At 51.2% G+C, this 54,002-nt stretch overlaps 4 protein-coding genes and 2 long non-coding RNA genes across 11 annotated transcripts; 4 read left to right on the top strand and 2 right to left on the bottom strand.

Moving 5' to 3' along the window:
- Positions 1-2,652: 2,652 nt before the first annotated feature.
- LOC146430590 (uncharacterized) lies at positions 2,653-3,713 on the top strand. The gene is made up of 2 exons (XR_014855230.1): positions 2,653-2,730; positions 3,105-3,713. It is a non-coding gene; the product is annotated as an uncharacterized LOC146430590 (long non-coding RNA).
- A 14,734-nt stretch (positions 3,714-18,447) lies between these two features.
- LOC146430589 (uncharacterized) lies at positions 18,448-19,749 on the bottom strand. Its single transcript, XR_014855039.1, has 2 exons — positions 19,615-19,749; positions 18,448-18,772 (listed from the first exon to the last, which is right to left on the bottom strand). It is a non-coding gene; the product is annotated as an uncharacterized LOC146430589 (long non-coding RNA).
- Positions 19,614-33,416, top strand: LOC146430588 (uncharacterized). Of its 3 annotated transcripts, XM_085074376.1 has the most exons (21): positions 19,614-19,747; positions 21,658-21,850; positions 22,234-22,298; positions 22,341-22,483; positions 22,605-22,698; positions 23,109-23,259; positions 23,813-23,975; positions 24,682-24,807; positions 25,966-26,034; positions 26,859-26,981; positions 27,265-27,420; positions 28,009-28,062; positions 28,226-28,443; positions 29,354-29,430; positions 29,563-29,673; positions 30,269-30,355; positions 31,152-31,259; positions 31,423-31,544; positions 31,716-31,838; positions 32,253-32,295; positions 32,449-33,416. In XM_085074376.1, exons 2-21 carry the CDS (start codon positions 21,679-21,681, stop codon positions 32,524-32,526), a joined length of 2,283 nt encoding a protein of 760 aa, XP_084930502.1. In that variant the 5' UTR covers positions 19,614-19,747; positions 21,658-21,678; the 3' UTR covers positions 32,527-33,416. The 3 variants fall into 3 exon arrangements, with proteins under 3 accessions (XP_084930502.1, XP_084930499.1, XP_084930500.1); XM_085074373.1 differs by having other exon boundaries at positions 22,234-22,483; XM_085074374.1 differs by lacking the exon at positions 19,614-19,747 and adding an exon at positions 20,566-20,666 and having other exon boundaries at positions 22,234-22,483.
- A 3,125-nt stretch (positions 33,417-36,541) lies between these two features.
- On the top strand, positions 36,542-38,490 carry GNG13 (G protein subunit gamma 13). Its single transcript, XM_085074372.1, has 3 exons — positions 36,542-36,816; positions 37,563-37,685; positions 38,111-38,490. Exons 2-3 carry the CDS (start codon positions 37,588-37,590, stop codon positions 38,214-38,216), a joined length of 204 nt encoding a protein of 67 aa, XP_084930498.1. The 5' UTR covers positions 36,542-36,816; positions 37,563-37,587; the 3' UTR covers positions 38,217-38,490.
- A 37-nt stretch (positions 38,491-38,527) lies between these two features.
- Positions 38,528-48,950, bottom strand: CHTF18 (chromosome transmission fidelity factor 18). 2 transcript variants are annotated; one of them, XM_085074367.1, is made up of 22 exons: positions 48,788-48,950; positions 48,494-48,646; positions 48,231-48,357; positions 47,977-48,151; positions 47,810-47,899; positions 47,620-47,672; positions 47,290-47,431; positions 46,542-46,754; positions 46,331-46,428; positions 45,930-46,053; positions 45,689-45,810; positions 44,964-45,057; positions 44,789-44,887; positions 44,063-44,193; positions 43,307-43,469; positions 43,001-43,225; positions 42,770-42,919; positions 42,144-42,274; positions 41,028-41,172; positions 40,034-40,144; positions 39,115-39,172; positions 38,528-38,862 (listed from the first exon to the last, which is right to left on the bottom strand). In XM_085074367.1, the coding sequence occupies exons 1-22, from the start codon at positions 48,867-48,869 to the stop codon at positions 38,726-38,728; spliced, it is 2,823 nt and encodes a 940-aa protein (XP_084930493.1). In that variant the 5' UTR covers positions 48,870-48,950; the 3' UTR covers positions 38,528-38,725. The 2 variants fall into 2 exon arrangements, with proteins under 2 accessions (XP_084930493.1, XP_084930494.1); XM_085074368.1 differs by lacking the exon at positions 38,528-38,862 and having other exon boundaries at positions 39,172-39,354.
- Positions 48,951-49,036: 86 nt separating this feature from the next.
- On the top strand, positions 49,037-53,251 carry RPUSD1 (RNA pseudouridine synthase domain containing 1). Of its 3 annotated transcripts, none has more exons than XM_085074370.1 (6): positions 49,037-49,090; positions 49,725-49,916; positions 50,009-50,132; positions 50,602-50,704; positions 50,787-50,888; positions 51,053-53,251. In XM_085074370.1, exons 2-6 carry the CDS (start codon positions 49,735-49,737, stop codon positions 51,457-51,459), a joined length of 918 nt encoding a protein of 305 aa, XP_084930496.1. In that variant the 5' UTR covers positions 49,037-49,090; positions 49,725-49,734; the 3' UTR covers positions 51,460-53,251. The 3 variants fall into 3 exon arrangements, with proteins under 3 accessions (XP_084930496.1, XP_084930497.1, XP_084930495.1); XM_085074371.1 differs by lacking the exon at positions 49,037-49,090 and adding an exon at positions 49,180-49,508 and having other exon boundaries at positions 49,777-49,916; XM_085074369.1 differs by lacking the exon at positions 49,037-49,090 and adding an exon at positions 49,181-49,508.
- The last annotated feature ends 751 nt before the right edge of the window (positions 53,252-54,002 follow it).

Below are 54,002 nucleotides of genomic sequence, written 5' to 3'. Positions count from 1 at the left end.
GGCCCAGGCTGACCCCAAAAAAGTTGTTTCTCCCAGTTTTCCCGGGGCTCAAACCAGCACCAGGAGCCCGTGGATTCCATGGAAACCTCACACCTTGAGCCTGTGCTGCTCCCATCCACCCCACAGCTGGGAAAAACCATCCTGGATGGGACTCCAGGTGGGGGGAATTCATTTCCTGCCGGGTGATCTCATCAGAACCAAGCCTGGGAAGTTTGGGATTAGCTCTGGGGTGTCCTGAGGAGTGCAGAGCTCTCCCGAGGGACCTGGAAATGAGCTCTTCCTGAAGGCTCTGCACTCCAGAGGCACAGCTCAGGTGGGATGGGATGTCTTGGGATCCTCAGCAGGAATTTTTCTGCCTCTTTAGCCTCCGTGGCAGGTGGGTGAGGGAGGAATGAGGCACTCAGGAATGGGAGCCCAAAATTCCTCTCCAGCCTCCCCAGCAGCACTGGGAACTTGGGAATTTTGCCTTTTAATAATTTAATAATTTGCCTTTTAGGGAGGCAAATTAAATATTCTCCCCTTTTTTTCCCCCCCTGAATGTCTCCACTCATGGTTGGTTTGAGGCTGGAATTAACTCAAGGAGTTATTAACTCAGGGAGTCCTCCAGTTAATTTAACCCTTCCCTCGCCAAACAGGGGTGATGGATCCCCAATCCCTGCCCAGCCCTGGGCTCCTGGCTGAACTCCAGGGGAGGAATTTCTGTTTTGTCTCCACATCCCCACAGCTTCACCCCTGTAAACTGGAGCTGCTCCCACCCCAGCCCAGCTCCCTGCCCTGGAAATGAGGAAAAAAATTCCCTTTTTTCCTCATTTATTCCAATGCAAAATCCCAAAGAAAATCCCTTCTGGAAGGAGGAATCCAGAGGCAGACACACTGCCAAAGGTCTGACCCTCTCCAGCCCAGGAAATTCCTTGGCTACTTCTGGAGCTGGCACAGGGCTGAGTGGGCTGGAAGATCTTAAAAATCCCGATTATTGCAATATTTGGGGAGCACAGGTTTGGATGTTGCACCCACAGATCTCCCACAGCCTGAGCAGGTTTTATTATTAAATATGTGACACTATGATATTAAACATGCTATATTAGGAGATATAATAATAATAATAGAATATATTGAATATACATATATTTTTAAGATATATATTTATAATATATTGAATATATATATATATAAAAATACATATATTTATAATATATTGAATATATTTTTTTTTCGGGTCAGTCTCTCACTCCAAAGGTCGGGATGCAGAGCTGGGGTATCAGGATATCTTCCCAAGTCCTCTCTGTCGCGATTTGCAGGCGACAGTGCCCTCTAGTGCCCCCCGCCCCCTCCTCAGCCCCTACATAAGAAATACTTGTATTATTTACAAATAATTCGCTAAATATCAGCAAAATAGCCAAATATTAACATCCTGATATTTTTTAGGTTTATGGCTGGCCTCGGTGAACTTTTCCCACCTCCCTGCTGCTGTGATTCCATCCTAATCCATCAAGTTGGGATGTTGGGACAGTCAGGGTTATCCCTGCAGGATTTTTCCTTTTCCCTTTTTTTCCCCTTTTTTCCCCTTTTTTTCCCTTTTTTTCCCTTTTTTTCCCTTTTTTTCCCTTTTTTTCCCTTTTTTTCCCTTTTTTTTTCCCTTTTTTTTCCCTTTTTTTTTCCTTTTTTTTCCCTTTTTTTTTCCCCTTTTTTTTCCCTTTTTTTTTCCCTTTTTTTCCCCTTTTTTTTCCCCTTTTTTTTTCCCTTTTTTTTTTCCCTTTTTTTTTCCCTTTTCCCTTTTCCCTTTTTTTCCCTTTTTTTTTCCTTTTTTTTCCCTTTTCCCGGTGCTGATGGGGATTTTTCCCACTTTTATTCTGGCATGGAGTAAATCCCGAGTTCCTTCTCCAGATGCTCCTCAGCCTCTCCGAGCTCACAATACCTTGGATGAGTTGGGAGCATCCCTGGATGATTCTCCACATTTTTTAGCACTTCATTAATTTCACTTCCCACCAGCAACTGCACTTTCTCCATGGGAATGGTGCTCAGGCTTTGGAAATTCGAAAATTGACTTTTCCAGTCATTCAGCTGGGAAGGATGAGGGAAATTTCTCCAGCGAAACGCAAAATTCCTCCAAAAAAATGGTGAGATCCATCCCGTTCCCAGCACGGAGTAACGCCTGGAGTAACAACCTGATCCTCGGGGATGCCAAAAAAAAAAAGGGAAACACCTCCCAATTTGTGTCCAGTGAAAAACAAGGTGTCTGTGATGGGAAAACCTCGTGGGATTCGCTGCTAATTTTCGTGGTCACCTTGGCTGAGCTTGAGGAAGTCTCCTGAGCTGCCAAGAGTGAATTTCCCTGATGATGGATGAGGAATCGGAGCAGGAAATAAATAAATATCGGCAACACCTTTTTTTTTATTATTAGTATTTCCCCTGCTTTTCTGGCAGATTGGTGTCATCCAAGGTCACCCATTTGGGCAGCCAGGGCTTGGTGCTTTCCAATCATGTGCAAGTCAGAGCAGCTTCCTTAAGGGCTGTGCTTAAAATGGGAAATTGGAGTGGAGTCTCCCAAAAATTCCTGGCCGTTAATTACATTAATTTTTTATAATTTTTTTTTTTTAGCATTTTTTTTTAGCTTTTTTTTTTAGCATTTTTTTTTTATTTTTATCTCCCTCTCCAGGAAGGAGGGAAGGAGGTGTGTGAGGTGACAGCAGTGACACAACCACAGAGGAAGGAGGACAGAGCTGGCTCCAGGTGAAGGAGGCTTGGAAGAAGTGGAATTTATAGCAACTCTTGGAAAAATGATCAATGGACGCTGTAAATTTTATTGAGAAAGCAAGCAGATAATGGGTGAGGGAAGAGAATAATCAAAATAGCATAAATTAGAAATTGGAGAGCAGCACAAAGTGTTTGGCTTGTGGATAATGTGATATTCTCCTGGAATATTCCAGGGAGTGCAGGAAGATTTTCTAGGAAGAAATTGGGGTGAAACTCTCTGTTGAGGCTCTGTGGTGCTTCAGTGCTCCCAAACCCAAGCTGGACAGAGCTTGGAGCAGCCTGGGATAGTGGATGTTGCAGGAGCTGGAAGGAGATGATCTTTAATGTCCTTCCGACCCAAACCATTCCAGGATTCCCTGAATCCAAAGGGTGAGCATTCCCAGAGGATTTCACGGCTTGCTGTCGGGAGGGAATGACTGCAGATCTGCAGGAGCACATGGGAATGGGAATGGAATGGGAATGGAATGGGAATGGACTGAGCACCTCTCCAGGACATTTTCCACCCCATTTCTCGGGGATCAGCAACCCCACAACCCCCAGCCTGAGCAAGGCTTGCCGTGAGTCCTCAAACCTGCTGTGCTCCTTAACATTTGAATCCACCCATCCCTCCTGATGCCAGAAATTTCCCTGAGAATCATCCTTTGGATTCATTCAGAAGATTGCCTGAGCCTGGCTTGGAGCTGAGTGGGAACCTTGGTGGGGCAAAGGCTGAGGAGCTGAGGTGGAGCAGATGTTGACATGCAGGGCAAGCGCGAGACGCGGCAGCCTGGGAGAATAAATCTGAAAAAATTAACACGTAGGAGGCTGCAAAAAGGAGCAATGTGGTTTGGTAATCATTCTGAACTGCTGACCCCCTCCTCCTGCAGCTCCCCGAACCTCTGGCACGGAGCAGATGTCACTCAGCCCCTGATTAACACATTACCGAATTTCTGCCGGCGTTTAATAAAAGTTTTACGTAACATGCAGGTAATTGCTTCCAAATGGCAAGGGGACAATGTGGGTTCTGTGCGTGGCATTGTTTCCAGCGTCAGGTGAAAACTCCTCCTGCTGCCTCCATAGCAGGGAAAATCCCACAGCCAAGACCCTGAGCCCGGCAGCTGCTTTTGCAGTCACTCCAGAGACAAAGGAACGCCCTGGGAAGAGCAAAGCCTTCAAGCCGGGAATATTTTTTCCCTTCAAATGTCTGCATGAAGGGAGCCTGCAAGAAAAATGGAGAGAGGCTGTGCACAAGGGCATGGAGTGGCAGGATGAGGGGGAACGGATTTAAACTGCCAGAGGGAAGGGATGCATGGGATATTGGGAAGGAATTGTTCCCCGGGAGGGTGGTGAGGGGTTGGGATGGAATTCCTGAGAAGCTGTGGTGCTCCTGCATCCCTGGGAGTGCCCAAGGCCAAGCTGGATGGGGTTTGGAGCAGCCTGGGATGGTGGAAGGTGTTGGGGTTGGAACTGGATGTGTTTTAAGGTCTGCTCCATTATGGGACTCCTGGAGATATCAGGATGCTCCAGTGGCTCTTTCCAGCTCTTTCCATCCCACCAGAACAAATCCCCAAATCCAAAACCCCCCAGCCCAGAGAAGCAAGGATACACAGGAAGGTCTGGCACAGCCCAGGGATGAATCCTGGAGAAAGCTCATGGAATGCTGATTTGCTGCCTTGACTTTGTTAGCCTTTTCTCCCTGCGGACATCTGTGGGAGGGCAGGAGGTGTGTGAGCATCACCTGTCCATGGAGAGGATTGGGATGGGAGGAGCTGAGAGAGAGGAAGAACCTGGCAGGAGGTGTGTGAGCATCACCTGTCCGTGGAGAGAGGATTGGGATGTGAGGAGCTGAGAAAGGAAGAGCCTGGCAGGAGGCCTTTGACTCTCTCCACATCTCCGTGCTGAAAAGCAACACCTGCTGAGATGAAACCCTTTGGCCTCCCTGCCCCTTCTCCAAGGCAAACACAGCTCTCTCCCCTCTCCCAAGAAATGCAGCTTTCAGCATTTCCCTGGCTTTGTGTGTGCTTTGTTTCATCCAGTGCCACGGAGCCTGGATGCCTTTGCCATCTCACATGGAGCTCTGGATGTATCCTTTTTTCCTCTTGCTGCCTCCACAAAGAAACACAGCAGCCCTTGTTGTTTTTTCCCTCAACTGTGGGCTGCTGGAAACCAAAGGGAAGCTTGGGTCTGGAAGAGGGAGAGGGCAGGAGGATCTTTTTCCCCAGCAGAGCTGCAGGCTGGGCTCTTTGGCTTCCTCAAGCCTTCAAGGTGAGCACCAAGTTGTCCTATAAAAATTCTCGTCTTGAGTTTTAATTTTTCTAAAGAGCCAGCTTGGAAACTTGGGATTTAGATTTCCTGCTTTTTAAATGGGCAGCAAATCCAAGTGCAAAGGGCTGAAATCCAATGGGTTCTTTGCATTCTGCCTCTCTCCCTCCCCTAAATCTGCATCTCAAGCATCTGTGGAGATGTGATCACATTTTGTGGGATCAGCTAAGGAGGGAACCTTGCAAGGACATTCCTGCTTCTCTCCCAGCTGAGGAGAGTCAGGAGTATTTGAAGGGTGTGGATGCTGGATTTGAAGGGTGTGGATGCTGGATTTGAAGGATGTGGATTTGAAGGGTGTGGATCATGGATATGAAGGATGTAGATCCCAGATTTGAAGGATGGGGATCCTGGATTTGAAGGCTGTGCCCAACCTCACCACCATGGAGGTAATTTGGGGTGAGGATGGGACCTGCTGCCCTCAGCCCTTCTCCTGCACATCCCAGTGGCAAAGGCATGGCCAGAACCATCCCTGCTGGTGGAGCTGCAAATCCAGGGCCAAGGAGGTGGGATGGGCAGGGCTGGGAACTTTTTTGGGAACTTTTTGGCCACCTGAGTGTGTTCAGCTGCACAGAGACAAATGGGCTGGGGGAAGGATTTCCTCTGCTGAGGATTCTCAGCCGGGAGCTCCCTGCTCCCAGCAGAGGTCAAGAGTTGAAAAATGAGGAAGAAAGGAAAAGGGATAGAAAGATCCATCTTGCCTTATGAAATCCCCGGGGCAGGGGGCATTTGGAAGTCATTTTTCACCGGGCTGAGAGCTGTTTCTGGCCCTTTAGCTGACATTATTCTCCTCTCCAACCCTCATAGATTTGGAATTTAGGAAGTGTTTTCCCTCCATCCTCGTGGGTGTTGGAAGAGGAGAGTTATCCTGGGTGCAAGACTGCAACTTCCACACAGCAGTTTGTGTTTTGGGCTAAACTTGAGCCAAATTCCCACTGCAAAGCTCTCTGTTCCTCGAAATTCAAAGATTTTCAGTGCACTGGGGCTCAGATGCAAAGAGAAAGGAGAGGTTTGGGTTCGCTGGGATTCACACACAGGGATGGCTCTGAAGAGGAAAAACCCATGCTAGGAGAGGAAGGAGAGTTTCAGCCTGGCTGAAGGAAATCTAAATAAAATTCCTTTCTGGAAGGAAGTCAAGCAAATTATTTTCCTTCTGTGTTTCTGTCTCTCTTCCTCTGGCTTATAAAAACACCTTGGCTGGGATATTCCATCAACTCTGCCTTTTATTAAAACCCCCTGCTCGGGCTGGGCAGATCTCACGCTGTTACATGAAAGTAAAATTTTATGACCAGAAGCTGAAATTAGGAAGGAATTTTTTTTTATTGTTGTTGTTGTTGAGGTGGCTCAGATTTTGTTGGTAGGCAGGAGGGTTTGTTTATTTTCCCTTTTCCTACAGCACAGGCAGGTCTGAGCCCTGCAGGGTTTTTGAGGGATGCTGCTGGTGTTGGGAAGGTGAGCCCTGGATGGAGCAGGGATGGGTGATGCCTTCCCTCTGCTGCTCCCCTTGGAGCAAGGGGACTTTCACACGGGATAAAGGTCCTGGGTGACCAAAGGAACAGCCTCAGGGGTGAGCAAATTGACTGGGAAAAACTGGGAGTGATTTCCTCCTCTCTGTAAATCCAGAGCCTATGGGTCACAGCTTGCTTGGAGCCCACATCCAACACCAGCTGTGCAGTGCCAGCAGACTTTTTTTTACATTTTTCACTTTAAATGGAGCACTTCTGTTTCTCCATTAATTCTTCCACCTGTGGTAAAAAAATCCTGTGGAAGGGAGGGAAAAAAAAACCATTCTGAGAGGACATTTGGTCCTTCCTGGTTGGGTGAGTTGCAGTGACCCCGAGGGGCTGTGACATCTGACAGTGCTAAAGGAGAGCTGCACAGGGTCAGATGGAAGCCAGAGCCATGAATTCCGTGGCTGTTAGATGGTTGATTCCTCAGCAGGGTGATTTTCCATCCCCAGAATCCAGCCCTGCATCCCCCAGGACAGATTCCAACCCCCCTGGGCTGGTGGGAACCATGACCTGGGAGCATCCCACCCACCCCAGCTGTGGATCCTCGGATTGGGGCAGCCAGAGGACATCCTGAGGGATTCCAGGGGCATGGATCTCTGTAGGATTTCATTCTGTGGGATTTGGTGATGAGGATGGAATAGAAACAAGAGATCTCTGAGGTTGGGTTTTAGAGCATGGGGTTTATTGTGAAAGAGCATGGGTGTGAGAAACCTGCTAGGGCCACAAGATGCAGCTCAAAGCAGGTCAGAGAAGCAAGAGAGAGAGAGAGAGAGGCAAAAAGAGAGCAATTTGCCCTTTACAATACAATAAATCATCTTCTGTGTTGAATATTCTAATTCTCCTTAACCAATCTAGAACAAGCTGCAAACCCTACAACATTTACATTCAACCTATAAGAATCATCCCATTACCATACAGGGTTATATTTTATATATTCTAATTCTCATTAACCAATCTAGAACAAGCTACAAACCCTACAGCATTTACACACAACCTGTAAGAATCATCCCATTACCATACAGGGTTATATTTTAAACCCTAAAAACTGCTTTTTGGACCCTCTGCCGAGCAGGCAGGGTCTGCTCTGACCCTTGGAGCTGCCTGCAGGCAGAGGGGATTGTTTCATCAAGAGAGGGATTACCTTCAGTGGCCATACCATTGTTTTCTAGTTATTCTTCAACTCAAAGCTTGTCTTCATCTCAATCTCGCCTATACTTTACATATTCTCAGCATCTTTTGCCAGGTAATCATATCTATCAGGCTTTCCTATTTCATCTTCCCCAACAGATCTCCTCTCCCTGCTCCAGAGACACCCTGCCTGGGATGGGGGAAGCAAGTCAAACCTGCGTTTCCTCCCAGCCCAAACGCCTGGGCGAGCTCGGCAGATTTACGGGGCAGCCCTAAGTATTTCACCAGCTCTTTATTCATAATGCAGCCAGGAAAGAGGGGCAGCCTTTCTTCCCAAGGCCTCTCCGAGGCTGGAATAATCCAAGGAGGGATTTGGCTGCCCCCAACAGAGGGTTTAGTGGTGGGCAGTGCTTTGCAGCCCCTTTGTTGGAGCAGAGCTCTTCCCCCAGCATCAAAGTGTGAACTGAGGCTCCGGGATGGGCTCTCCATAAATCTCTCCCCCTCTAATCCTTCCCTTTGCACTGTTTGGGAACTGGGGGATGCTGGAAGGGCAGACTGGACCGGGCAGGGCAAAGATTTAACCCTTGGGGCTTTGGGGATCTTCCGTGGGTGAGAGGAGAAGCAAATTCAGCTTGTGCTCAGCAGTTAAACCCCAGGGGCAGATTAAGGAGGTTTTTGGAAGTTGGATAAATCCAGCACTGGATATGAGGAATAAATCTGCAATCACTTCAAGCCACTTAAATGCAGAATTCTGAGGGTGATTTGGGTCTTCAAGGGTTTTGTTAGCCTGCACTGACACTGCCATGTTGTGCCACCAGTTTGCTGGTCACAAAGGGATTTTCATCCTCCCAGTGCCACTGGAGGTCAGGAACAGCTAGCAGCTCCATCCATGGTCACCTGAAGGTCCCAGCTGGGAGCAAACCTCGTATGTCAGGGGGATTCCAACCCTCCTGGCCCTGGTGCCATAAACATTCCCAATATGGGATATATCCCCACCAAAGAGAGGGACAGGAGCAACCCCAGGGCAGGATTTGGGCAATGAATTCATCTCTTCCTTCACCTTTTCAGCCCTGGAAGCTGAACTTTGTGTCCATGCTGCCATAAAAGACCAGAGGTTTGCTCAAGGCAGCTTTCCAGCAGCGATGAAAGGTCCTGCAGCGGGCAGAGAGCTGCTCTGGGAATGGAACAAATTGTGGCTTTATGGCTCCCGTGGGTGGGGGGGGCTGTAAATCTCCCAACTTTTAACGCATCTGTTCTTTTCCAAGCGGGCTACCAACGGCTCGAGGAGGAGAGGGAGAAATATCCGACATTTCCTGCCACGGGCTGCCCTCGGGAGCTCCTCAGGAAGGTTTTTAAAAGGAATATTTATGGATGATCCTGGTGAATCAGGCCCTAAAAGGTACCGAGAAAGGGCTGGTGTTCATTAGCATTTGGGAGCTGTGCATTGAGGATTTCCCTGTGGAGGGGCAAAAGGAATGGAGTGAAAGTGAAGGAGCTTTCGAGTTAATCCCGTTCTTTTTTCTGGGTTATCGTTGTCGGTAAAAATCAGAACCTTATTTCTGAAAAACAAATACTGAAAGTCCATTTTTGATAGGATTTTCCACAGAAGTTTCTTCCCAAAAAATCCATACTGAGACAAATAACAGATCTTTCACTGAGACTCGTGAAATCCTTCAGAGGTTACTCAGTGTTAATTACTCTGGATTTATGAATAGGAAAATTAGCACCTGGGTTGGTGGGAAAGCATCCTGGGGTTCTGACTTCCAGAGTGGCCAAAAACCTCTGTAAATTGAGTGATGAGAGAGAACCCCCTGGGTTCTCCTTTCTCTAAAGTCCCTTTTCAGAGGTGATGTGCAAAATTCCAGGAAAACCCAGGAAGTAAGAAGTTCTTCCTTCTTCTCCCAAGCTCGGTGGTACCTCAGGTGTTCCTCCATGGTGGTGACAGCCAGAAGGACTTTGCTGAACATTTTCATCCAGGAAAAGCCACTCTGACTCGGCTCTGCTCAGCTCTGGGTGCTCTTGGCACAAGGCAGGAGGTGAAGAGCTCAGCCCAGGCACAGCCAACCTGTCCTCCAAGGCCTGGGAGATCAGCATTTCTGCCAGGAGGATTTTCCACCCGAGGAGCTGAGCTGCAGCTGCTCTGCTCCCTCCTCAGGGGAGAGGGACAGGGAGGAGGTGCCAAGACTTCAGAGCAGGACAGGGACAGGCTGGTGTCCAGCTGAGCCTTGCAAAACACCCTCTGGAGTGTGCTGGGAACTGTTCCCAGCTCCGAGCCATGGTAGTGTCCTCGCTCAAGTCACTTCTCACCCAATACTTGCTCCTTACCACAGCCATCATAAAAGGGCTTTTTCTGCTCCTCAGTGACCTCATGAATGCAAGATGCTGCCAGTGATCCATCACTGCTGGCATATAAAACATCAACACCTCCCTCCCAGCTGGAAAGGGAGTTAAAGGTCCTGTGCTGCCCTGTGCCCTTTGCTCTGCCTCTGTCCTGCGCTGGGGATTGGCTTTTTGGGAACCTCCTCTGCTCTGCTAGACTGGCTGGGCATCTGTGGGTTTGGGATCCTGAGAGGGCAGTGGGGTGGGGAGCAGGTCTGAGGGAGGCCCTGGGGACATCCTTGGATTTGTCACTGCAGCTCAGGAGCTCCTGGGGACAGCTGAGCTCACTCCGTGGCTGTGCATTCCCAGCCCCTCAGAGCAGATGCTCCAACCCTTCTCTCAAGGCTCCCACGTGTTCAAAAAGCTCCATCTCTCCCCTCCTGTTTCATTTTCACTGAGCCTCTGCTTGGAACGTGCAGAAATCCTGCCCCAAAATAACCCTGGCGGCTCTCCCAGCTGTGGGTGTCAGGATGGGAAGGGAACATGTGAGATCTCACTCATTTTGTGGCACATTTTGGGCACCTCTGGCACCTCTCCATCCTCACTGGTACCGAATTTAGGAGGTTCCTCTTTCCAGCTTTTCCCTCTTCTCCCAGGCTCACCTCTGCCCCTCACCTCTGGAAGCACAAAGGGTTTTCTTGGCCACGTGGCACAGACAAACCCAGAAAAGTGGCCAGTAAATCCAGGGAGATTTCTTTGCTGCATCCTTTGGGGTGACATGAAGATGCAGCAGACAGGATGAGACTGAGATCCTGTCCTGTTTGTTCCTCAGCCACTGTGGGATTTTTTTTTTCCACTGGTGCAAGAGGAGTCCTGGGATTTTTTTTTTTTATTTTTTTTTACAGAGGAAAATAGAGGGATAACAGGGCTCTTCCTGGGCTCCTGGCTCTGGGAACCAGCCCTTGGGTCAGGGGTGGATAATCAAAAGTGAGGGGAAAACCTGGTGCTCAGCTGGCAAAAATTGGCCAAATTCTTAAGATTTTAATGATTTTGACACCCACAATCACCTGTGTAACTCCCTCAGCTGCTCCTGGGGAGAGGAATTGTAAGGAAAAGTCGATCCTCATGGAAATCCTTCCCCCTTCTTTGCAGAGAGAAAGGATGTGTGGGAAGCTGAGTCCTGGCTGATCCACGAGGGTTGGAGGAACTTGGAGACAAGGATTTGGTTTGGCTCGGAGGTAGGGTGGAATATCTTCCTATTGAAGTAATGTAAATCAGGAGGCAAATGTCCTGGAATGGTGGGGATGACCCAGGAGAGCAGCCTGTGTGGGGGGAATGGCAGCAGGAGAGGTGCTGGGGGGCTGGAAAGGCAGGAGCTGAGGGCACAGCCTGGAGAATTCCCTGTCCTGGGGTCTGCACAAGGCCAGGAGCCACCTGGGATGGGGACAGCCCTGCCAAGGGACATCCTTTGAGGTGAGTCCCCAGTGGGACCTCAACTGAAGCCATGGGGACCCCCATGGACAATGATTTGTGCTAAACCAGCATCAAACCTGCTTTGCTCTCTGCCCTGGGCTGGGGGTGGAAGCAGAACCTTCCCTCTGCTTGAGAACCTCCTCTCCTTTCCTGCCTTTGTCTTGGGCCAGCCCTGGCCTTGCTGTGGATTAATTTAAGCTGCTGTGAAGTGTGAGGTGTGGGGGTGGGAGATGCTGTCTGAAACTTGTTTGGAGCCTTGGCTGGATAAATCCCCGTGGAATTTAATTTAACTGAGCTGACACCAGTATGAATCACGCCAGCATTCCCAGCTCTTGGACACTTCTTACCAACTGCCTGCAGGACTCTTGTTTTTTAAAGGGAAGGCTAAAAGCATCTCAAGCTATTTAAGACCTAAAAAGTCCTAAAATAATAGTGGTGGGGTTTTTTTTTTAAATTTCGCTGAGGCAAAAAAACAACATCTGCTATAAAAATCTGCTGGCCAGGGGCAGTGGGAGAGGATTCTACTTATCAGGGTTTGGCTGGTGGAGGCTGAAAATGCCTCAGCCCCGTGATGCTGGCATATTCCAAAGTGGTGTCTCATCTGTCTGCAAGATTAGATGGACACAGGGAGGATAAAAACCCGGGATAAAAGAGAAGACAGAGGGAATTTGATGGCGAGAGGAAGGAAATGAAAGGAAGACTTCCAGGAAAGGGAAGGAGACAATGCTGTATTTATAAACAGTGGGTTGAAGTGAAGGCTCTGGGACGCAGTCAGGCTGCTCCACAATGAAATCCATGAGGTAGCTGTCTGTTCCCGGGATTTAACTGCAGAGTGACATCTCTTCAGAGGCAGGAAAGTGGTCAGGACTGAGCATGAAACATGTAAAGATGGCAGAATTCAAAAGGATAAACATTATTTGATACCTTATTTATAGGGCACCACAGGGGAAAGGTAAAGGTTTCAGAAAAGAAAGAAGCACTTTAATTTTATCTGGAGATTTTCCAACAATAAAATCTAATCCATCATTCTCCGTGTGTGACTGCTCTTAATGAAAATTTAGAGGCTGTGAGTGAAATTTAGAAATCCCAGGGGATACTATTAGGAAGATGTCTAGCAGCTATGCAAAACCTGTTAGATCAGAGTCCTGCCAGAGGCCGGCCAGGCTGCAGTGTGAAAAGGACACGCTGGAATTCGGGGAGCTGAGGCCTCTCCTGGGTGCTGCCAGCAGGAATTCTCGGAGGGATGTTCATCCCAGAGCTCCCACCGGGATCAGCTCTGTCAGGGACACCAAAATCCAGCAGTGGCAGCTGGTGTGATTTCAAAAGAGAGAGGTTTGGGCCGTTTCTGTTTGGTTTTTTACCCAAAGCACCTCGTGGTGCTGGGAGTTGTGGATTCCTCCCTTCCATTCCCCAGGTTTTTTAACTGATCCCAGTTAAGAGGTATCTAAAAAAGCAAAGAAAAAAGTTGTTTAATCAGAGAATGTGGAATGGTTTGGGGTGGAAGGGACCTTAAAGCTTATCCCATGCCACACCCTGCCATGTCAGGGACACCTTCCACTGTCCCAGGCTGCTCCAAGCCCTGTCCAGCCTGGCCTTGGACACTTCCAGGGATCCAGGGACAGCCACAGCTTCTCTGGAAATCTGTGCCAGGGTCTCCCCACCCTCCCAGGGAAGAATTCCTCCCCAAAATCCTATTTAAACCTTCCCAAGGTTGCTCCAAGGCACATCCAACCTGGCTTTGGACTCCTCAGCCCATCGTGGAGCTGCACAGAGCCATGAAATCCCTCTCAGCCAAGGCTGACCATCCCTAATCATCACCAATCCTCTGCACTTTATTTTTAATTAAAGCAGATCACCAGATTGTTTCCAATGGGTTTTAATGGTCAAAAAGGGGCTTCGATTATGAAGACAATAATGTTCAATTATTGAAGGGCCTGCATGTACATCATGAATCAGTTTAATACCAAAGTCACTGCCAATTATTCAACTGATTCAAAATGAGACTCCATCAGAAAACGTTAAATCACAGGGCAAATCGGTCCCAGGCAAGGCTTTAGTAATCAAAATTCTCTCAAAGCAGAAAAAGCTTTCCTAAAAGCAGGGGGGAGGAAAAAAAAAGGTTACAGCTTAAGCCAGACATTATATAGTAATGCCAGATGTTAAACAGTTGACTTAAATTATTGGCAACTATCAAATGCAAGATACTACTGGGTGCAGAGCTCTGCCACCAAGTTGGTAATGTGTGGAATGGCCTTAAATATTCCTTTAATTTTCTGCCTATGGATAACAGGCAATTTGGATTAGCTTCCGCGGAATAATAAGCTCCTAATTCCCAGCAGATGAGCACCAGTCAAAAGACCAAGGCCAAGTTTAATGTGTAACCTTCTGTGGCAGATGGTTTGAGATGATATCATTGTGTTGGATCTGTGGAGTTGAGCACAAGGCATGGCTGGGACTCCTCTGCCTGCAGACAGCAGGAGAAACCTCAAGAGTTCCTAAAATGCAGGACAAAGCATCCAAAAAGAGGTTCACAGATTTTTATGTCAATCTCCTCCACCCCAAAATCTTCCTTTTTTAAATTTTTCAGTGGATCTCTGTGCTGGAGAGCTCCACTACCCTGGGATCACTTGGAGCAGGTACTGTCTGCCCCTGTGGGCTCTCAATTCCTTGGGGACTCTGCTTTTTCCCCTCTCCTCCCCATCTCCATCCCACCCAACATCACCCACTCTGTCCAGCAGGGTTTGGGATTGGCACTGATTTCTTTGTGCAGCACCTCAGGGTGTGATTCTCCATAACCAGCCAGGTGTGCTGCAACAACCCTTCTGTGTGGCATCACTGGGGAAAAAACGGGATCTGGATTGTGGGAAGTGCTTTGTTCCTGGGCAGATCAGTAGTGGATCTTTTCCCACCAGGTAAAAGAACACCCAGGACACACTGAGCACCTCCTGCCCTGCAGGGTGAGATCTGCTCTCTCTCCATGCTCAGCTTGGGATGCATTAGAAATAACTTTTGTGGTGACAGGGCAGGGGGAAGCTGAAAGAGAGGGGGTTTAGGGGGGATATTGGGAGGGAATTGCTCCCTGTGAGGGTGGGGAGGGATGGGATGGAATTCCCAGAGAAGCTGTGGTGCCCCTGGATCCCTGGCAGTGTCCAAGGCCAGGCTGGACAGGGCTTGGAGCAACCTGGGATAGTGGAAGTGTCCCTGCCCTTGGAGGGGTGGAATGGGATGGGATTTAAGGTTCCCTCCAACCCAAACCCTTCAGTGATTCCCTGATTGCTGGATGGAGCTCCCAGAGGCACAAGGACAGTCCCAGCCTGTCCCACTCACCACAATCTGTCACAAACTGTCTGAGGCTCAAGGACCAAAACTCAGCTGCTCAGACGAGCCAAACCCCACATTTGCTTTAATTTTTACCCTTTTTCCTCCCTTTTTCCTTGCTCCAGAGCTGAGAGCATGGGCAGCACGGCTGGGTTTGTTCCTGCCTCGGCAGCAATGGGAACATCCCTGCTCTGAGGCTGGAGGATGGGTGAGGAAAGGGTCAGGACAACACATCCCCCCGACTGTGAGCTGCAGAAAAAATGTTGGCAGAGCAGAGCTTGCCACAGGAAGAAAAGGTTGTCCTGGCTGTTCATATTCCTCCACATGGGGTGAGTAAAACTGTCGGTCAGACTGAAGCGTCTGATGCACAGAGGGGAATAAAAACTCATTAAAGGGCTAAAAGGAAACCCTATTAAAATATCAAATATAAACCGGAGGAGACTTGATCACCCAAGTGCTGGAGGAGTGTCAGGGCTTGAATGAATCTGAATTTTTTTTTTCCCCTGAAAGCAGAGGAAATGCATTCTGTGGAAAGCCAGGTGGGATGAGGGGCAGGTAGGGTGTCAAAGAGCACTGATAATATTTCAGGGCCTCGCTCGGAGCCGGGAATACGAAGGGGATTTATCCGGTTTTTTGCAGGGAGGAGAGTGCTGGCAGATTTTTGAAGGAATTCCAACGTGGTTCAGCCTCATCTGGTTCTTAAATTGAGAGCTCTTGGCCGCCGCTGTGCCGAGGCAGGAGCATCTCCACTCCTCATTCCCGGGACACAGCCTGGCTGGGGAATCAGCACTGGTGCTCCACGTGATTCTCCTGCCCTGGCCTGGCTGGTGTCCTGCTGAAAAGCCAAAAAAAAGAGCATTTCATATGGTCTGAACCACCCAGAGAACCATCCTTCTCACAGCATCTCGTTTCTGCTACATGCGGTCATGGAGGAGGAAAGAAATTACAGAGGGGAAGAGCTGAAGGAAATGTTTTCTTTCAAGTATTAAAATCTGTGTTAGTCCTGTTAGTGCTGGAAGGGATGGGGCCTGGTTTTCAGTGGATTTGTGCCTCAGGGTTGATGAAACCAAACTGTGGCTCTGTCAGGCTTTCACCCCTTCCTACACACCAGGAAAGCCATGTGGGGGGAAAAAAATATGATTTTTAGCTTATCCAGAGCAGTTCCTGCCTGGTCAGCCACCCAGAGCCCTCCCTTTGGGGGTTTTCTCCTGTGTGGACTCTGCTGTCTCAGAGGTGTGAGGGCTTTTGCATGGTTTGGAAATTTTTGTCTCATTTCTTCCTGGATTTGAAGTTTTTTTGGTTGTGGTTGAATGGAGGGTTTCTCTCTCTCACACATCTCTTAAATGTGTTATCTTTGGGATTCAGGGCTGTTGTCCAGCTGGTTTGACTTGGCACCAGAATTCAGGAATTACATTGGGATGGGGCTGTGAGGGGAACATCCCTGGGCCATCACCACAGAAACTTCACTCCCTCCCAAAATCAGGGTTCAAGTAAAAACTTGTTTCTAATTTAGACAGAACAGACCACTAATGCAGGCCCTGAGCTTTACCCGTTTTCCTTGCCCTGCTCCCATTCCCTCCTGCACTTATCCCTGTTCTGATCCCAACCCCTCCTCCTGAATCCAGGGGTTTTTTTGGACACCAAGGCTGGTTTCCTCCCATCTCAGCAACACCAGGGTACAAGCAGGGCCCGTCATTCCCTCGCAGACATGTTATCCTCACCTAAGTCCTGTTTCCTCCTGAAACCTGAGCAGAGCTGGTTCCACACAGCAAAGCACTGAGGGGCTCTCCAAAGGTGAAAAACGGGGAACCTTACACCCCCAAGGAAAGTTTGCCCATGGAGAAAGCTGGAAAACCCCACAACTCTTTCCCAAAAGCTCAGTTCTAAGAATCTCTTTTCCATTTCCAGCTCTGAACATCATTTCTGGGGGCCAAACAAAGAGCCACGACACGAGTCAGCTCAGGTGGGCTCAGCTGATGGATTAGCATTTGTCCAGGTGGGATTGCAGGTTTCCATGCTCAGAGCCTTTTCCAGTCCATTGATCCATCCCAAACCTTTCATCAGCTATAAACGGGCCTTTGACTTGCAGCAGAATGAAGCAGCAGTGAATAGAAATGGGATGTGGAAAGGGTTTTGAACAGATGTTTTAATGGTCTGTTTGCTGCTGCGGTCAGAGAGAAATTCTCTTCAACTTCAGGAGCTGGTAGGGAGAATCCCTTTCTTCTAGCTCTCAGCTGGTCATTCCCAGGGAGCAGAAGTCTCCAGGAAATGTCCCAGCTGGTGCAGAGTCTCTGGGAAGCAGGGATGTGGGAATCACCTGTAAAATAAACAAATTTGTTTGTATTTCCAGGTATGTTTTGAGATGCTTCTGGCACTTCCCGCTGAGCGTGGTGAGGGGCTGGGATGGAATTCCCAGAGGAGCTGTGGCTGCTCCTGAATCTCTGAAAGTGTCCAAGGCCAGGCTGGACAGAGCTTGGAAAGCAACCTGGGACAGCAGAAGGTGTCCCTGACATGGCAGAAGTGGCACAGGACGAGCTTTAAGGTCCCTTCCACCCCAAACCATTCCAGGATTCTGTGATTCCATGATGTCAGTCACAGACCTCGAGCTTGGCTGGATCTGGGCACAGAACCCAGCAGGGCAGAGCAGACCGAGCTCAGGCGATGTGAAAATCAACCAACAGATTTTACACCCACACCACCAAAAATAAGCGCCAACGCCAACTCTTCATCTGGAAAGAGGAACCACCGATGTCACTGTGTCTTGGACGAGGCACAGCACTCCAGTCCTGACCATATTTAGCCATCAGATCCTCTCCCAGGACTTCACAGACTCGTGGAATCACAGGATGGTTTGGGTTGGAAGGGACCTTAAAGCTCATCCAGCTCCAACCCCCTGCCATGGGCAGAGAACCAGGAATTTCTGCATGAGAGAGGAGTTTTAGAGAAAATCTTCTGGCCCAGCGCCAGCTCTGCTGTTGTTATTTCTTCTCCCTGCTATCTCCATACTCCATTTCATCCCCCAAATTGCTGTGTTGAGTTACTCGAGGCTTCAAAAACGCTGTCATGCAGCAACAGGGAGGAAATTATGTCTCTCCAAAATGCCCCACACAGCTGAAATCAGGCCACCTATTTAGGTGTCGGGTTTAGATTTTGTCATTGTAAGCACAGAAACCTGAAACAGTTTGCCCAAATGTGTTGAAAGCCGCGAAGACATTAAAGATTATTCATGGAATAAATATTCATTTGCAGGAAGAGGTTGTTGGTTTTTTTTTTTTTTTTAAATGCATGAATATTTCAGGCAGGGTGTGCAGGAGCTTGAAGGAAAAGGTGATCATATTCTGAGTGCTGTTTAAATCGTTCCTAAGATTAAGGATATCGGGAATTAAAGCTATGAGGACACTTCATTTTGAAGATTTGATCATGGAATAGAATCCCAGAATAGTTTGGTTCAGAAGGTACATTAAAGATCATCCAGTTTCAGCCCCCTGCCATGGGCAACTTCTGCTTGAGTTAAAATTCTTCCAGATTTTTCTTAACTGATTATTATTAGTGATAAATTCCCTGAGAATCAGTCCTCAAACTTTCCCTCCCAGGTGCTGTAACACCAGCACTTTGCCGATCAATTTTAACCACAAACGCATTGCACTTGTTGCCCTGAACACCAGAAAATATCTTTATTTTATTCGCAGGTCCCGTCGGCTTTTTCCCTTAGAAAACGCATTACCCTGCGCCAGCAGCACATTAAGACATCGCATCTTCCCATCTCCAGTTTTCCCTGGTTCAGAATTCCCTTTTTTTTTTTGAGATCGAGTCCTGGCTGAGCCTGTGTGGAGCTCTGGTACCATCTAGTGTTACTGGGGGAAGCCTCAGCTGCTCCAGGCGGCTTTTCCTCGCTGCTGTCGCGACAGAAGGTGGCGATTGTGGCGAGGAGATGCAGTGACAGCGTTTCCTCCTCCAGGAATCAGCAGGTCCTGGAACAGGAACAACACAGAATCACGGAATATCCCGATTTGGAAGTGATGCCTAAATAACTTGGGTCAAAGTTACAAAATGCTTATATAGCTTGAGTTATAAGATACCTATACAGTGTAATAGCTAATATAAGCTTCATTAGTTGCTTAGTGTTTAAATAGATAAACTAGCCAGGTGGATAATCTCAAACAAACAAGCATAGCTATATTGGGAAGCAGCAAAACGTCCTTGGGGAGCAGCAGGATTTTTCAACAGCTCTAATGAAAAATTGGCAGATATCATAAAACCAATTAGCCACAAATGAGGAATTTAGAGACCAAGGAACACTATTACGCTGCAAAGACAAAGTTGAAAAGTTCAGATGCAAGAAGACCTTGAGGACTCATCAAAAAAGACCCCCAGAGTACTGAAAACCACCTAAATTTGGAGCAGTGCAGTAGAATTATTTATAACCTCGAGATAACACTGTGCAAGTTAGTTCTGTACTCGTAACGATGATGGCAATATTGAGCAATTCTTACTGCATAAATAAAACACAGCACTTGACAAGAGCCGGGTGAGATAGGTGGAAAAATCCCCCTTATCTCCAGCACTGCAAGAAACAAACAGCTGCTCTATAGGCATTCGGCTATGGAGTTTTATTTTTATTTTCTCGCCTAGTTTTCAGGCATCAGAACAGCCCAAGTTCCCTACGGCTTCACCTCTGCTTTATTTTTATTTTCTTGCCTATTTTTTGGGCGTCAGCACAGCCCAAGTTCTCTACAGCTTCGCCTCTGCTTTATTTTTATTTTCTCGCCTAGTTTTCAGGCGTCAGAACAGCCCAAGTTCTCTACAGCTTCACCTCTTTGCCTTTATTCTTTTTGATGTTCTCTCACAGCTTAATACCTTATTTTGCGGCGACCAAAACTCCTCAGAACATTCTAGTTGCACCTCAGCGCAGAGCGGGGTGCGGGGGATCTTCGCTAATGAAAAATGTAGCTAATTAGCTGTCAGAACCAGTGAGGAACAGGCAGAAAGGGTGTGGGGTGTCGGTAATTAAGGCAGAGAGAGCCGTTAATGTTTTCTCTAACCGCCAAACGCGAAAGAACCAATGAGGCTGCTGAGGAGCGGGGCGGGAAGGGGGAGGTTTTAACAACCTCAAATCGGCCGGTCTGCTGGGGAGTTGAGCGAAGTGTGAGCTTGAGGGAGAGAAGTGCAAGGCTAAAGAGACTTGTGAGTATTAATGGAATCGGTTTGAGTCTAATTTCAATGGTCATACAACGCGTGGCGGGTTAATTCCGTGTTAATGTGTTGTGATTGGGGCTGTGCCTTCCTAATACTAAGGGGGAAAGCAGGAGGGAAAGGAGGTCGGGAATTGACGATAAAAGGCGGCTGGGTCCTGCAAAAACTGCAGAGAGATCTCACAGGGCTATGGCTCGGTGGACTCTCTCCGTTTATCCGAATAAAGTTGATTTTTGGTGTGTCGCAGCGGGCTTTCCCGCACAGCTTGATGCCGCTCGGCGCGGCGTGCAGGGAACACCGTGACGGGCACAGGGGACGCTTCACCGCCTCCTGCAGGACACTGCCCAGACGCCGATTTGGGGGAGAACGAAGCCTTTACGGAAAACGCTGTATTTAACGGCTTTATTTTAAGAGTTTCTCCAACCGCCGCGGCGTCCCCCGTGCCGCGCCCTCAACGAAACATGGCGGCCGCTGCTCAGCCCTCACGCGGCGCGCTGGGAGGGAGGAAGTGACGCGCGCGGGCCGAGCGCGCGCTGCCCCCCCCGGGGTGTCGGGCCCGGAAGCGCGCGGGCTTTCAAAGAGTGGCGGGAGCGGCGGCGGGGTGAGCGGGGAGCGCCGGGAATACACCGGGAAAAACAGCGGGAATCGCGGGGAAAACACCGGGAATCGAGGGTGAAACGGCACGGCCGGAGCGGCTGCGAGCGCAGGGGGGCGCCTTGTGGGGCTGGGTGGTCGGGGGAGCGCGGTGTGGCCGTTGGGAGGAGGCGGTTGTGGTGAGGGGTTTGTGAGGGGATTGGGGTGAGGGAGGGAATGGGGCTGGGTGAGGTGGGGATGTGTGAGTTAAAGGGGGTTCGGTGAGTTGGGGGGATTGTTCTGGGTGTTCCCGGTGGGGATGGATTAAGGGACAGCCGAGCTGTTGGGAGCAGGAGTTGTTATAATGGAGTTCTGGAATGGTTTGGGATGGAGGGAACTCCAAGCTCATCCTGTCAGCGAAATTCGGGTGGAAAAAAAAAGAAAACCTCTAGCGCTATGTAGCAGTAGAGAATGGGGCATTTAATCTGGCCAGGGTGTGCCACGGAAAATATTCCATATAGAGATGGAGTAAAGCCCTGGGCATTTTACTGGTCTTTCTGCAGATGTATACACACAGCACCCGAAGCAATTCCCATCCATTGGTCCCAAATTAAAAAGTATATAATTTCCAGCAGTCTGGTCTCACCCCCTGCCATGGCAGGGACACTTTCTGCTATCCCAGGCTGCTCCAAGCCCTGTCCAGCCTGGCCTTGGACACTGCCAGAGATCCAGGGGCAGCCACAGCTTCTCTGGGAATCTGTGCCAGAGCCTCAGCACCCTCACAGGGAAGGATTCCTTCCCCATATCCCATCCATCCCTGCCCTCTGGCAGTGGGAACTCATTCCCTTTGTCCTTACAATTATTCCACAGCTGGTCCCACCAAACCCCCCAGAAGAACGGCACATCATATATTTTTTTTCCTTTCTTTCTTCTTCTTGTTTTTAGGGTTCTGTCACCTCTGGGTGGTAGATCCAGTGGGTTTGGAGCTGCCAACTGCACTGAGGATGAAACATTTCTGTCTCTAGTGTTCTTTACCTAACAGAGGTGAAGAATTTGGGTCTTGAATGAGTGTTTTTCTTCTCTCGTTCAGGAAAGCACCTTAAAAGTGTGAATGGACAGTCTTTGCTGCCAAGTAGTTCCTGACTGGAGTTCAGTAGCCATGAACACATCAGCAAAAGAGGAGGAAGAGCAGAGCATAATCCTGATTAATGATGATGATGATGAGGAGGAGGAGGAATTGGAGAGCACTCAAGGGAGTTCTGTCCTATTGGTAGAGCTACAGGGTAAGAGCTGTTGCCTTGCTGCTGCTGGAGTTCTCCAAAAGACTGTTAATAAATTGAATTAATTATGTGTTATGCTGGGAAACTGTGCTGCACAAGTAAATAAAACCAGGAGGTTTTATAATTTCATCATTTTTAAGGGTATCTTGGATAGCACTAATTCTGAAGGATGTTGCTGTGTAATTTTAAAATACTTCTAATTGAGCTGAGACTTTTCAATGTCAACTTTCTGATTTGGTAGCTCACAGAAGTTTTGTGCACCATTCTTCCATGAAATCCCAAGGAAACATGTGCCTTAAAGGGTTCAAAAAGTGAATATCAATAATTTGTGTGGAAGTTGTAGCTACCTTTGCACTGATCTATACCTCCTGTTCTCTTTCCTACAGAGGAATTTCCCCCGAAAATGGAGGAGGAGGACAAAGTGGTGGAGAACGAGATGGAGGAGGGCGAAGTGGTGGAGGAGGAAGAGAAGGAGAAGGAAGTGGTGGAGGAGGGAGAGAAGAAGGAAGTGGTGGATGAGGAAGAGAAGGAGGAGGAAATACTGCTGGAGGAGGATGAAGATTTAGTGGTCACCTACTGTAAACAAGCCAACGTGATGCCTCATGCAAGATACGACTGCACCATGCACCCCTTCTTGTACATCCAGGGCTGGGCAATTCCCTTTGGGCTCCCATTGTCCCCATTTTGTCACTAGCTGTGTAACAGCTGGCTGAGGATGTGATTCTCCTAAATAACCTTGTGGTTTTTAACCTTGCAGGAGAGCCGAGTGTGAGACTTGCTCCCCCCTTGGGAGGAACGGAGATATTTGTGTCCAGTGCTACTGCTACATCTGTGACAAGCCCGCTGTTGAGGTGAGGGGGAAGGCACAGCTTGGAGGACACAAAGGGACACTTTTTGTTGTGGATCAAGTGAGAGTTTTGGACAAGCTCTGCCTTAGGCTCGGGTTTTGGCAGCAGCTTTGCTCAGGGAGCTGCACTGAACCACTCTAGCTCACAAGTAAGGATGGCAGGTCAGGTCTATAGTATAGTTATTTATTGAATAGACAGCAGATTGCAGATAAAAAGCCTTAAACAGTTACCACACAGGATAAAACAAAGAACTGTTAGTAGGGTACATAAAACAGTGAACAGTATTGAGGTACCTGCATTAAAGCCAGCAAAGAAACAGGATAGATGAGGAGCCAGTGTAACTCACCACCAAATATGTACACAGAGCCCTTCACTGCAACAACCTTTCCCTGTTTGTGTGTTTGGTGGCACAGTGCCAGCAGTGGACAACTGCATCCCTGTGTCACTGCAATGCCCACAACAAGAGCACCTTCTGGAAGGCACAGAGGAGCATTGCCCTGGCTGGAGTGCTGGCATCCTTTAACCTGGAGCTGCAGGACATGGACGCTGACCTGCGGCATGGGGGTGAGTGGGTGCTTTGCTGAGCACCTGGGGATGCTCTGCCTGTGCTCTGGAGAACAGCTTGGCTGCTCCACACCAGTCCTTGGGGAAGTTTTGGGGAGGAAATTGCTGTGCCTGCCTTTTTTTTTCCATGGTTGGACCAGGCGTGGGTTTGCAGGTTCAGATTCGTGGTTTTCTCGCTCTGGAAGGATTACAGAACAGTTTGGGGTGGAATAGAACTTGAAGATCATCTCATTCCCACCCCTTTCCATGGGCAGGGACACCTTGCACTGTCCCAGGTTGCTCCAAGCCCCATCCAGCCTGGCCTTGGACACTTCCAGGGATCCAGGGGCAGCCACAGCTTCTCTGGGAATCTCTGCCAGGGCCTTCCCACCCTCCTATTATTCCTTCCCAATAACCAACCTAGATTTCCCCTCTTTCAGCAGCAAAGCTTTCCTCACCAATAAAACTGAGTGCAAGCAACTTGCTGAGTAATTTCACATGGGCAACTTCTTTCGGTTTTAAAAAAACAGATGCTAAACTCTTCGTTCAATATTTGTTTTGTCTTGCCTTTTAGGAGATCTCCTAGAGAAATTTATCCAGGACCTTGCTGTAGCATACAATACATACCTCACAGGAGAAACAATATGTCCCCTAAACCATGAATGCCATTGTGTGCCAAAATTGCCCCCTGGGCAGTGTGGGCTCTGCAACATCCAGGCCATGGAGGTTGTGTACAAGTAAGTGACAACAGAGCTGGGGTTGTCTGGGCAGCTTTGATTTATTTAATGAAGTGGCAGTCAGAATTGTGACACCTGGTAGAGCAGAAGTAGAGTTGAGAGAACTTACTTGGCCAGAGCTGTTAAATGGCTCTTGGATGTAGTTTAAATTCCATTTTAAATGCGTCTTTAAAGAAATCTCCTCTGCTATACAGGGCATCTGATAATCTCTCATTATTATAACCTGGGAAGCATGAACCTAAAGCCTGGGCATTGGGGGTGGTTTGGATGGGATTTTGGGAAGGAATCCTTCCCTGGGAGGGTGGGAAGGCCCTGGAACAGATTCCCAGAGAAGCTGTGGCTGCCTCTGGATCCCTGGAAATGTCTAAAGCCAGGTTGGACAGGGCTTGGAGCACCTTGGGAGAGTGGAAGGTGTTGAGGTTGGAACTGGATGATTTGAAGGTTCCTTCCAACCCAGACCATTCTGGGATTCTGTGATTTACTAATTTATTTTTTAGTATGAGTTCCACCTCTCCACTGGTGTAACAAGCCCTCAAAATACCCACAGTATTGGTTGTGCAAGCACCTTTTCACTGTGCTGTAGATCCTTTGAAGGCAATTCTGGGCTTCTGGTTGCTGTCAAGCGGTAGGATGCCCACAATTACCACTTATTTAAGAGGTCCATTGTTGCAGACCCTTGATCTCACAGGCTACTTGACTTTCTCAGGTATACTGGTGTTTTCGAGCTGGTAACAAGATTTCTAAATCAGGCAGAACAGGAAAAACCCAAAGCTGCTGCTGTCATGCTCTTGGGAGCAGCTAAACAGGTTGCCATGCACAAAGACCCTGCTCTGTAAGTACCCTGGCCACAGAGAGTGGGGAATCTTCTTTATTTTCTCCAGGGGAGGGGAATTAATGAGGGAATCCTGGGGTTCTGTTTGGGATGGGTGAGGAAAGTGTAAAAATCCCACTGCAGGCTGCAGCACAGCAAGAGGAGGATGAACAGACTGAGGGAACAGTGGGATTACTGGGTACAGCAGGGATTTGGAGAAAAAGAGGTTCAGGGTTGGATGTGAGAGAGAGAATGAGTGTTAGAATGAGTGTTTGAGATCACTTAAAACTCACTGCTGAGGGGATCAGCAAAAGCCAGATTTAATTTAATAAAGTTTGTTGGCAAGATTGACTCTGCTGCTTGCAGGGCAGCTTAGGCACAAGGAGGGAAAAAAGCAGCAACAAAACCAAACATCAGCCAGGTGTTCAAACCAGAAATGAACCAAGAACTATCAAGGGGAGTGAGTGTGTGACAAAAGGAATAGTGAGGGCAGAGATAAAAAGGAACATGGCCTTGAAAGCTTAACAGCACTCACATTTCCCAGTGCAGGAAAGGAGGTGATCTCCAGCAAGGGAGAGGAATTTGAGCTGGGAGCTGGGAGGAGGGAGGGTGGCAGTCAGCACAGGGTGGCAGGGGGGTTAATTCCCCAGCAGGGACAGGGACATGGAATTTTTCTGGAATGCACAAACTGCTCTGAGTGAGGAAACATCTGTGTGTGACTTGGAAGGAGGGGAAGATGTGTTCTTTGATGGGTGATAAGTTTTGGATGCTTCCCAGTCTGGAAGCTGAGCTTATTTATGATAAATATATTAAGAATTAAAACACTTCAGTCTTTGCTCCTTGTGCTGCTTATTTTGTTGTATCACAGCTGTTCTCCTTCCTTACTGTCAGGTGTGAGCATTGCAGAGCTCTGCTTTGCAAAACCTGAGTGGTTTGGGGCTTAAATTCAAGGCAATTCCTGCTGAGGAATTCTCCAGGTTTGCAGGGAGCAGCCTGGAATTGTTATCTGGGAAGGTCTGCACTGTAATTTGCACTCCAGCACTTGTTTTTGCAGTAATTTTTATCAGCATGCCAACTTTCAAGACTTTCTAATGAAAAGTGGGGTTAAGAGTTGAATACAGAGAAGGGGAAAAGGCAGGAAGGGGAGCCAATCATTAATTAGTGCTACTTTTTTTCCAGCCTTAGAAACTGTCAGAACTTTGGCCACACTGATTCCCTGAGGACTGCTGTCCCATTTCTGTTCCAAAGGTGAGGTTGGTTTCCTGGCTGGCTTTAAAATGCCTTTCAGTGACAAATGTTGTGTTCAGAGGCAGGTGGGGTGTGGTGGGAGGCCAGAGCAGGTTGTGGTTGTTACACCAAGGAGGAAAGAGTGGCTGCTAGAGGTCACAGCAGCAGCCTGGGAACATTCCCCTGGGATGGAGCATGGAAAAGTTCCCCCAGAGGCTGGAGAATGAGGACACCCAGCTCCCCTGGCTTAATTCACTTCCCATTTTAGCTTTGTCCTTCACCTTTCCCCCCCAAATTCACTTGCCACAGGAGGTTGATGAGTGAAGAATTAACTTCTTTCCAACCCAATTCTATATTCTCACCTTCTCTGGAGCTAATGACAGGTGTAGCCTAAATCCTGCAGCAGGTCTCATTTTCAGTTGCTATTCTTGATTTTTTTAATTTCTTACTTGGAAAGAACAGGGAAAGAGTTTGTTTCTACCTCCCTTTCAAAATTATTAAAGAGTGAATTCTTTTTTATCTCTGCTTATCAATTATTACAAAAATGGTTCCAGTAGCAGGAAAGGTGAGGTCCAGCATAGTTGGAAGTGTTTCCTGTACATACTTCTTGGAAATCTTTGTTTTAAAGCTTAAAACCCACAAAACCTTGGTTTTAAAAATAACAGCAAAACAATAATTTCTGTATTCACTACAAAACTAAAAGCAGAAATTTAAATACAGATCCATGCAGAAAACCCCCAAACTTCTGCAGTTCCCCATATGATTAAAAAAGACAACCGGGTAGTAATTCATCTTATTTTAAAATACTCTTTTTTAATGTTTTTTTTTTTCTTTTCAAATCACAGGATCACCACCCGCCTTCAGAGGATGCTGGTGTTGTGTGACTTTCCAAGATTTCTGTGGGAAAAGTTCGTTCAATATTTTCAGTCCATCGCCCTTCCCTGTCACTTGCATGCCTTCACAAATTGGTGAGTTCTTGGGCTTTTACACCTCTGAATCAATTTAGATCCAGTTGCCTGTGGAATGTTCTTTCCTTGATAATAAAAGTGGGAACATTTTAGAAAAATATTCAGTGTTAGCTGCTTTTTCTGTTTGTTGTTTGATGCTGTGACTGAGTTGTTCTCCTTAAAGTTTATTTTCCTTTCCCCAGAACTGGGATTTTATTAATCAAACTTCACAATCCTCAAAGGAGCTAAATACTGATGCACAACCGAAACACAGCTAAAAATGACTTTATTTTTGTCCTTCCAGCTTGAATGTTTTGCCCTGGCACCACATGTTGCTGACCACAGTTCTCAAAGGCCAAAACACCAGTGGGCACAGGAGACAGAAGGGAAGGAAAATGCACCTGTGGGAAGCACTGCCTGTCGTGGAGGCTCGAGTGGAGAAGCTGCTGGACCAAAAGAAGTGAGATTGGTTTGGATTTTTCATTTTGGAAACTCAGCTCTTGTATTTTGGGGTGTTTTCCAAATTTCTGCTCTTTGGTGTAATGGGGAAACACAAACCAGAGATTGTAGGGTTTTGGGGTTTTATCTTTTTTAATCAGCAAGGCCAGGAGCTTTTTGAAGTTTCTCTTTGAATGCTTCAAGACCAAAAAATACATTGCTGGAGTGGCTCATTCTGTGTTTCCATAAACCCTGCAGGTTTTGCATGTTGATTTTTCAAACTATTTCTCTTCATCAAAATGGAGCACAGCCAGGAAAACGTGTTCTGGGGCTTCAGAGGGGGCTGCACTCCAGAAAATCCAATATTCAAAAGAATCCAGTCCACTTAAAAAATCCAACTGAAAGGCAACCTCTGGTTTTCTTTTGCCAGAGTTGAGATAATCTGGGACTTCTAGGAATTTCTTTCCAGCTGTCTCTGGCTGCCAGCTGTATTTCTGTCCTTGTGTGGGGAGCTCTACTGGTTTGTTTCTGTCATTGCTGGAAATGCTGGAGTGACCTGGGCAGAGTTTTGTGTTCTTTCCCTTCCTTCTCACCTTGCTTTTCTCCCCAGGTATAGGGAGGTTGTTCGATATCTAAGAGCTGTGAAGTGCAGCGACCAGCACAGGTAGATGGCTTTTCCCCCTTCCTTTTCCCCTCTCCTTCCCCCCCTTTTCCCTTCCTTTTCCCCCTCTTCCCTCCCCTCTTCAGTGGCCAAGCACAATCCAATCCATAAATCCTACAAAATTCCTCATCCTCATGAAACCCCAACGTTCATTCCCTCTCTGCAGACTCAGAGACCTTCGGGATATGATCCCATTCTACCTGTGCAAAGCTGGCAATTTCCTGGATGCTGCCCACACCCTTCTGCTCCCTGTGAACAACCTGGCCTGCTGCTCTGCCTGCAGGATCACTCCCTGCCAGTTCAAGGTCTACCTCAAGATGTTCAGGACAGGCTGTGTTCCCCCTGGGAATGTCATGGTGGAGACAGGGCCCTGGGTTTCTGCTGGCAAGTGTCATTTCTTCCTTCCATACACTGAGAACTTCATTACAGCTTTTAATTGTCACTCAAATGAGTGATGATCTGAGCCCAGCTAGGAATTGGCTGAGGATGGAGTGGCTCTGGCACAGCTGGGGCTGCCCCTGGCTCTCTGGAAGTGTCCAAGGCCAAGCTGGATGGGGTTTGGAGCAGCCTGGGACAGTGGAAGGTGTTGGGATGGAACTGGTTGAGCTTTGAGGTTCCTTCCTTCCTTCCTGGTTTGCATTGGATCAATTTGGATTGGAGCATGAATTTGTTCAGTTCACTCAAAACCCTCATTTTGTCAGCTGTGAGGTTCTGCTGCAAGCAAAGTAAGAGAAAGTATTAAAAAAAAAAAATCTAAAGCTCTTCATTCCCTCCCAGCATTGCCATTGTCAGCGTGGGACTTGGCTTTGTGTCTCAGCCATGACCTTGAGGGGAAAACCTCCTGGTGGGAAATGTTTCATTATCAGAATCATTAGCTCAGCCTCTGATAACTGTCATCATCTGACCTGGGGTTTGCTGCTTGTCAGGCTGTTTTCTGCAATGAAAAATTTATTTGGGAGTTGTTCCCTGCTGGCAGAATTCTTGGAAGTGTGAGATACCTCAGTGTCCCACTGAGGTGTGATGTTCACAACAAACACTTCCTTTGGGATCACCTGCTGGGATGGCTCAGTCTGGATTGTGTCCAGCTCTTTGCAGCTTTCCAGAACTGTTTTATAGTTGATACTTATCTGTTCTACCAACAAACTCAAGTAAAACAGCTGTAAACACTCATACCTGCTAGGTTTCTGTGGAAGCAGATCTGTCACTGAATTAATGTTCTCTTTGTGTTCTTACTGTAGGATTATTTGGGGTATGGAAGATGTGGGTTTGATTCTTTTTATTTCAATTCCTGCAGGCCCTCCCCTGAGGGACACCATGCTAACAAAGCAGGCTCTCAAACTTCTCTACAGCAGTGAGACACTCTACAGGAATGTGAGTTAGGCCAAAATTCCCTCTTCTGTCCTGTTCCCACTCCCTGAGAGTAGAATGCAAGGATTTACCCTCAGCGTCCTTCTCTCAGAATAATTTACCCCTCTGGACAACAAATGTTGTGTTGTTTTTCAGGTTAAATGTTGGAGTACCTTCATCATGATTTTGGGGAGCAGCAATTCTCTGGAGAAGAGGGGGAACCTACTTTCCTTACAGCTGGTGGAGCCTCCACCCTGCATCCAAGAGGTAACAAACAGTGCTGGGAGGTGGGAGAACCTCCTGGCTTGGGTTTAGACAGAATTCCACTGGATGTGAGAATTGGCTCTTCTTCCCAAATGCCAAGGTTAACTTCCAGGGCCTCATGCAGTGCTCCTGTGGCAAGGGTAGCTCTGCAGGGAGTTGGGATTCAGGGCTGTTAAAATGGAAATGATTCAGGGCTGGAAATGAGTGGATTCTGCTCCCAGCTCAGTGCCTGGTGCTGGATCTGCTCATGAGGAGATGGATCAGGTCATAAAGGGCCTGGGCAAGGGGGAATGGCTTCCCACTGCCAGATGGCAGGGCTAGGTGGGATTTTGGGAAGGAATTCCTCCCTGGGAGGGTGGGGAGGCTCTGGCACAGATTCCCAGAGAAGCTGTGGGTGCCCCTGGATCCCTGCAAGTGTCCAAGGCCAGGCTGGACAGTGGAGCAACCTGGGGCAGTGGAAGGTGTTCTTACCCACAGCACCATCCTCTGCAAAAATGCTGAAAAAATCCCTGAAAAGCCCATTAACCCCACTTTTAGCCCTGTTTGGTGTTTGTCTGGGGAGAAGCTGACATCCTCCTCCTCCTGCTGCCCCTTGCAGGCTGTGCTGGCTGCCAGCAGCAGCGTTCTGGAGGATCTCCAGGCTGGAGTTAGTGTCTCTTTGCCATCTACTATTTTCTGCACTCAGGTGAGTGATGCCAACAAGGGAATTTATCCCTCATGTTGTGTTCAGCAGCAGGAAGAACACTGGATTATTATAAAGTTTTTTAAGAGGGTGGTGGAGGATTTTTTTGGGGGGGTGGGATCATTTTAGGATTAGCACAGTCTGGAGCAGATATGAAGGTGAGAACTGAGGGTCTGTTCTGCTCTGGACACCTTCAGTCCAGGATGGTTTATCATTGCCCAAATTGATGGATTTATGAAGGAGGAGGGCTGGGAATAATTCATTGTGTCTTAATTTCTCCTAAGTTTTGGCTGAAACAGGACACTGTCCTTTGGGGTTTGTCACTGTCTGTCTCAAAACTCAGAATTGCCCAGAAGTTCTAAATTTCTTTCAAATTAAGGGCTTCAGGTATGTGGAACATGTTTGAAGGTGATAGGAAAAATACTCCACATTCAATGCTATCATCTAAGGAGCTGCCTTATTCTTCTATATTCTCAGGAGGAAATCTAGTTTATTCTCTGAATAGTGACTCCTGAGCTGGATATTTTTCCCTTTACTCCCTATTTCTGCTCCTGTATGAGATTTCATGTTGCTGTGAGCACTTTGGGAGCACCAGAACTAAATGCAGGAATACAATCCCTGTTCCATTCCCATGTTTTTAACTCTTGATAAAGTTCTTGTGGGTTTGTTGTGTGACCTCCAAGCTCTGTGACTGAGCTGGGATGACTCAGTGCTGGTTTGGGTGGATGCAATTGATAAACAGAGGGAATACATTTCTGTTAAATCCTTTTTTTTTTTCCTGTTGCTGTCTCCTGTGTAGATGCACAACGAGGCCTCTCTCATCCTGGGAGTGCAAGCACTGCACCACATGCTTTTTTATGACCTTCACTACCTCACTTCCTTCTTAGAGATAGTTCTGGCTTTTGGGGTGAGTCCTAGGAACTGATTCCTGTTCTAAGAGATTAAAGCAAATAATGTTTAAAATCTCTCATGGTTTTACCCATGTTTAACTTGGTTTTGCTTGTTTTTGGTGTTTGTTTTTTGGGTTTTTTTAGCACTGAGGTTAAATCACTGCTCGTTTTGTCTCACAGACAAACTTCTGGGCTCTGAAGCTGTTGCTGGACCAACTTTCCCGTGAGGAGCACATCCTCTGTGGCACTGTCGACCTGCTTTTGAAGGATTTGGGGCGGGAGAAAGACACAATGCTGAGAGTGTGAGTCAGCTCTTGGGACATTCCTGGGGCCTTTTTGAGATTTCCAGGAGCATTTCCACAGCAGAGGGATGATCTGAGCTCTTGGGGGAAGCAGCTTTGGAGAAGGCAGGGATGCAAATCCAAGCAATGCACAGGTGGAATTTCTCAACAGCTGCTTTTTTCGTTGTTCAGGTGGGAAAATCTTGGCCCTCAGTACGTTGGAGAGTTCCTCTGCCTTTTCCTGGCCAACAGACACAAGAAGGTGCAAACCATTGGTCTCTACGCCATGCGGCTCATCGTGGACAACCTGCGCCTGTGAGTGAGAGGGAAATTCCTCAGAGCCACCTGGAAAACCTCAGCATTACTCCTGCTTTTACCTTCATCATTTCCCTGCACATCTGAAATCCCCTTGGGTTGGAACTGCAAGTGAAATGATGTAGATTTTTGAGTAATGCAGAGCCAGGAGTGGCTGCTCCTGAGTCCCTGGGAGGGAATGAGTGGGATTTTCTCTCTGTTTGAGTGATGCAGAGCCAGGAGTGGCTGCTCCTGAGTCTCTGGGAGGGAATGAGTGGGATTTTCTCTCTGTTTGAACAATGCAGAGCCAGGAGTGGCTGCTCCTGAGTCCCTGGGAGGGAATGAGTGGGATTTTCTCTCTGAGTAATGCAGAGCCAGGAGTGGCTGCACCTGAGTCCTTGGGAGGGAATGAGTGGGATTTTCTCTCTCTTTCAGATGTCCCTGGATAGAGGCACTCTGCACCTTTCTCCGTAACTCAGTGAGTATCCCAATATTTGTGGGATTTAACAGCAGAGCAGATCAGTGACAATGATATCCCATATCACTCAAGATATTGAAATTTATCATTTTGTATATTCTGTATTTTTAAAAAAATCATGAAGGGAATTAATTGTGTTTTATCTCCTCGCAGGGGCTGAAGCGACTCGCCGCAGGCTCTGTAGTTCACTACGAAGTTTCCAAGTTCATCAGTACTTTTGGGAAACCTTAGCTTGGACAGAACCCTCAGGAATGGTTTCTGGTTGTTTTTGTCTGAGCAATCTCTTCCTGGAGTTCCTTGGGTTTGCTTTGGTTGTCACCTGCAGGAACAGTCAGCTGCAAGCTGGCTGCCCTGGCTTTGGGGTGGCCACAGAGCCATGTTTTGGGAGTTTCTTTCAGTTCCACATATTAAGGAGTTGTTGGAAGAGGCAGCAGGTTTGAGTTGTTGTCAGTTGATCCCCAGGGATGATGCTGATCAAGGCAGGGAAACCTGGATAGAGCAGGAAGCACCAAAGAGTTTTTTCCTCCTGTTGGGACACAAAGCAGGAGGCAGCTGCTGAGAGGGAAAAGCTTAAACCATGGAAACAGGGAGTTCAGAGCTTCCTCTGCAGCAGTTTGGGGTCAAGGGCTGTTTGCACATGATTTTGGGTTCAATTCTAAACCAAGAGCCATTCTTGAGGCTGAAGGAGAAAAGTGAGTTTTGTTTGCTTCAAACAACCCCAGCAAGGGAGGCCTGGGGCAGCAGACAGCTAAGTTTGTTTGCAATTCATCCAGATTTCAGGCTGGGCTTTTATTTTCTGCTGAAAATAAGGTTTAGATTGGTGCTGGTGGCTCTGTGCAGTTCTCAAGTCCTAGTTCTGGTGGGAATTTGAGTTCACTCTGCCCTGGGGAGGTTCAAGATCTGTTTGGAGCCTGGTTTGGGCTCGCTGCCCCTCTGGGATCCTCTACACTGCTGGGCAGGCAGGAAAACAAACCTTAATATGTGACCACAGCTGCATTTGGTGTGTTTCCAGGGGTTTGGGCACTTGGCAGCTCTTGTTATTCCGAGTTTTCTACAAAAAATGCACCTGGATCCAAGTTGGACACTTTGTTAATTAAAACTGTGCAAGTTCTGTTGTTGCATTGGCTGTCTGGGTGGTTTGTTCTGGTGGGGGTTTGGTTTTGCTTTGGGGTTTGTTTTTGGGGGTTTGTTTTGCTTGTTTGGTTGGTTGGTTTTGGGGTTTTTTTTTGTGAGTGGGGTGTTTTTGTTTGGGTTTTTTTTTTTGCTTTGGGCTTTTTTTTTAGTTGGGTTTTTGGTTTGGGGTTTTTTTTCAGTCCTGTGTTTTAGGAGGGTTGGGATTTTTTTTGATCCTGTTTTTTGGGGGTTGTTTTACTTTAGGATTTGGGGTTTTGTTTGGGTTTTTTTTTGTTTTGTTTCATTTTTTTTGGTTTTTTTTATTTTTTGGTTGGGTTTTTGGTTTGGGGTTTTTTTTCAGTCCTGTGTTTTAGGAGGGTTGGGATTTTTTTTTGATCCTGTTTTTTGGGGGTTGTTTTTTTTGGGATTTGGTTTTTTGTTTGGGGTTTGTTTTGTTTTTGGGGGGTTTTTGGGTTTTTTTTTTTTTTGGTTGGGTTTTTGGCTTAGAGGTTGGAATGAGCACAGGTGAGTCTCCTCCAGATCCCCCAATTCCACACCCCCAAACAGGGAGAAGGGAGCAGGCTGAGGGCAGATGCTTTGCCACCCCTTCCAGCCTGAATTTCCCCTGGCACAGAAAGCCTGGGAAATGCTGCTTTCCTGTAAGTAAACAGCCCATCTCCATTATTTATCCCCTCCTGAATTTTAATGCCTCAGAGCAGCCCTATAGATCCTATACACAACGATTTCATCTTTTATGGATGAGAAAAGACTTGCCCTGCAGCTCTGCACTTCACTTTGGGCAGAGCTGGTGGCAAACATCTCCCTGAGCCTGGAGTCACCCTGAAGGAAACATCTCTCCTGCTTTGCTCCAGGTAAAATGGAGAGGAGCAGAGCTCATTAAAAATGGAGAAGTGTCCTTTGGAGCAGGAAATGAGCTGCTTCATCCCAATATGGTTTGTCCTTGCCTGTCCTTGGCCCTAAAGAAGGTGGGGACAGGGCTGAGAGGGGACTGAGGAGGGACTGAGAGTCCCTGCCCTGCTCCCCTGGGTCACAAGGACTTTTCCAGCTCATCTTTAATAACAGCACGGTGGAAAACCCAAGCCCAGCTCGTGGCTGCTGCCAGATTAACAGATGGCTCTGCTCGTTAATATTGCAGAATTCAGGTTGTTCATCATTCTTTAATCTCCCATCCCCGGGGGTGGGGAGGGCACTGCCCAGGAATCCCACAGCTCCTCATCCTGCCTGGAGCTGCTCCTGCAGGCTGGGATGGACCTGCATTCCCTGGGATCTGTGATTCCTAAACTCCCTGCCCTGGTGGGTTGCAGAAATCCCAGAAATCCACTCGCCCATCCCCAGGCTCCTTTTGCCATGAAAGGCTGGGGGAGGCAGCTCAGGGATTAGGATGGATTGGGATAATCCCTGGGATCTCTGCCCTCCTGCAGGGCCACGGGGGTTTGGGGACAGTCCTGAGCTTTGGGATGTTCCCAAAAGAGCAGATCCCAAGGTTTGGCCCCAGAGGGCTGCATGGTTCCTGGAGGATTCCCAGCCCCTGGCAGGAGGAGGCTGCTGGAGCTCTGCTGGGCATCCTGGGGGAGCTGAGGGCTGGAGGAGAGCCCAGGGCACCATCCTGCTCCTGGCATGTCAGGGACACATAAAAAACACCATTTTTTCATCTATTTTTTAATATTTTATTTATATATATTGCGTATGTATGTCTTATAGGATGCTGCTTTCAGTAAGCTTTTTTTTTTATTTTTACATATTTATTTTATAGGTATATATTTATATTTTTACATATACATACACATAAGCATGCATGTATATATTATAGATATATTTCTATACATTATCCATTATCCATCAAATATAGAAGATATCATAAATCTGGTACAGAAATTGTATCATATCTACATCCATACATGGAATATTAATATTAATGTGTATTTTGCACTGCCACAATTTTTATATATATAATTGTGTGTGTAAGTATATATCCATATATATACACACTCTTGTCTTTTTATGTGTGTGTATATATAAAATATACATATATATAATATTTACATATATAATTGTGTTATACATAATGTAATATATAATTACATATATACATAATATATATTATATATACATCTATATTATAGATATACATGTAATACACTACAGATATGTGATGTATTATATATATGAGTATATAGTATATATTTTATATATATATATATTGAGGGTTCCTTCCAACCCAAACCATTCTTACACTATTTTATATATATATAAAATTTTAAAAATATATATATATATTCTAGTATAACATGTTACGTATTTAATCTGGTACATCATATTTTAATATGTATAATTTAAGATTATATAAATCTAGATATAAAATATATATAAATAAATAGATTTCACCTTCATTTTCTCTCTCAGGGAATTTGCTCCCTCAGGAAGGAGGGGAGCCCTGGGTGGACTCAGCCCAACCCAGCCCAGGTGTGTGACACAGACACAAAATCCTCTATTAAATATATAGATATCATTTATAGATACATAAATATTACATATTTATTGCTCTGGGGGAAGGAGGAGTCCTGAGGGCAGATTTGGGTGAGGTTTGCTCTGTGCAAACCTTGTTCAGTTTTTTTTAAGCAGCAACTTTCACCTGAAGTTTATTTTGAATGGGCTAATGAAGGATGGGAGTCACCCCTCTGTGTTTCCCCCCAATTATATTGTCTTTAATCAACTCCCAACCATTCAGAGGCTTTTGTCCTTCCCCACAACTCCCCATCACTCATTTTTATCTCTGCCCTTTCCCCTTGTCCTACCCCTGCCCTTTCACCTGCCAGATGCTCAATCCCAACTGCTCACTTTTACCATTATTTCCCCTTTTTTTTTTGGTTTTTTTTTTTTTTGTTTGTTTTTAATTCCCAGCTCCTCCAGCATCAGGGAAGTTGAAAGAACCACAAGATGCAGGGGCAGCAGAGGGGGAAAGCCGCGGCAGGGCACGGATGCAGGCAGGGATGCTGCTAGGGATTCAGGCAGGGATGTGGGCTCTCTGTGGGCTCTCTTTGGGGTCTCTTTGGGGTCTCTTTGGGGTCCCGCTGTGCCCCACACACCCCCTGCTCCCCGAGGACGGCAGGAAGCTGTGCCCAGCCCAATCCCCGCGCCCTGCCGGCTCCCAGTCGGTGCCTCCATCCCGATCCCGCGGGATGGGCGGGGGGAGGACGCTCCCATTATCCTCTCCCGCTGGCCGCGGCCGCCCCAGCCGTGCATTAATAGATTATCCCGAGCCTTTGGGATCGCCAGGAGCCAGCCGAGCTCTCGCTGCAGGAACAGGCAAGGCCAGCCAGGCTCCCCGAGGCAGCGGCCGCAGCCACGGCCCGTCCTTTCTCTCTGCTGTCGGCATCCCCCAACCGGGTGCGTGCTGGAGGGAGCTGCGGGCTGCCCGCGGTGGGTGGGTTGCGTGGGTGCTGCTCCCGGGGCGGGGAGGGTGGGTGCTGCTCCCGGCTGGAGCTCCGCGGGATGAGAGGAGCCTGGGCTGGGGTGGAGCTGTGCATTTCACCTTTGCAGCCCTTCCAGGACCTTCTGCTGGAGCTGGGGTTCATCACCACCCCTGTGGCACTGGTTTTGGGGTGGTGCTTGCTTGAGACCCCTCGGCTGCCGTGCCTCAGTTTCCCCATCACAGCCCTCCTCCCCCAGGGATAACGGGGTGGGGGTGCAGGGGGTTTGCTTTGCTCCCCAAATCCCCACTGGGCACCCCCAGGAGATGTTCCCAGGGCTGTTTGGTGCCCCAAATCCCTCCTGGTCCCTTCAGAGCCGTGGCCAGGCAGGAAAAAGGACAAACAGCTCCTTCCCCAAGAGCCTCTGGCTGCTGTTTGCTGCTCCCCACCCCGAGTGGTGCCACCACCCAAATTTCAGTCAAATCTGGCTGAGTCCCTGGGTTTTGCATGTGGTCTGCAGGAGAGAGGAGCACCAGGGCACCTCACTGCAGCCTTTCCCTCTCCCTAACGACCCCAAAAGCTCCTGGAGCCTTTGGCTGCTCTGCTGTGGGGTTGGAAACCTCTCCCAGAATTTGGGACACGCCGTCCCCACCCTGGGGGATCCTTTGGGGTGCAGAGCTGAGGGATCAGGACAGGACAAGGCACTGAAATCCCTGTTCCCAGCCCAACGGAGCCCTCGGAGAGCGCCATGGACGAGTGGGATCTCCCACAATGGAAAAAAGAGGTGGAAAGCCTCAAGTACCAGCTGGCCTACAAGAGGGAGATGTCCTCCAAGACAATACCTGAGTGAGTGTGATCTCCTGTCCCCAGCCCTCCCTTCCCTGGGCCCCCAAATGCAGGATCCACCACCAACATCCCCCTCCAGCCTCTGGGGGCTCCCAAATGGAATTCTCCCTTTTTTGGATCTCCAAATCCACCACCAACATCCCCCTCCAGCCTCGAGGGGCTCCCAAATGGAATTATCCCCTTTATGGATCTCCAAATCCCCAAATCCCCCTGTGCCAACCCTTTTCTCCTGTGCCCTGGGAGCCCCCAGGGTGCAGATCTCCCCATTTTCAGAGCTTAGAACACTTTAAAAAATCATGGATGGCTCTTTCCCCGAGCCAGGGACACCCCAGGCAGGGATTTACCCCAGACAGAGACCCCAAATCCCCCGTTTTGCTGCCCTGGACCCCCCTGGGCTGTGCCCACCCTCCCTCCCCTCTCTGCAGGTTCGTGAAGTGGATCGAGGATGGAATTCCCGAAGATCCCTTCCTGAACCCGGAGCTGATGAAGAACAACCCTTGGGTGGAGAAAGGCAAATGCATCATCCTCTGAGGGCTGCAATCCAAAAGATGGATTTTTTTTTATTAGTTAGCTCCAATTCCAACATGAGAACCTGGAACAAAATCCCTGCCCTCAGCTCGTTTCTGCTTTTGTAGTGGTAGAAGGGGTTTTAGAAATGGGGGGGACACGGGGAAAGCCCCTGGGCTGGGGCTGGAGCAGCAAAGGCTTCTCCAGGGCTTTGCTGCACTTCCATCTCACTCTTCTGCCACCCAAACAGGCAGATTTTGCAGGTTGTAAAGAAGCTTTTTATTAAAAAAAAAAACAATCCGGTGATTTTAGATACTTTTGTACACTGTAGGAAATAATTTTGCAGCAAAACAGGCAGAACGGCAACCCAAGCTTTATTACTGAAATAAACAGAGCAATACTTCCTTAATCATTTTTTTAGGTGTATTTTATTTCTTTTTTTTTAAACAAAATAAGTGAGTAATAAAAAAGATCACAGATCATCCAAGGGGCCAGAAAGCCAAAACCCTTCAGTTCCAGCTCTGGAATTCCTGCTAGAGAAGATCCCTGATGTAAAGATTCCTCCTGACAGCGTTGGAAAATCCCTCGTTGAAGCGGAACCAGACGTCACTCTTCCCCACAGCCTTTCCAATCTGCCTCTCCAGGGATTCTTCCTTGGAGACCTGAGGGGCTGCAGGAGGAAAATCCACTCTAAAAACGTGCAGGAAACCTTCAAATTGTGAGCTGGGCCATGGAGGGAGAGGGAGAATTTGGGGAGAAGGGAGAGGGGTGGGAAGGGCAGAGCTGATGCTCCCATGGCTTGGATCCTGCAAAGCCTCCAGCACCCAAAATTCCCTCTGGGATGGGACCAGAATCCATGGATCTGCCCACAGGAGTTCCCTGGCACTTTGTTCTGAGGCCACCCCATCCCTGTGTCACCCACCTGGGGCTGTGGCTGCCTCTTTCCGCTGCAGTGGCCTCCCAAAAAAATCCATCTCGGGCTGGGGGAAGGAAAAAAAGCAGGAATGGAGTTGGCTCTGGAGCAGCTGCACTCCCAGCTCCCACTGGAGAGGGACAAAGCCGAGGCAGGATTGTCCCTGGGTGAGGCTCAAGGCACTCCTGAGAGCAGGAGCCAAATGCAAATCCTGCAGGAAGGACCTGGGAATGCAAATCCATTCAAATCCTGGGGGGAGAAACAAAATTTTGGGGTTTTATACATGGGAAAGAGCTGGAAGCTGAGCCCTGCAGAGGGGCAGTGCCAGGGAACCATGCCTGCTCCTCTTGGAGCCCAGGGTGGGATCATTCCAGAGCCCAAATTCGGCTATTTTAGCCCAAATCCCCACATCTCCTTCCAGGAACACATCCATAATGTCACCCAGACCCAACCCACCCCAATCCCAGTGATCCTTATGGGACACACGGAGCTGAACTGGGCTGGTAAAGGAAACTCGACTGAAAAAACAAATTCCAATGGAGCCAGGGAGTGTCTGGCAGCCCAGGAAAGGGCTGGTGGGAATTGGGACAGGAATTGGAATTGGGCAGGAATTGGGGCAGGAATTGGGCAAGAATTGGGGCAGGAATTGGGCAGGGATTGGGGCTGGAACTGGGGCAGGAATTGGACAAGAATTGAGTAGGAATTGGGCAGGAATTGAGCAGGAATTGGGGCTGGAATTGGGGCAGGAATTGAGCAGGAATTGGGCAAGAATTGGGGCAGGGATTTGAGCAGGAATTGGGCGGGAATTGGGCTAGAATTGAGGCAGGAATTGGGGCAGGGATTGGGCAGGAATTGAGCAGGAATTGGGCAGGGATTGGGCAGGGATTGGGCAGGAATTGGGCAGGAATTGAGGCCCTGAGCCCCTGACCTTGTCCTGCACTGTTGCTCTCCTCACGATGTGCTCCAGGCGTTGCTGGTGGTTGGGGGTCTCTGCTGCCTCCAGCTCCCCTCGCTCCTCCCTGAGGCCATTCCCAGGATCCTGCAGGGAGGAAAAACCTCAACAAACTCCCCTTGGGGTGCCTGAGCTCCAGGCTTGGGCACTGAGCAGCTGTCACCCCCTTGTCACCCACCCTCTCCACTTGCTGCCAGCTTTGATTGCAAAATCCCAAGGATTTTTCCATCATTTTCTGTCCCTGGCACATCCCATTCAGCAACATGGAAACAAGGAGCCCTTCAGAGATGTTTTTGCAGCATCTCTTTGTCCCTCACATCCCCTAGGAACACTTCTCCTGCACGAGAGAGCTCCCAGGGATTAATTATCCTGCTGGCACCAGGGCAGGGCAGGCACCTGCTACACTCGGGATGTTTCTCCACCTTTTCCACCCATTCCCATCTTCTCCTGCCTCCAGGGGGGTTTGGGCAGTGGGCAGAGCCAGCCTGCTCCCCCTGGGGGCTTTGGGACAGCTGGAAGTGCAGAGGGAAGGGAAGGGAAGGGAAGGGAAGGGAAGGGAAGGGAAGGGAAGGGAAGGGAAGGGAAGGGAAGGGAAGGGAAGGGAAGGGAAGGGAAGGGAAGGGAAGGGAAGGGAAGGGAAGGGAAGGGAAGGGAAGGGAAGGGAAGGGAAGATCACTTCTCACACAGGTAAACACAAACCCCAGCCAAAAATTCCCACCTAAAATTCCCCACTGGAGAGTGGAAGAGCTCAAAGCTCTAACTCCCAGCGAGCATTTCCCTCCAGAAATCCTGCAAAAAGCTGAGCCCTGCAGCCCAGCTGTGCAGGCAAACAGCTGCAGCCAGTGGGGTTAATCCTGGATTTCCACTCCATTTCCACTCACAGAGCCAAACCCACCAGCTGCTGTGGAAAATCCCATCCCCAAGGATTCCCTCCACCTTCTCTCCATGCCCAGCCCTCTGGGATGCCCACCTGGCCCTGGCTGGGTGTCTGCAGCAGAGCCTCAGTCCTCCTCATCTTCTCCAGCTCGATCTCCCTGGCGATGAGCTGCTTGGCCTGGTAGCTGAGCTGCCGGCGGGTTGGCAGCTGCGGGAAGCGACACACAACCTCCACATTCCTGCAGGAAAGGGGAATCCACGCTGAAAATAACACTGAACGACACACCCCGGGAGCCCCAGCACCTCCCAGCACCTCCCAGCACCTCCCAGCTCCTCCCAGCACCTCCCAGCCACGCTGCCTCAGTTTCCCCACGGCATGTCCAGCCCGGGAATGGGAATGCAGGAGGGATTAGAGGGGTTTAATCGTGGCTTTGAAGAGAAAAGAGGAGATTGCAGCAGGGCTGTGCTGAACTGGTTGGCCTGAAAATCCCACAGCAGCACTGCAACCTTCCCAGCCACCCTGGAGACAGATTTAACAGGAATGCAGCCCTGAGCAGGAATTTGGGATCATCAGGGCAGCTAGATTCTTAATGACATTGGGGCATCAGGAGTTAGGTCTGTGTCAGCATGCCCAGCACCAGCTGGCACCTCTGCCAGCTCTGAATATTTCATATTTATTCACTATTTATTCAGTGTTATTCCCCTAAAATAAAGGGAGCAAAGCCCCGTGTCAGTCATTTAAAAATCAGCTGTCAAACCAATGCTTTCAGAGTTTTAAAGAAAAAGCCCCAGGTTTTGCTGGTGACACCAGAGATGTTGTGACACAGCAGCCAGGTGACACTGGGTGGTGCCCAGGTGGGTCAGCTCTGTCCTGTCCCTGTCTGGGGAGAGCCAGAGGAACTCCTCCCTTCCCTCTGATCCCATTACAGCTCAGCCTGAGGGAGCAGCAGGAGCACCCTGGGGATGGAGCAGAGCCAGGAGTCCCAACTGCCTCCCCAGAACCACCACAGAACCCTGGAATGGTTTGGGCTGGAAGGAACCTCCAAACCATCCAGCTCCATCCCCAACACCTTCTGCTACCCCAGGCTGCTCCAAGCTCTGTCCAACCCAACCTCAGACATTCCAGGGATCCAGGGCCACCACAGCTTCCCTGGGAATTCCATTCTGAAGGATTTTGGCTCCCACCCCTTCTCCCCAGCCCAGGACTCACGGGTCCAGCTTGAAGGCATACTGGCCCTCGGGCAGGCGCTCCTGCAGGTAGGTGAGGTTGTAGGTGAGCATGGTGCTGATGAGCTCAGCCAGCTGCTGCTTCTCCCTCTGGCTGTAGAGCTGGGTGTTCACCTGGCAGGGCAGAGCAGAGCATCACCAGCTCAGAACTCACATAACCCAAACAGCCCAGCACCTACAGACCCCAAACAGCCCAGAACTTACATATCTCAAACCCACCCAGAACCTACAAACCCCAAACCAGCCCAGAACTTAGAACCTACAGACCCCAAAGCAGCCCAGAACTCACTGAACCCAAACCAGCCAGGAGCATGGTGTCTCCAGGTGAGAATGACCCAGATCAAGTTCAGTTCCCTCCTGGGGACACAGGTCCTTCCCAGAGCAGGGACAGACCCTCTCATGGCCTCTGGCAGCTCCCCAAAGCCCTGCTCAGCCAAGCCCAGCCCAGGACAGCTCCACACACCTGGGCACCTCAGCACCCTGTCCCCAGCTGTCCCCACCTGCCCCCAGCTTCCCCGCAGCCCCGAATTTGGGACAGAAACCCAGGCCAGTTGCTCAGGGGGTGTTTGCAGCCCCAGGCAGGGCTGCAGCAGGCTGAGGGGCACTCACAGGGCGCAGCTTGGGGGAGATGATGTCCAGCAGCAGGCACAGCACCTCCAGCACCAGCGCCTGCTGCCCCACACGGCTCCGGGCGCCGGCAGAGATCCCCGACAGCATGGACAGCACCAGGTTCTGCACCTGGGTCAGCCTGGCCTGGGCCTGGGGACAGCGAGGAGGGACAGCTCAGTGGCTGCAGGGCCGAGCTGAGCCCCTGCTGTCCCCCTGTCCCCCCGGAGTCACCTCGGGCTGGCTGCTGGGGTAAGCCAGGCGCGGGATGGAGCTGGCGGCGAAGAGCAGGTGGAAAGCCACGGGCAGGAAGGGCAGGTAGCGCAGCAGCTGGAAGCTCTGCCCCTGCAGCACAGCCCTGCCCAGCAGGTCTGAGAGGCACAGCCACTCCAGGGCCAGGCAAACGGAGCCCAGGCTGGAATCCCTCACCTTCACCTTGAGGAAATTCTCAAACAGGCCCTGCGGGATGGGATGGTCACTCAGGTTGGTCACTCGGAGCTCAGCCCAGGGGTTCTGAGCTTCCCACCTGGCTGCTCTCACCTGGGCCAGCTTCTCCTGCTCTCCCGAGGCCATGGAGAGGTGCAGGATGTGGTGGAAGCGGTGGGAGGAGGAATTGAAGGCAGAGGAGCCCCTGAGGTGTGGCAGGTCCTCGTCCCCCACCAGGAGCTGGGCTGGCAAAGAGGGGTCCGTTCCTATCCTGTGCCTGGGGGAACCCAGAGGGAAGAGCTGAGGGTTTCTCAGGGCTGAAAGGGCCAGCAAGGAATATTTGGATCCCTGGAAAGTGGACTGGAGGCAATGCCAATGCCAAAGCATTGGGTGCTAAGTGGAGTGCTAAAAAGTGGAGTGGTAAAAAAGCATCTGGAGTGGCTTTAAACTGAGAGAGGAAAGGTTTAGAGTGGGTTTTGGGAAGGAATTCCTCCCTGGGAGGGTGGGGAGGCCCTGGCACAGATTCCCAGAGAAGCTGTGGCTGTCCCTGGATCTCTGGAAGTGTTCAGGGCTGGGCTGGACAGGGCTTGGAACACCCTGGGACAGTGGAAGGTGTCCCTGCCATGGCAGGGGTGACACTGGATGAGCTTTAAGGTCCTTCCAACCCAAACCATTCCAGGATTCCATGATTGCTACAAATCCCAAGCAGCTGCTCACCAGGACCTTGCAGGACTCACAGAACATCACTCCAAGCCCTCCCCAACCCAGCCCTGAACACTTCCAGGGATCCAAGGACAGCCACAGCTTCTCTGGGAAAGGGGAATCGAACCCCCCAAGCACCCAGCAGATCTAACAAACCCCTCCTTTCACCTCTGGACCTTGGGCAGCTGGAAGATCTCCTGCCAGATGGAGAAGAGCCCCTTGTTCTGGTCCTTCAGGCCGATCCTCATGCTCTGCACCATCTGCACACTGAGCTCCTTCTGCCCTCGGCCGTGCAGGAACTGCAGCAGTGAGGGATGGAGGGGATGGGGATCCCAAAACCCTTGGGAAGAGCTGGACACAGCCATCCCCTCTTCCTCCATGTGTAGGGTTAAAAACACCACAGGGGACCAGGAGGAATTTCAGGGATCTGCCTGGAAGGGAGTTTTGTCCCCTCTGTCCCCATGCCAGCCCAGAGCTGCAGCAGGAGCATGTCCCTAGGGCCATCCCCATGTTCCCAGAGCCATTCCTGTATCCCCAGGGGCATCCCCATATCCCCAGAGCCACCCATGTGTCCCCAGAGCCACCCATGTGTCCCCAGAGCCACCCCCGTGTCCCCAGAGCCCTCCCTGTGTCCTCAGAGCCCTCCCCGTGTCCCCAGAGCCATCCCTGTGTCCCCAGAGCCCCCCCCGTGTCCCCAGGCCCACCCCTGTCCCCAGGGCCATCCCTGTGTGCCCAGGGCCACCCCCATATCCCCAGAGCCATCCCTATATCCCCAGACCCTCCCTGTGTCCCCAGAGCCTCCCCCTGTCCCCAGAGCCACTCCCTGTCCCCAGACCCTCCCTGTGTCCCCAGAGCCTCCCCCTGTCCCCAGAGCCACCCCTGTCCCCAGGTCACCTGCAGGGTGTTGATGCAGGAGCGGATGTCCATGTCGGTTTTCTCGCAGAGCGCCAGCAGAGCGCCCATGTCTGCCCTCATCCCCTGCTGGAGAGCGATCTGCGGGAGCAGCACAGGGCTCAGCGGGGAGGGGACACCCTGCCGGGGGGACAGGGGACCCTGGGTGACCTCCCACCTCGCCCAGGCGCTGGGCCAGCCGGGAGGGAGCGGTGCGAGGGAAGCTGAGCAGGAAGGAGTGCTGGCGCAGCGGGCGCAGGGCAGGAACGTACCTGGGCAGGGAAACAGGGAATTCCCTGCTCAGAGAGCTGGGCAGGGAGTTCCAGTCTCATTCGTGCAATTATTGGGGTTGGAAAAGAGTTCCCAGAGCATCGAGTCCAAGTGTTCCCCCAGTACTGCCAAGTCACCAGTAAATGATGTCCCCAAGTGCCACATTGCCATGGTTTTTAAATCCCCCCAGGGATGAGCACTCCAGCACTGCCCTGGGCAGTCCGGCTCAATCTATACTTGACTGCCATTTCCATGAGGGAATTTTCCATAATATTCATAAATCTAAACTTCTCCTGGCCCAGCATGAGGTTGTTCCCTCTCCTCCTGTCCCTGTTCTGTCCTGACCCCCTGGCTGTCCCCTCCTGTCAGGAGCTGTGCAGAGCCACAAGGTCCCCCTGAGCCTCCTTTGCTCCAGGCTGAGCCCTTTCCCAGCTCCCTCAGCCTCTCCTGGTGCTCCAGACCTTTCCCTGGGGACACTCTCCAGCCCCTCAGTGTCCTCCTTGTCACAAGGAGCCCCAGACTGATCCCCAGGTTTGAGGAGCTCCACTCCAACAGAGACACCAACAGCAGCCACTCCTCTCTCGGGGCACAGTGTGGTGTCCCCCCGGGCGGGTGGCAGCAGGTGACACTCACTGGTCGTTGCAGATGCAGATGATGGGCCGGAGCAGCAGTCCTCCCTCGCGCCGCCGCCGCCCCACGCCTGCCTCCCCCTCCTCCTTGCGCTGGATGATGCTCAGCAGCACACTGATGGAGGCCTGGGCACAACAAGGGTGGGAGAGATGAGTTCCTGCTCCCAGCACAGAGCAGGAGCTGCTAACAGGGTGGCATTGGGGGAGCTGGTGACAAGGGGTCACTGCAGGTGTCGCGGGCTCACCGCGGGCGCGCCGTCGATCTCGTCGATGATGAGGCAGTTGGGTCTCTCGTGGGAGCCAAGCACTGACCTCATCTGGGTGGCAGCCTCGATGCGCGTCCTGAACACCTCGGGGCTGCGGTCGTCACTGCCAGGGGACATGGGGACAGCTGAGAGCGGCAGGGGGCATGGGGACACTGCCAGCATCACCCCCGGGCCACCATCAGCTCCAGAATGGCATCACCTCCAAAGCACCATCACCTCCAGAATGGCATCACCTCCAAAGCACCATCACCTCCACCAACACCTCCAAAGCATCATCACCTCCAGCATCACCCCCAGGCCACCAACATCACCTCTGCCACAGCACCACTGGCTCCCATCTGTGGGCAGGGCAGGGGCTCACCTGGCACTGCTGAGCTCACCTGGCATTCATCTCCACAGCGTTGTACCCCGCGTGCCTGGCGATGACGTGGGCCAGCGTGGTCTTGCCCAGGCCAGGGGGACCACAGAGCAGGGCCACCTGTGGCCCAGAAGGGAGGTCAGCCCTGCAGGGCCATCCTCCATGGAGGGGACAGCCCTGCTCGTTGGCTGGTGGCAGGAGAAGGACCCACAGTGACACCCCATCCTGCTCACCTTGTATTTGGGTCTCTTGTGCTGGTCCAGCTCGGCCTCCAGGATCTCCTCAGTGAGCTGGACCTTGGTTTTCCACTTGTTGGGATGTTCTTTGGGATGGCTGAAGGGGGGCTGAGCTGCAGAGCTGGGCTTGGGCTTCTTGTCAGCCTTGTCCTTCCCGAACACCACCGTGTCCCACAGCTTGAGCCACTTCAGCAGGCAGCGGTTGGTGTACTGCAGGGTGGGGAGGAAAGCCAGGAAAACCCATGGAACCTTGGAAAAATCCTGCTGAGGACAGAGGAAGGCTCTCCTTCACGGAGGAGGCTGCTCAGGGCTCCACCTGGCATCTCCCTGGGACAGCAGGGGAATGCTTCCCTTCTCAGCCCAGTCACCAGGGAAAGCCAGGATAAATCACATCAGTCTATCCCTGCTGTCCTTGCTCTGCCTTGGCTCAGCTCAGCACTTCTCAGCCTCTTCCATCATGTCCAATTCCCCACAAAACTTCTAATGTTCAAAAAAAGTTCAAAATAGCCAACAATTCCTGGCTAAAGCCCTCCCAATTTCTTTTTTGTCTCATTTTGGTCATGTTTCATAGTTTCTTTCCCCAGAACATCCACAGCCTCCAATGAAAATTTGCCATCCCAAGTTCTCAGGGACTTGGCACTGCTCAGGACACAGCCAGAGCTTCCAGAAGTAATTCCTGATCCCACAGCATGAAGGAAGGTGCTAACCCCACCCATCCCAAGCCCCCCTTATCCCAGCACCTCACATCATCACTGAGCAGCTCCATGTAGCGCCGGGGGGTGAACTTGTCCACCCAGAGGCAATGGGGTGCAGGTTCCTCCTCGGCTGCAGGATCAGTGTCCACGCTGGGATCTGGGCTCTCAGCGCTGGGCTCGCTCCCCAGGCAACTGCAGGAAGGAATTCACTGACCCCAAACCACCCAGGGAGTCAGGGCAGGGCTGGGAATGCCACCCAGATGAGGGCAAAAAGGCTCCTCTGCTGCAGGTCCCCAAAATCTGATCCCGAAGGAGCATCTTGGGAGGCAAACCCCGCAGCGTGGTGGGGGTTGGAGAGGGATTTGATCCCAACCTCTCACCTGTCTATGATCTCTGTCAGCTGCTGGGAGGCTTCCAGAACCTGCCGGCGACGCTGGAGCACAAACACAGTGACAGGAGGGTCAGAAATACCCCCTAATCCATGGCTGGGGGAGCAGGAATTGGGGAGCCACCCCTGTGGCTGTCAGGGGCGGCAGGGACACAGGGGAAGGTCGGGGGGAGATGTGGTACCTCCTCATCCACCTGCTCCTTCAGGTAGGAGAAAGGCACCCCCAGCAAGTGGAGAGGCCTGCGAGCATTCCAGCCCAGGGCAAGTGGGAGCTGCAAGGACACAGCACAATCCTGAACCTCCTGGAGGCTCACTGAGCAGCAAAGCCAACCTTCAGATCCCTCCTCACCTCCACCCCTGTCCTGCAGGGATCATCCCTCAGCACCAGGAAGACCCTGGTGCCCTCGGTGGATGTCACGTTGATGTAATCCTCCAGGATGGGGGGTCTCCTGAGGACCCTCTTCTTTTCCGAGGGTGGTGTGGTCTGCAGGGGGCTCATTCCACTCATCTCCAGGTGGTTCGAGCTGAAAACACCCATTTTTTTCAGTAGGGAAAGGTTCCTTTCCCTTGCTCCTGTTAAAAACGGGGATCAAAGTGGCCAACCTGGTATTGTGGGGAGCAAAAGGTGCCTCTGGGCCACCATCCCAGGAGCCATCAGGAGCCAACTCATCGTCTGCACCAAAATCGAGCTTCTTAACAGCTTCCAGGCGCTGCCGCTTGGGCTTCGGGGCTGGGAGAGACCCGGACAGGGAGGAGAGGAGAAGCGTCACTGATGGGCAGTGGTACCCAGGGGATGCTCCAGCTCCCTGCACCGCTCGGGGCACGGGATTTGGTCAGCAGCACCCGGGGAACAGGGTCAAACCTACTGCGGGGCTCGGCTGCCGGCGGGGACACGGCGGGGACACAGTCCCGGTCCCTCTTCTTGCCGGTGGTGTCCCCGGGGGGTTCGGGCTCCGCCGGCGGCTGCCTCCTGCCCCGGAACTGGGAGATTTTGGGGCCGGCGGGTGGGGATGGATCATCTGCAACAGCGGCAGAGCACGGTGCCGGTCACCCGAGGGGAGCCGCGGCGGGGCGGGAACACGCGGCCGCGCAAAGCACAGTCCCGCTGGCCCACTCCCTCCTCCCGCCGCCTCCGGTGCCGGTGCCGCAGCAGCGCCCACCTCCCAGCTCGGCCAGCACCTCCAGCTCATCGGCGAAGCGCTCGTAGAACTCATCCTCGGCGCCATACTCAGCGTCCTCCATGGGCCGCGCCAGCCCTGCCACCGCCACCGGCCAGCCACAGACACCGCCACCGGCCCGCCACCGCCGCGCTTCCGCCCGCGCGCACCTCCCGCCCGCCGCTCATTGGCCACGGCGCGCGCGGCGGAGGCGGGACCGGCGCTGATTGGGCGCGGCGCGTGGCCGGACGCGGCGGGGGCGGCGCTGATTGGACGCGATGTGAGCGCGGCCGGGAGGCGCTGCAGGTGCGGGCGGGGCCGGGGGGAGCGGGGACCCTGCGCGTGCCCCCTCAGCCGTGCGCGTGCCCCCTCAGCCCTGTCACCTCAGCCCTGTCACCTCAGCCCTGTCCCCTCCGCCGTGCCCCGTGTCACCCCCGCCGTGCGTGTCCCCGCCCCGCGTCCCCTGTCCCCGCCCCTCTGTCCCGTGTCCCCCGGCGGGGCTGCAGCGGGGAGCGGGGCGAGGCCGATGGCCGCCGCCGGGATGGGCAGAGCCGGCACCGCCTCGCTGCGGGGCCTCCACGCGTGACGGCGGGACGGGGATGGGATGGACCACCCACGCGTGTCCCGGGACAGCGGGCAGCGGTGTGACATGGGGATGGCGGCGGCTGTAGCGCTGCTGTAGCACTGTGCCGCTCAGGAGCTGCATCCGCATGCTGTGACACCGGTGAGGCTGGGGAACACGGGCAGGGGGACACGGGCAGGGGGACACTGCTAGCACAGCAGCTCCGGTCCATCTCCGTTCCCTGCTGGGATATGTATCCCAGCTCCAGGCCCTGCTCCCAGCCCGGTCCCTGCTCTCTCCCCCGGCTGCTGTGCCCGTCCTGCACTGCCGGCTCCTCCCGCCCGCTCAGCCCGGTCCCTGCTCTCTCCCTCCCCGCAGGGCGCAGGCCATGGAGCCGGGCAGCATCGACAACCTGTCCATCCTGTACCAGAGCTCCGACTTCATCGTGGTCAACAAGCACTGGGACCTGCGCATCGACAGCAAGATGTGGTACGAGACGCTGACCCTGCAGAGCCAGCTCAAGCACCGCTTCCCCGAGCTGGCTGACCCCGACACCTACTACGGCTTCAGGTGAGCAGCTGGGCACCGAGCCTGGCTCTGCCCTCAGCTTGGGACACTCCTGAGGTCCCCGGGATGCTCCTCTACCCCCGTGTCGTTCCCAGGTTCTGCCACCAGCTGGATTTCTCCACCAGCGGGGCTCTGTGTGTGGCACTCAACAAAGCGGCGGCGGGAAGTGCCTACAAGTGCTTCAAGGAGCGCCTGGTGACCAAAGCCTACCTGGCTCTGGTGAGCTCATCCTGCCACAGCCTGCCTTGGCCTGCTGCTGGGAGGGAAGGCTGAGGGTGTTCAGCTGGGGAAGAGGAGCCAGGGAGACCTTAGAGCCCCTTCCAGTGCCTAAAGGGGATCAAAGAGAGCTGGAGAGGGATTTGGACAAGGGCATGGAGAGACAGGACACAGGGAATGGCTTCCCACTGTTATAGGGTGGGGTTAGGTTGGATATTAGGAAGGAATTCTGGCACAGGGTGCTCAGAGAAGCTGTGGCTGCCCCTAGATCTCTGCAAGTGTCCAAAGCCAGGCTGGCTGGGACTTGGAGCACCCTGGGATAGTGGAAAGTGTCCCTGCCATGGCAAGGAGTTGGGCTTTGGGAAATGGATGGGCTTTAAGGTCCTTCCTACCCCCGTCCTTCTGTGATTCCATGATTCCTGGCATGGAGGAGTGGGCGAGGGCCCAGTTTGAAACCACCTTCCTGCCCTAGGTGAGGGGCCACGTGAGCCAGAGCCGCATGACGATCCGCTACGCCATCGGGAAGAACACCACGGAGGGCATGACCCACATGATGTGCATCGACGGGACAGAGGGTGAGAGTCCCCAGTGCCTGCTCTGCCCACAGCCCCTGGGCTGTGCTGGGACATCACTAACCTCCCCTGAACCTCCTTGCAGGCTGTGAGAATCCCAAGCCGTGCCAGTCGGAGCTGATCGTGCTGGAACACGGATCCTACAGCGGAGACCCTGTCACCAAAGTGCTGCTGCAGCCACTGACAGGTGGGCACAGGGGCAGCTCTGACCTGGAGCAGAGCTCGCAGAGGGATGTGGGAAGATGAGAACTGCCATGCTCAGGGGGCAAATGCCACTAGTTGTGTTGTCACCTTGCACCCTGAAGGAGGGATTCAGGCATTCCCTGTCCCTGATTCCTGCTCTCCCCCCAGGGAGGACTCACCAGCTGCGGGTTCACTGCAGTGCCATCGGCCACCCCATCGTGGGGGACTTCACCTACAGCCACAAGCAGGACAGCAATCCCTACAGGATGATGCTCCACGCCTACTACCTGCGCATTCCCACCGGGAAGGAGCTGATCGAGGTGTGTGCCCCCGACCCCTTCGTCACCACCATGGACAGCAACTGGGTGCCCCAGCACGTGAGCCAGCGGCTGGAGGACATCATCCAGGAGCTCAAGGACAAGGGGACAAAGAAGGAGGAGGAGGAGGAGGAGAGGAGCCGAGAAGCTGAGCGTGCTGCTGGAGAGGAGGAAGGAGAGAATGAAGGCAGGAGGGAGGAGACGGAGGAGCAGCGAGCTCAGTGTGAGCAGTGGTTGGCAGAGTGGGCTCTGGAGTGAGCACAAAGCACATCCCTGCATTCCCAGCTCCATCGTTGTCCCAGTGGGTCCCCACAGAGCCCAGTGCTGACTCCACACCTGCACTCCCCGTATGGCTTCCCTCGCTCCTGGGGCTGGGATCAGGCAGATTTTAGGAGCGGTTGAGATGGGGTTATTTTGTAATGTCCATCATCCATCTGGCCATGGGATGTCCCTTTCCCAATCCTGGGCCTCAGCAGCAGAGTCAGTGTGACATTCCAGCTTAGAGTGACCCCAAAGCTTTCCATCCCTGTCCTGGGGCTCACTCCCTCAGCCCACCTGATGGGTTTTTAAAGGCTTGGTGGAGATGATGGAGTTGATACCAATGGATTTTAAACTTTTTTCAATTTTCTAGGAAGAGAATTTAGTCTTTTAGGGTTTGTAAAATACGGGTGGTCTCAGGAATGAGGTATTTTTAGTACTTCTGTGGTCGGAGAGCCAGCAGCCAGCCAGCCAAAGCTTTTTTAATGGATTTTATTATTCCTTCTACTAGCACTGCCTTTCCTGCTTTTACCCTGGTGTAGCCCCTGCTGAGGCAGGTTAGAGGACATGAGCCCTGTCTGCTGCCCCAGATGAGGAGGGATAAGTGTCCTGTGTTGCTCCCATGGCAATACTCCTGCCTGGCACGTATCCAGAAGGTCCTTCAGGGAGGCAGGTCCTTCAGAAGGGCACTTTGGGAAAGCTCTGGAGCAGTAGGAAAAGGGTGAAGCTGAAAGAAAGGCTGAGAACTGATGGGAAGAGCAGGCAGGAGCACAGCTTTGACCAATGCCAAGAAATTTCCTTGGAAGTGCCCTTGCTTTGCTGCTCATCCTGCTTTGCTTTCCCCTTCCCATCCTGCTCATCCTCTGCAGTCCTTGGAGAACGTTTAGGAATGAGGAGAACAGGACAGCTGGGGAGGCACACAGCCCCATCCCAGGGGTTCCAAGCACCACATCAGCACACACCCAGAGCTGTCACCTCACCAGTCCCATCCCGTTGAAAACACACCTGATGGGGTTCACACAGCTGATATTCCCACCCTGAGGGGGAATAAAAAGTCACAGCCCTCTCCTTGTGGATGAGCACACCCTGCAAGTCAGCAAAATCCCCGGGGGAATCGGATCACCTGTCCCTTGTGTCCCTTTTTGGCTCGGTGCCACCACTGCGGGGAGGGGATGGTGTGAGGTGGCAGCCCTGGTGGGCACTGAGCTGGTGCCAGAGGTGCCAGGGGGGCTGGAGGAGCAGGAGCTCCATATCCTTCCTGCCAGGCCCTCTCCCTGCCCAGCCCAGCTGCCAGGAGTGGCCGGGAGGGGACAGTCCCCACCTGGGAATGAGCACCCTCTTTGCTGAAGGGTGACGTGCACGGAAGGTGCTCAACAGTGACAGGTGACATTTGCACGTCTCAGCGGGGACTCAGCCTTCCCGGAGGTCCCGCGGTGGGAGTTGTCCCTTCCGGGATGAGGCTGTGCTCAGTGGGGTGGGGACAAGGGGACATGGACGGGGCTGGCACCTCGAGCTCACCCCCCGTCTGCATCAAGGAGTCCCCACAGCCCAGCCTTTGTGTGCTGCACTTTTCCCCCAGCACCGCCGAGAAATAGGAATTTTCCTTACCCTGCGGAGGAGGTTTTCCAGCTGCCTTTCCCGGCTGTGTCCCCATGCTGCTCCCTCCTCCCCGCGGGGCTGTGACTCCTCTCGTGCCCTGGGGTTGTGGTGTGGCCGCGATGTCCCGATGTCCCGTGCGCTCTGCAATTCCCCCGTTGTTGTATTCGCCCTATTAAACGTGTCTCTGTCCTTCGCTCTCCGCTCTCTGCATCCATCCTGCAGCCCCGGGGGCTTCCAGGAATGAGGCCGGACAGGCTCATTCCTCAGCTGAGTGAGCGGGAGCGGCCCGGGGCTCCGACCCGGCCAACCTGTTGTGTGAGCAGCAGAATTCCTCCTCGCCCTGCTGGAACTCCCCCGGCCGAAACCGCCGGGATGAGCGGAGCGCTCCCGGGTTTGGTAACAGAGACAGCCGGCGGTGATAGAGGAGCTGGGGCAGATGGCACTGCCCCGTGCTGGCCCTGCCTGTCACCTCACCGGCCACTGGGATTGTCCCAAACCCGGAGCAGAGGCAGGAGAAAAGCTCTGATTTGGGAACGCTGTGGTTCTCCATGGCCAGAGGGTGGGGAGCAGGGCTGAGGGGTTTAGGGGGGCACAGGGAAAGCTGCCACCAGGAATGATCCATTCAGAGCCCCTCTGGGAGAGCTGGGATTGTCCAGCCTGGAGAAGGGAAGGCTTTAAGGTCCTTCAGCCCAAACCATTCCATGTCACTGTGATTTCTGTACAACACAATCATACCTCAGGTTGGAGCAGTGGGAAAATGGACTGAATATCCAAAGGAGTTATTTGCAGTCCTCAAGACTGGGGGATTTGTAAAATTATTATAAATTAAATAATATCATTATAAATTATAATTATTATAATATAATTATAAATAATTAAAATTATTTAAATTTTTTAAATTATGAAGCTGGCAAGGGCAGGAGCAGCTGGCTGAGGGGAGGGAG

The sequence above is a fragment of the Lichenostomus cassidix genome, chromosome 14 (assembly GCF_008360975.1).
Source record: "Lichenostomus cassidix isolate B80296 chromosome 14, HeHo_3.0, whole genome shotgun sequence".
NCBI lineage: Eukaryota > Metazoa > Chordata > Aves > Passeriformes > Meliphagidae > Lichenostomus > Lichenostomus cassidix.
Note: the sequence above shows the minus strand (reverse complement) of the source record. Positions and strands in the feature narration are given on the sequence as shown.

What these genes read in the sequence shown, in the direction of transcription:
- RPUSD1 (XM_085074370.1), top strand. Translation starts at nt 49,735, where the DNA reads ATGGAGCCGGGCAGCATCGACAACCTGTCCATCCTGTACCAGAGCTCC. An exon ending in GTGCATCGACGGGACAGAGG is followed by an intron (nt 50,705 to 50,786) that starts GTGAGAGTCCCC and finishes ACCTCCTTGCAG; the next exon opens with GCTGTGAGAATCCCAAGCCG. An exon ending in GCTGCTGCAGCCACTGACAG is followed by an intron (nt 50,889 to 51,052) that starts GTGGGCACAGGG and finishes CTCTCCCCCCAG; the next exon opens with GGAGGACTCACCAGCTGCGG.
- LOC146430588 (XM_085074373.1), top strand. Translation starts at nt 21,679, where the DNA reads ATGGACAGTCTTTGCTGCCAAGTAGTTCCTGACTGGAGTTCAGTAGCC. An exon ending in ATGCACAAAGACCCTGCTCT is followed by an intron (nt 24,808 to 25,965) that starts GTAAGTACCCTG and finishes CTTTTTTTCCAG; the next exon opens with CCTTAGAAACTGTCAGAACT. An exon ending in GTCCCATTTCTGTTCCAAAG is followed by an intron (nt 26,035 to 26,858) that starts GTGAGGTTGGTT and finishes TTCAAATCACAG; the next exon opens with GATCACCACCCGCCTTCAGA.
- CHTF18 (XM_085074367.1), bottom strand. Translation starts at nt 48,869, where the DNA reads ATGGAGGACGCTGAGTATGGCGCCGAGGATGAGTTCTACGAGCGCTTC. An exon ending in GCCGGCAGCCGAGCCCCGCA is followed by an intron (nt 48,358 to 48,493) that starts GTAGGTTTGACC and finishes GGTCTCTCCCAG; the next exon opens with CCCCGAAGCCCAAGCGGCAG. An exon ending in AGCAGGAGAAGCTGGCCCAG is followed by an intron (nt 43,226 to 43,306) that starts GTGAGAGCAGCC and finishes CCCATCCCGCAG; the next exon opens with GGCCTGTTTGAGAATTTCCT.
- GNG13 (XM_085074372.1), top strand. Translation starts at nt 37,588, where the DNA reads ATGGACGAGTGGGATCTCCCACAATGGAAAAAAGAGGTGGAAAGCCTC. An exon ending in TCCTCCAAGACAATACCTGA is followed by an intron (nt 37,686 to 38,110) that starts GTGAGTGTGATC and finishes CCCTCTCTGCAG; the next exon opens with GTTCGTGAAGTGGATCGAGG.